This window comes from Rhinoraja longicauda, chromosome 8, assembly GCF_053455715.1.
Source record: "Rhinoraja longicauda isolate Sanriku21f chromosome 8, sRhiLon1.1, whole genome shotgun sequence".
In the NCBI taxonomy this organism is placed as follows: Eukaryota; Metazoa; Chordata; class Chondrichthyes; order Rajiformes; family Arhynchobatidae; genus Rhinoraja; species Rhinoraja longicauda.
In genome coordinates this window covers 73,015,555-73,087,643 of record NC_135960.1, presented here as the reverse complement: position 1 = coordinate 73,087,643, position 72,089 = coordinate 73,015,555, and the positions used below count along the sequence as shown (strand labels likewise).

The window sequence follows — 72,089 nt, the reverse complement described above, 5'->3', positions numbered from 1 at the left end:
GCTGTTTCGTAATCTTGCTCTGCTCTTCACACGAGTAGATGCTGCTGAGTCACACATCGTACTGTGTTTGTCACTGTGTGTACCTTGTCAAAATGGCAAGATGCTTGAGCTGCAGCAGCTTTGGAAGATAATTATTTATCAGCGTGTAAAAAAGTTTCAACTTAAAGGTCATTGTTAGTACTTGAGGAAAACGCAGTACTTTTGCTCAAAATGTACCAGGGTGCCAGCTTTTGTGTTACTTAAAAGACTAACAGTTAGCTTCACTCATGGAAATATATTCCTGATTAGCTGGATGCAGCTGTCGACATTTTCTCCAGTTGGTCTGTGCTTGCTGCCCAACGTCACACCATTAAATTTACTTACAGATAACTTGAGGTATTGGTTCAAATGAGCCTTTGATTGGAAGGGTACTGAATTAAACAGACAGTTGTATTAAGTCTGTTCAGGAAGGAACTGCAGGTGCTGGTTTAAACCGAAGATAGACACAAAAAGCTGGAGTAACTCAACGGGACAGGCAGCACCCCTGCAGAAAAGGAATAGGTGACGTTTCGGGTCAAGACCCTTCTTCAGACGTGTTAAGTCTTATTGATATATACAGTATATTACTTAATTGAAAGAAAGACTGCAAATCTGAAATAACAATAAAATAAACTGTTTACTTGCTATGACAGTTTGAAAGCTAGTACTTCAAACTTCTTTACACAAATTTTAGTTTAGTTTAGTTTAGAGATACAGCTCGGAAACAGGCCCTTCGGCCCACCGGGTCCGCGCCGACCAGCGATCCCCGCACATTAACATTATCCTACACACACTAGGGACAATTTTTACACTTACAACAAGCCAATTAACCTACAAACCTGCACGTCTTTGGAGTGTGGGAGGAAACGAAGGTCTCGGAGAAAACCCATGAAGGTCTCGGAGAAAACCCACGTACAAGCTCCGTGCAGACAGCAGCTGAAGTCGGGATGGAACCCGGGTCTCCGGCGCTGTAAGGCAGCAACTCTACCGCTGCGCAACCATGCCTCCCTTGAAATGAAATGAAATAGGGATGTCTGTTTCCAATATCATTTTGTGCAGCCATTATTGGATGTAAGAATTTATTGGGTCTGAAGAAGGGCCTTGACTCGAAACATCAACCATTCCTTCTCTCCAGAGATGCTGCCTGACCCGCTGAGTTACTCCAGCAGTTTGTGTCTATCTTCGGTTTAAACCAGCATCTGCAGTTCCTTCTTATACATTGTTGGGTGTAAATTGTCTGCTGCATCTGTGAAGTACTCAGCATTGTGTATTGCCTTTATGCATTGTTCAGTGGCTGTTGTCACCTTTACACTTCATGCTGGTGTGAAAGGTCCCTTGCACTTCTCTCCCCCAGATGCTGCTGGCTGCCTCTTGCAGGGGTGCACTTCCACAAATCCAGTTGGCCTTGCCTGGGAAGTTATAGTAAACCAGGAGTTATACCCAAGCAGGGATCAGAGCCAGTGCTGCTCCTGCTCAAACCCAACTACCAATCATGAGGGATCCAAGATGGCACCCAACCCAGGCCACTCCTTGTGTGACAGTCACAGAACCAGGGGCCACAGTCTAAGAATAAAGGGGAGGCCATTTAAAAATGAGTGAGAAAAAACTTTTTCACCCAGAGAGTTGTGAATTTGTGGAATTCTCTGCCACAGAAGGCAGTGGAGGCCAATTCACTGGATACAATACAATATATCTTTATTGTCATTGTACAGGGGTACAACGAGATTGGGAATTTAAAAGAGAGTTTAGATAGAGCTCTAGGGGCTAGTGGAATCAAGGGATATGGGGAGAAGGCAGGCACATGTTACTGATTGTGGATGATCAGCCATGATCACAATGAATGGCTGTGCTGGCTCGAAGGGCCAAATGGCCTCCTCCTACACCTGTTTTCCATGTTTCTAAGTGCATCTGCAATCAGGCATTACAATCACTCATAGATACAAAATGCTGGAGTAACTCAGCGGGACCGGACCGGCAGGCGGATAGAAGGAATGGGTGACATTTCGGGTCTGAGACACTTCTTCTGAATAATGGTCTCGACCTGAAACGTCACCCATTCATTCTCTCCAGGGATGCTGCCTGTCCCGCTGAGTTACCCCAGCATTTTGTGCCTACCTTCAGTGTAAACCAGCATCTGCAGTTCTTTCCTACACATTACAATCTCTCCACTCTTTTAAATCTGCACTCCTACAACAACATTTGTACACTGTGAATGACTCGATTGTAATCATGTGTTGCCTTTCCACTGACTGGTTAGCACGCAACAAAAGCTTTTCACTGTACCTCGGCACACGTGACAATAAACTAAACTGAACTGGTCTGCAGTAATCACCAGATAGTAAAGTTCATATGGGATAGGAGCAGAATTAGGCCATTCAGCCCATCAAGTCTACTCTGCCGTTCAATCATGGCTGATCTATCTTTCTCTCTCAACACCATTCTCCTCCCCGTAATCTTTGACGCCAAGTATCTTCAGTACCTTTTTAGAAATTATTCCAATTTTCCACGATGGCGCAGCGGTAGAGTTGCTGCCTTACAGCGAATGCAGCGCCGGAGACCCCGGTTCCATCCCGACTACGGGTGCTGTCTGTACGGAGTTTGTACGTTCTCCCCGTGACCTGCGTGGGTTTTCTCCGAGATCTCCGGTTTCCTCCCGCACTCCAAAGACGTACAGGTTTGTAGGTTAATTGGCTTGGTAAATGTAAAAATTGTCCTCAGGATAGTGTTAGTGTGCGGGGATCACTGGTCGGCGTGGACCTGGTGGGCCGAAGGGCTGTATCTCCAATCTAAACATTTTCCGTAGTCGGGATGGAACCCGGGTCTCCGGCGCTGCATTCGCTGTAAGGCAGCAACTCTACCGCTGCGCCACCGTGGAAAATTGGAATAATTTCTAAAAAGCCCAGTGCTGGTCATTTGGGCTGCATTTAACCAGATATGTAAACTGGATTTAGTTCATCCCTGTGAAATTGCTAAATCAGATTAATCCTTTGCAAACATCATGTGCTTGAATAAAATAAATGATATGAGAATGAAATCATGAGCTGGTTAATCTTGGACTATTACACTGATTTTGCATCAACTCCTTCAGTTTTACCATCCCACTTTGCAGCTTCTCTTTATTCCATAGCTTTTTGCTATTATGAATGAGCCATTCATATTCAGTGGTTGGCAAACAAACAAAAAAGGATTGTTAAATTTTTACGGTAGGCACTGTAAAATAAATACAAGGCATGTTGGCACACCATTTATAGTAACAGCCACTTAAATGAAATAAAGACACATGTTGATGCGAGGGTTAAGACATTCTGCAAACATAGAAACATAGAAAATAGGTGCAGGAGGAGGCCATTTGGCCCTTTGAGCCAGCACCGCCATTCATTGTGATCATGGCTGATCATCTACAATCAGTAACCCGTGCCTGCCTTCTCCCCATATCCCTTGATTTCGCTAGCCCCTAGAGCTCTATTTAACTCTCTATTAAATTCATCCAGTGAATTGGCCTCCACTGCCCTCTGTAGCAGAGAATTCCACAAGTTCACAACTCTCTGGGTGAAAACGTTTTTTCTCATCTCAGTTTTAAATGGCCTCCCCTTTATTCTTAGACTGTGGCCCCTGGTTCTGGACTCCCCCAACATTGGGACCATTTTTCCTGCATTCATGTAACTTGCGTGTCCTGTCATCTTTTGGGATCTCATGTTGTAAAGTGAAAATCTATATTTAACCAGAGAAAAGGGAATGGATCTAAAAAACCAAAACTTGAATTATTGTCGCGACACGAAGTGTCACCAATTCCTTCTATCCCTAGTGGGTGTAGGATAGTGTTAATGTGTGGGGGGGGGGGGATCGCTGGTCGGCGCGGACCCGGTGGGCCGAAAGAGACTGTTTCTGTGCTGTATCTCTAAACTAAACTAAACCTTTATAAGATCATCCCTCACCACCACCTTCAGGAGTAGCTTCTCCCCTACAATTATCAGCTTCTTGAACTGACCTGCATAATCCTATTGCAGATGCTGGTTTAAAGTGAAGATTCTGTACATACAAAAAGCTGGAGTAACTCAGCGGGACAGACAGCATCTCTGGAGAAAAAATAATAGGTGTCGAGACCCTTCTTCAGACTGAAGAAATTCCTTTTCTCCAGAGATGCTTTCTGACCCGCTGAGTTACCTCAGCTTTTTGTGCCTAGTTTCCGCATAATCCTATTCGTACCTCGGCAATGGATAAACAATCATGTATTATTTTTCTGATTGTGTTTTGCATTAATGTCTTATTTTTTGCCCTTTTACTTTTTGTCTTTTTCTTCTCACTGTCTCACGGCACGGTAGCGCAGCGGTAGAGTTGCTGCTTTACAGCGAATGCAGCGCCGGAGACTCAGGTTCGATCCTGACTACGGGTGCTGCACTGTAAGGAGTTTGTACGTTCTCCCCGTGACCTGCGTGGGTTTTCTCCGAGATCTTCGGTTTCCTCCCACACTCCAAAGACGTACAGGTATGTAGGTTAATTGGCTGGGTAAATGTAAAAATTGTCCCTAGTGGGTGTAGGATAGTGTTAATGTGCGGGGATCGCAGGGCGGCACGGATTTGGAGGGCCGAAAGGGCCTGTTTCCGGCTGTATATATATGATAATATGATTTATGAATAATTTACAATTTATTTTCATGCAGTTTGTGTCTTTCATTGGTAGAAACCAGCATCTGCAGTTCCTTGTTATTAAATATCATTTATGTTTTGTATGTTGTCTGTCTATGTGCCTGTGCTACTGCAGGTGCTGGAAGATTATCTTTGTACCTGTACCTCAGTGTATGTGTGCATCTGACAATAAACTCCAGTGCAAATGGAATTTGCAGCCGGAGCCGGGATCTCTCGTCCTTCTGAACGCCAGCGAACACAAGCCCAGTCTTTCCAATCTTTCCTCATATGACAGTCTCACCATCCCGGGGATTAACCTCGTGAACCTACGCTGCACTGCCTCAATAGCAAGGATGTCCTTCCTCAAATTAGGAGACCAAAACTGCCACAATACTCCAGATGTGGTCTCACCAGGGCCCTGTACAACTGCAGAAGGACTTATTTTCTCCTATACTCAAATCCTCTCATTATGAAGGCCAACATGCCATTAACCTGGGGTGTGGAGTGCCTGAAAATGTCTCGCTCCTTGTAAACTCATCAGGTTCACCATATTGTACTGCAGTGTGACCTGTAAATAAAAGTATGTTTAGCTTTTATTAGGCGTATCATCCATTTGCCCAGAAAACCTCATGTCCTGGTGTGGAGCCAACAACCTTTCTCTTAATTTATTCACAAAATGCTGGAGTAACTCAGCAGGTCAGGCAGCATCTCAGGAGAGAAGGAATGGGTGACGTTTCAGGTCGAGACCTTCAGACTTTCTCTCAATGTCAGCAAGACAAAGGGTATAGTGATGGACTTCAGGAAGTGAAGCGGTACACACGCCCCAGTTTGCATTGATGGTGCCAAAGTATAGATGGCTAAGAGTCAATATCACCAACAACTTCTCCTGGACCACCCATATTCCTAGGAGTCAATATCACTAACAACTTCTCTTGGACCACCCATATTGAATCAACACCAAGAAGGCACACCAATGCCTCCACTTCCTTAGAAGGCTTAGGAAGTTTGGCCTGTCCCCAACAACTCTCACCAACTTCTACAGATGCACCATGGAAAGCGTTTTATCAGGATGCATCATAGCTTAGTTTGGGAACAGCTCCATCCAAGACCGCAAGAAATTGCAGCAAATTGTAGACGTAGCCCAGACCATCACACAAACCAGCCCGCAGAAAACCCACACAGGTCACGGGGAGAACGTACAAACTCCGTACAGACAGCACCCGTAGTCAGGATGGAACCCGGGTCTCTGGCGCGGTAAGGCAGCAACTCTACCACTGCGCCACCGTGCCGCCCGCGGTCTAAGTCAAAATAAGCAGTTATTCCCCTTCCTTAAAAATGAGAATATTCGCATGTGATATAATATGGAGTCCAGATACAGCTCAATGCTAGTGTTGCTTCATATTGGAGATGAAAAGACACAGTTTGGTTCATGAGGAATAAATGTTTGATTGATTCACAGGGTCTCCTCCCGTTATAAGAAAACACGGTAAATTAGGGATGAAGTTTCTCCACTCTTCTCCCCCCTCCCATCAGGCAAATGGGATAGAGGTGTGAAAACACACACCTTCAGATTCAGGGGCAGCTTCTTCCCAGCTGTCATCAGGCAACTGGGATTACCAGAGAGAGATAGGTCAGCCATGATTGAATGGCAGAGTAGACCTGATGGGCCAAATGGCCTAATTTTGCTCCTGTCACTTATGAACATGAACCTATCAACCAAACCATCCTACCACAACCAGAGAGCAGTCCTGTGCCACTATCCACCTCATTTGGAAACCCTCGGACTATCTTTGATCGGACTTTGCTGGCTTTACCTTGCACTAAACGTTATTTCCTTATCCAGTATCTGTACGCTGTAAGTGGCTGACTGGTTAGCACGCAACACAAGCTTTTCACTGTACCACGGTACACATGACAATAAACTAAACCTCAAAATGTGACAACATTAATGAACTATAAATGTGTACCATCAGAGATATAATTGGATTAGTTTCAGATAAGCTTCTGATGTCACTGGCCTGATGTATTGAGATGATAGCTAGACTGTGCCTTTGATCAGCTGAAACACTTTGAAATCTCAGAGCCTCCTCAAGCAAGAACTACATAATTAGACCCATGTGTGACAATTATGACGTTACATCTCGTTCTGTAGGCGAGATTCTCTCTGATACTTGATATTGAAAGCAATGCTTGTTTATTGACTGATTTGATTAATAAATGCTGGTTAGTCTGGCAATAATTGAAGAGGCAATCTCATGGGATTCACTTACAAGATAAAACAGTCCAGAGTTGCTGATTTTATTCAAAAGTAAAAAGGCTATCTTGGAAACATAGAAACATAGACTCGGCGATCGCTTCGCTCAACACCTGCGCTCGGTCCGCCTTAACCAACCTGATCTCCCGGTGGCTGAGCACTTCAACTCCCCCTCCCACTCCCAGTCTGACCTTTCTGTCATGGGCCTCTTCCACTGCCATAGTGAGGCCCACCGGAAATTGGAGGAACAGCACCTCATATTTCGCTTGGGCAGCTTGCAGCCCAGCGGTATGAACATTGACTTCTCTAACTTTAGATAGTTCTCTGTCCCTCTCTTCCCCTCCCCATTCCCAGATCTCCCACTGTCTTCCTGTCTCCCCCTATATCCTTCCTTTGTCCCGCCCCCCTGACATCAGTCTGAAGAAGGGTCTCGACCCGAAACGTCGCCCATTCCTTCTCTCCTGAGATGCTGCCTGACCTGCTGAGTTACTCCAGCATTTTGTGAATAAATACCTTCGATTTGTACCAGCATCTGCAGTTATTTTCTTACACTTCTTAAACATAGACAATAGGTGCAGGAGGAGGCCATTTGGCCCTTCGAGCCAGCACCGCCATTCATTGTGATCATGGCTGATCATCCACAATCAGTAACCCGTGCCTGCCTTCTCCCCATATCCCTTGATTCCACTAGCCCCTGGAGCTAGCCCCTAGAGAAAAAACATTTTTTTTAAAATCCTTCAAGTTTTACCAGTCTGCAAGTTAACTGTCTTGGAATTTGTATAGTGCAATCATTTTTTCTGACATGACCAAGTATGATATGATATTTGACTGAAGATGAACAAAAATCAGAATGTGAAAGTCTTTAATCTGGTCTTTTGTCAAATGTGGACAATGCCATTGTCAATTTAGCTCAGCTTCTCAATGTGCTGAAGAAGGGTCTCGACCCGAAACGTCACCCATTCCTTCTCTCTAGAGATGCTGCCTGTCCCGCTGAGTTACTCCAGCATTTTGTGTCTATCTTTGGTGTAAACCAGCATCTGCAGTTCCTTTTTACACATAAGACAAAGGCATTTTGGTTCACATTACTGTAAACCGTTCAGCATTTTAATAATCTTTACACTAAGGAGACAGCGTTAGCATTCAGATCAATCTTGAAATAGCTTTAGTACCATAAAATCAGTCAGCTTTTATATAATCTACAGCACATTGCTAACATTTTAATGACAGTTCTTAATTTTTTTGTGAATATGGCCAGAGTGAATGAAACAATATCAACAGAGCATTTAATGGCACTGGGCCTGTACTCGCTGGAGTTCAAAAGGATGAGGGGGGACATCATTGAAACTTACCCAATAGTGAAAGGCTCGGATAGAGTGGATGTGGAGTGGATGTGGGAGAGTCTAGGACTAGAGGTCACAGCCTCAGAATGAAAGGATGTTTCTTTAGGAAGGAGATGAGGAGGAATTTCTTTAGTCAGAGGGTGGTGAATCTGTGGAATTCTTTGTCACAGAAGGCTGTGGATATTTTTAAGGCAGAGATAGATAGATTCTTGATTAGTACACGTGTCAGGCATTATGGGGAGAAGGCAGGAGAATGGGGTTAAGAGGGAGAGATAGATCAGCCATGATTGAATGGTGGAGTAGATGATGGGCCGAATGGCCTAGTTCTGCTTGCATGACCTATGACCTATGAATGTCATGTCCAGGTCATTTAAAATTCTATCAAATAGATGGTGACCAGCAGATGGAGTAGAGGCAGTAACACAAACAGAAATGCTGGAAGAACTCAGCCAATTAGGCAGCATCTGTGGAAAGAGAAAGCGATCAATGTATCAGCTCAGCGAGCTTTCATCAGAACTGGGGAGAGAGGGGAGGGTTACCGTTTGTAACAAGTCCATGACCAGTGGTTCAATAGTACTTTATTGTCACATGTATTATTGCCACAAGACCCTACCAGGAGCATAGCTCCAGACGGCATCGCTCTCAGGATCTCAGGACCACACAAGCCTCTCCGTTGATTGTCAGCTTGCCGTGATGGAGAAGCTTATGTGGTCCTGAGGAAGTAGTTGAGGCTGGGACTATCCCAACGTTTAAGAAACAGTTGTACTAGTACATGGATGGGACAGGTTTTGGAGGGATATGGACCAAACGCGGGCAGGTGGGATTAGTGTAGCTGGGACATGTTGGCCGGTGTGGGCAAGTAGGGCCTAAGGGCCTGTTTCCAGGCTGATTCACTCTATGGCTCTGATTAGGTTACCTGTAGGCCAAGTCCCGTGAAGAGCACAGGAAGGGGGACTGGTGTGGAGGGGAGACAGTCTCAGTCTACCCCACGGCAGAAGGAGGAGGGGTTGTACAGTTTGATAGCCACAGGGAAGAAGGATCTCCTATGGCGTTCTGTGCTGCATCTTGGTGGGACCAGTCTGTTGCTGAAGGTGTTCCTCAGGTTGACCAGTGTGTCATGGAGGGGGTGAGCTGTATTGTCCAGGATGCCAGACACAAAATGCTGGAGTAACTCAGCGGGTCAGGCAGCATCTCTGGAGAGAAGGAATGGGTGATGTTTTGGTGTTCCGCAGTTTGAGGGGCATCATTAAGAGCTTCTATGTGATGAAGGGATTCTTGTTCACAGTTCTGCCTGCCTGGGTTCTTGTTGGTTGTGGCCTTGGATTTGCGGGCTGTTCCTTGTCGTTGTGTTCAACTGACTTCTTTACAGAGATGTAAGGGTTTTTTTGAGAAATGTAACCCCATCAATTCTCTGCAAACCTACAAGTTGTAAGTTGCAGATCGACTTCCCTACTTGTCCCCGGTTGAGCAAAGAGCACGGGCACCTCTTCAAGAAAGAAGGGAAAAGAAATAAACTGAGAATAAGAAATGATGGGTCCCTTAAATGTGTATATTTTAATGCTAGGAGCATTGTAAGAAAGGTGGATGAGCTTAGAGCCTGGATTGACATCTGGAAGTATGATGTTGTGGCGATCAGTGAAACATGGTTGCAGGAGGGTTGCGATTGGCAATTAAATATTCCAGGATTTCATTGTTTCAGATGTGATAGAATCGGAGGGGCAAGAGGTGGGGGTGTTGCATTGCTTGTCAGGGAGGATATCACAGCAGTGCTTTGGCAGGACAGACTAGAAGGCTCGATTAAGGAGGCTGTTTGGGTGGAACTCAGAAATGAGAAAGGTTTAGCAACACTTATAGGGGTGTATTATAGACCGCCAAATAGGGAACGAGAATTGGAAGAGCAAATATGTAAGGAGATAGCAGATATTAGTAGTAAGCACAGAGTGGTGATTGTGGGTGATTTCGCAGCAATACGTAGAGGTGCCTACCAGAGAAGGGGCAGTGTTGGACCTCCTGTTAGGAAATGAGATGGGTCAGGTGACGGAGGTATGTGTTGAGGAGCACTTTGGGTCTAGTGATCATAATGCCATTAGTTTCAATATCATTATGGAGAAGGTCAAATCTGGACCAAGGGTTGAGATTTTGTATTGGAGAAAGGCTAATTTTGAGGAGATGAGAAAGGATTTAAAAGGAGTGAAATGGAAATTGTTGTTTTATGAAAAGGATATAATAGAGAAATGGAGGATATTTAAAGGTGAAATTTTGAGAGTACAGAGTCTTTATGTCCCTGTTCGGTGGAAAGGAAAGAATAATAATTTGAAAGAGCCGTGGTTTTCCAGGGAAATTGGACACTTGGTTCGGAAAAAGAGGGAGATATACAATAAATATAAGCGGCAGGGAGTAAATGAGGTTTTTGAGGAATATAAAGAATGTAAAAGGAATCTTAAGAAGGAAATTAGAAAAGCGAAAAAAAGATATGAGGCTGCTTTGGCAAGTAATGTAAAAGTAAACCCCAAGGGGTTCTACAGATATGTCAATAGCAAAAGGATAGTGAGGGATAAAATTGGTCCATTAGAGAGTCAGAGTGGACAGCTATGTGCTGAGCCGGAAGAAATGGGGGAGATATTAAACAATTTCTTTTCTTCGGTATTTACCGAGGAGAAGGATATTGAATTATGTGAGGTAAGCGAAACAAGTAGAGTAGTGATGGAAATTAGGAGGATTAAAGAAGAGGAGGTACGGACACTTTTGAAGAATATAAAAGTGGATAAGTCTCCAGGTCCTGATAGGATATTCCCTAGGACATTGAGGGAAGTTAGTGCAGAAATAGCAGGGGCTATGACGGAAATATTTCAAACGTCATTAGAAACAGGGATGGTGCCGGAAGATTGGCGCATTGCGCATGTTGTGCCTTTGTTTAAAAAAGGTTCTAAAAGTAAACCTAGCAATTATAGACCTATTAGTTTGACGTCTGTGGTGGGAAAATTAATGGAAAAGATACTTAGGGACAATATATATAATTATTTGGATAATCAAGGCCTGATTAGAAACAGTCAACATGGATTTGTGCCTGGAAGGTCATGTTTGACTAATCTTCTTGAATTTTTTGAAGGGGTTACCAGGGAAATTGATAAGGGCAAGGCTGTGGATGTTGTCTATATGGACTTCAGTAAGGCATTTGACAAGGTTCCACATGGAAGGTTGATTAAGAAGGTTAAATCGTTGGGTATTAATAGTGAGGTTGCAAGATGGATTCAACAATGGCTGAATGGGAGATACCAGAGGGTAATGGTTGACAATTGTATGTCAGGTTGGAGGCCAGTGTCTATTGGAGTGCCCCAAGGATCTGTGTTGGGTCCACTGTTGTTTGTCATTTACATTAATGATCTGGATGATGGTGTGGCAAATTGGATTAGTAAATATGCAGATGATACTAAGATAGGTGGAGTAGTTGATAGTGAGGTAGATTTTCAAAGTCTACAGAGAGACTTGGGCCTTTTGGAAGGGTGGGCTGAAAGATGGCAGATGGAGTTTAATGCTGATAAGTGTGAGGTGCTGCATTTTGGTAGGACAAATCAAAATAGGACTTACAGGGTAAATGGTAGGGAATTGAGGAATGCAGTGGAACAGAGGGATCTGGGAATAACTGTGCATTGTTCCCTGAAGGTGGAATCTCATGTGGATAGGGTGGTGAAGAAGGCGTTTGGTATGCTTGCCTTTATAAATCAGAGCATCGAGTATAGAAGTTGGGATGTAATGTTGAAATTGTACAGGGCATTGGTGAGGCCGAATCTGGAGTATGGTGTGCAGTTCTGGTTGCCAAATTATAGGAAGGATGTCGACAAAATGGAGAGGGTACAGAGGAGATTTACTAGAATGTTGCCTGGGTTTCAGCACTTAGGCTACAGAGAGAGGTTGAATAGGTTGGGTCTTTATTCTTTGGAGCGTAGAAGGTTGAGGGGGGACTTGATAGAGGTTTTTAAAATTTTGAGAGGGACGGACAGAGTTGACGTGGGTAGGCTTTTCCCTTTGAGAGTGGGGAAGATTCCAACAAGGGGACATAGCTTCAGAATTGAGGGACAAAGGTTTAGGGGTAACATGAGAGGGAACTTCTTTACTCAGAGGGTTGTGGCTGTATGGAATGGGCTTCCGGTGGAAGTGGTGGAGGCTGGCTCGACTTTATTATTTAAGAGTAAATTGGATAGGTATATGGATAGGAGGGGATTGGAGGGTTATGGTCTGAGTGCAGGTAGATGAGACTAGGTCAGGGAGAATGGTCGGCGTGGACTGGTAGGGCCGGACAGGCCTGTTTCCATGCTGTAGTTGTTATATGTTATATGTTATATGTTACACACACATCATTCCCCAGTGCAACTAGCAGCTTTTTATAATCCAGTCCTATCATTATTCTGAGTTTGGAATTTGAGCTTTGGAAATTGTTTCACTTTAAACATGTTGAACATTCACCTGATCAATAACTTCCAGCATTCCTTTGCTTTGCATTGTTAAAGTCTAAATGTTTCCATAAGGTTTGCGGGACCGTGGACTTACCATCGGAGCCTGCAATCCCTCGCCTGGGATCGACGCTCCGGATTTCACCATCGAGGAGCTCGCAGTCTTGGGCAGAGACCGATGTCGGGAAGCTCCAAGTCGCAGGTGGTTTCGACCAGCCCCGATCCGTGTCCGATCGCCCGGCGCGGGGGAGCTGAGATTCCCCCCGATGCAGGAGCTTGATCGCCCCGACGCTAAGGGCCGAAACACCGCTGGCTACGGGAGTCAAGATCGTCCCGTCAACGGAAGGTCGAGGCCCCCGACCGCTGGAGGACAAAGATGGGAGAGATTTAACTTTTGTTCGCCTTCCATCACAGTGAGGAATGTGGAGGAGTCACTGTGGGGGATGTTCATGTTAAATGTATTTTGTGTGTCCTGTTGCTTTTTATTGGTATGACTGTACGGCAAATGAAATTCCTCATATGTTGCAAAACATACTTGGCTCATAAAGTATGATTGTGATTGTGTTCTAGTCTTGGTAACTGCTAAACCCTGCAAGAGCCAGTCATTAACTGGTTTAAAGAATGGATTAGCTGTGAGTTGTTCAACTGCACTTTACAGTGCAGTACTGTGTGCAGCAGTAGTGTTGCAGCCTCACAGCACCAGAGACCCGGGTTCGATCCTGCCCACAAGTGCTGTCTGTGTGGAGTTTGCACGTTCCCCCTGTGACTGTGGGTTTTCTCCGGGTGCTCTGGTTTCCTCCCACATCCCAAAGACGTGCAGCTTTGTAGGTTAATTGGCTTCTGTAAAATGTCCCTGGTGTGTAGGATAGAACTAGTGTACAGATGATCGCTGGTCGGCGTGGACTCTGGGCCAAAGGGCCTGTTTCCACGCTGTATCTCTGAAGTAAACTACAAGGTGTGGCACTTGAGGTATTTTTGTTTTGCGTGAGAGGAAGAGAAAATGCACGAAAGGCTGGTTCGTTTTAGTTAAATATGTATTGGGAGAATGTTGAATGAATCCTGTGCTTCAAACAGAATGGGATGTTATTGCAAAGATTCTGCTCCTTGGTTTAAAGCATCTGTTTAAAGAGGTTGTGTGGGGGTGGAGTCACACATCCATCTTTAATTTCCCCTTATTCTTTGGATTATATGCTGGAAGTTTTCACTGTGGAAAGTAATTGTTTATTCTAAGCTTCCAAGTTGTTTTTGTGAAGGTTTTAAAGAAAGAGGAGTAAAAGCATGAAGGTTGGTCCCATCTGTGTTTTTTATTGTTTCTTTTCTTTGAAATTGATTTGAGACCAGGATTCTGCACCAGCCATGTGGAATCCAGGTGTTAGACATGTGTTTGTGTCTCCATTACAGATTTGGAAAAAGGGAAGTGCAACGAGACCTGGGTGTCCTTGTACACCAGTCACTGAAAGTAAACATGCAGGTACAGCAGGCAGTGAAGAAAGCTAATGGAATGTTGGCCTTCATAACAAGAGGAGTTGAGTATAGGAGTAGAGTTCCTTCTGCAGTTGTACAGGGCCCTGGTGAGACCACATCAGGAGTATTGTGTGCAGTTTTGGTCTCCTAATTTGACAAAGGACATCCTTGCTATTGAGGCAGCGCAGCGTAGGTTCACCAGGTTAATCCCCGGGATGGCAGGACTGCCATATGAGGAAAGATTGGAAAGACTGGGTTTGTATTTACTGGGATTTAGAAGGATGAGAGGGGATCTTATAGAAACATCTAAAATTATAAAAGGACTGGACAAGCTAGATGCAGGAAAAATGTCCCCATGTTGGGGGAGTCCAGAACCAGGGGCCACAGTCTAAGAATAAAGGGGAGGCCATTTAAAACTGAGATGTTCACCCAGAGAGTTGTGAATTTGTGGAATTCTCACCACAGAGGGCACCGGAGGCCAATTCACTGGATGAATTTAAAAGAGAGTTAGATAGAGCTCTAGGGGCTAGCGGAATCAAGGGACAAAAGTTTAGGGGTAACATGAGGGGTAACTTCTTTACTCAGAGGGTGGTGGCTGTGTGGAATGAGCTTCCGGTGGAAGTGGTGGAGGCAGGCTCGATTTTATTATTTAAGAGTAAATTGGATAGGTATATGGATAGGAGGGGATTGGAGGGTTATGGTCTGAGAGCAGGTAGATGAGACTAGGTCAGAGAAAGTGGTCGGCGTGGACTGGTAGGGCCGAACGGGCGTGTTTCCGTGCTGTAATTGTTATATGGTTATATGATATGGGGAGAAGGCAGGCACGGGTTACTGATTGTGGATGATCAGCCATGATCACAATGAATGGCGGTGCTGGCTCAAAAGGCCAAATGGCCTCCTCCTGCACCTATTTTCTATACGAGATGCCCTCATTTCAGAAGCAAATTGGCATCTGGGGAAATGTATCTATCTCTGCCTTAAAATATCCAATGACTTGGCCTCCACAGCCCTCTGTGGCAAATAATTCCACAGATTAACCACCCTCTGACTAAAGAAGTTCCTCCTCACCTCCTTTCTAAAAGAGCGCCCTTTAATTCTGAGGCTGTGACGTCTGGTCCCGGACTCTCCCACCAGTGGAAACATCCTCTCCACATCCACTCTATCTATGCCTTTCACTATTCTGTACGGTTCAATGAGGTCCCCCCTCAACCTAAACTCCAGCGAGTACAGGCCCAGTGCTGTAAAAACACTGAACATATACTAACCCACTCATTCAAGGAATCATTCTTGTAAACCTCCTCTGGAACCCTCTCCAGAGCCAACACATCCTTCCATCATTCCTTCTCTCCAGAGATGCTGCCTGTCCCGCTGAGTTGCTCCAGCATTTTGTGTCTATCTTCGGTATGAACCAGCAGTTCCTTCCTGCACATTCTGGGTGGATGCATGGCAGATGCAGTTTAATGTGGATAAGTGCGAGGTTATCCACTTTGGTGGTAAGAATAGGAAGGCAGAGTATTATCTGAATGGTGTCAAGTTAGGAATAGGGAACGTACAACGAGATCTGTGTGTCCTAGTGCATCAGTCACTGAAAGGAAGCATGCAGGTACAGCAGGCAGTGAGGAAAGCCAATGGAATGTTGGCCTTCATAACAAGAGGAGTTGAGTATAGGAGCAAAGAGGTCCTTCTGCAGTTGTACAGGGCCCTAGTGAGACCACACCTGGAGTACTCTGTGCAGTTTTGGTCTCCAAATTTGAGGAAGGATATTCTTGCTATTGAGGGCGTGCAGCGTAGGTTTACTAGGTTAATTCCCGGAATGGCAGGACTGTCACATGTTGAAAGACTGGAGCGACTAAGCTTGTATACACTGGAATTTAGAAGGATGAGAGGGGATCTTATCGAAACGTATAAGATTATTAAGGGGTTGGACACGTTAGGGGCAGGAAACATGTTCCCAATGTTGGGGGAGTCCAGAACAAGGGGCCACAGTTTAAGAATAAGGGGTAGGCCATTTAGAACTGAGATGAGGAAAAACTTTTTCAGTCGGAGAGTTGTAAATCTGTGGAATTCTCTGCCTCAAAAGGCAGTGGAGGCCAATTCTCTGAATGCATTCAAGAGAGCACTAGATAGAGCTCTTAAGGATAGCAGAGTCAGGGGGTATGGGGAGAAGGCAGGAACGGGGTACTGATTGAGAATGGTCAGCCATGATCACATTGAATGGCGGTGCTGGCTCGAAGGGCCGAATGGCCTCCTCCTGCACCTATTGTCTATTGTCTATTCTATGCTTTGAACACTGACAAATTATTAACCTGGTATCTTGTACCTGATTCGACAAAATCAAAAAGTAAACAGGTGCGAGGCCAAGAAAACCTTTATTGTACAGAGAGAGAGATCAAACATTTATTTGGTGTACATGACAAGGGATTTCCTTCAATGTACAACTGGGTTTGAAAATAAACGCCGTAAATTAGCTGGATTAATAAATTTAATGGTCGTCAACAGACTTTGCAGCACATAATTTCAAACGGTAAAAGCAAAAAAACAAAACTGCCAAAATAAAATACAACTGAGACCTGGTGTAAAAATAACTTTTGTTTCCAAACAAAAATATAAATCCTGGGGACTTTGTACATAACATGTCAAGAACTGAAACAATGTGGATATGCTTGCAATTATCTAATTGCAATTTGTCATTGCACGATACAATGAGCAGAAACAGTCAAACCATTGTCCAGACCTCCGAAGATTAAACTGAGAAAGATATTCGATGCAAAGCTTGAAGCAGGCATGCATAACCTGCAGCAGAATTAACTGTGTTACACAGTAAGCCCTAACCCACTGATTAAAGCAGTAACCTCATCAAAATATTGGAAACTCTAGTCTTTCAGAGTGCAGTGCCATTAACAAACAGATTCTGCCTTGAGTATAAAGACACAAAAAAAATTACAAATTTAATATTTATTTTGAAAATATTTTGAAAAATACCTGCAGATTTCTTTCCCTTTGTCCTACCTCCACTTCTAATCCACTCTAAAAGAAGGCGATTGAATCTTACATCGCAAGAGGAGCTTGTAGGGTGATATATATACAAATGGTATGGGATCCTTCCACCTTCCCCAGAGTCCAATCAAGCTAGGAAGCATTTGATACTGTTTTTCCTCTTGTACAAAGACTGATGATAGACTGGCAGGCAGGCAGGGCCTAAGGGATTAGGATGAGGACATCGGTGAAGAGGGGAAAGAAACAATATCAAATGCAGTTTTAAGCTCGAACAAAAGTCTCATTTCGTTTCATTTGATATACAGTGGGATTTAAACATTTGGAAATTGCTACATATACATGTGTCGTTTAGAAAAGGTTGAAGACACAACACAATGTGTGCAAGGTGCCAAAGACTTCAGGTTTCAAAGATTTAAAACATTTAAGCATTTAAGAAAAAACCCAAATAAACTGCAAGCTGTACTCTATTTAAAAGTCTCAGGTAGACAGGACTACTGTCTTTAGCTATTTTAATACAGCACCAGTTTGTATCCAGTCTGGGGAACAGATCCACATGCTATAGTGCACACAGTTTCCATTGAGAGTCTGACCCATGATACAACTGTGGGATTGTGCAAGTGGAAGCCCTTTTACACCAAGAAAGGCAGCTGAAAGAACTGTGTCCAACACTAAGCAGATTGTCATTACGAATGCTAGCCGCGCGTACAGTCTATCCGACAGAGCTCCGTGAAGGCCACACTGAACAATCACAAATGCCACACCGGAACGCACTTCCGATAGCAACACACAACCGGGTCGCCGGGCTCTCCCCCCCTCCCCCCCCCCCCCCCCCTCCCCCAAACCCCATGGCGATCAAAGAGGAGGACAGACTGAGGCTCATGAAGCCAGCCTTGTTAGTGCATCGTCAGTAAAGCACGCGGCAACTTCCTCAGCAGTGCCATGCTGCTGCCAGACAACGGGCTTTTAGGCGGTTCCACCATCTGAAGAGCTGGATTCTCAATACAGCCAAGTGCAACAGTACCACACCAGCGATGCGCTTTATATCAGCGGGACAGTGATGTATTCAGTCGCCAGAGCCGCAGCGATTCAGTCAATACGCAAAGCCGTCGGGGTACGGCACATTGGCGCAGTGGTCTATGTCCAGCAAGAAGGCTGCGCTGTCATCGAAATGCGTGAGAGGAACAGTGTCCTCCTTAACGTGGCAGTCGATCTCCGTCTTCAGAAAGGGACGCTGATTGTCAGGAAAGGCCATTGAGAAAAGTGCCTCGGGATCACACACAAACTTGTACACGTACCTTTCCCCTGCAACCTGCCAGAAGGAAAAAAAACACACTCATTAGCTTCAACAGTCCCTTCCTACAGACCACATAGCAAATGTAATTTTTCATTTAATGTAACTAAAGAAGCGACTTAAAACATTGGAATTAGGGGCGGTCACGGTGGCGCAGCGGTAGAGTTGCTGCCTTACAGTGAATGCAGCGCCGGAGACCCGGGTTCCATCCCGACTACGGGCGCTGTCTGTACGGAGTTTGTACGTTCTCCCCGTGACCTGCGTGGTTTTTCTCCGAGATCTTCGGTTTCCTCCCGCACTCCAGACGTACAGGTTTGTAGGTTAATTGGCTTGGTAAATGTAAAAATTGTCCCTAGTGGGTGTAGGATAGTGTTAATGTGCGGGGATCGCTGGGCGGCGCGGACCGGTGGGCATGTTTCCGCGCTGCATCTCTAAAATACGTGCAGGAGTAGGCCAGCACAATATGATCATGGCTGACTGTGGGAGGAAACCGAAGATCTCGGAGAAAACCCACGCAGGTCATGGGGAGAACGTCCAAACTCCGTACAGACAGCACCCGTAGTCGGGATGGAACCCGGGTTTCCGGCGCTGCATTCGCTGTAAGGCAACAACTCTACCGCTGTGCCACCGTGACCGCCCATTTGTTCAGGGTGCTGAGTGGGTGGCAAGCGTACAGGTTTCACACAGATGCTGCCACGTTTAGCAGGGCGCACTTTGGGACAACAGGTGCGGGCACTGTGGCCGAGCCGCTGCTCTTTGTAAACGCTGACCGTACCTTTTGCATGATCCCCTTTTCATAGTAATACCGCAGCGAGCGGCTCAACTTGTCATAGTTCATCGCGGGGCGGTTCTTCTGCATCCCCCAGCGACGGGCAACCTGCAGCAGGACACAGGGGGGAAAGCTCAGTCTGAGGAAGGGTCTCCACCCAAAACGCCAACATAGAAACATAGACAACAGTTGCAGGAGACCACTTGGCCCTTCGAGCCAGCACCGCCATTCCTTGTGATCATGGCTGATCATCCATAATCAGTAACCCGTGCCTGCCTTCTCCCCATATCCCTTGATTCCGCTAGCCCCTAGAGCTCTATCTAACTCTCTTTTAAATTCATCCAGTGAATTGGCCTCCGCTGCCCTCTGTGGCAGAGAATTCCACAAATTCACAACTCTCTGGGTGAAAAGGTTTCTTCTCACCTCAGTTTTAAATGGCCTCCCCTTTATTCTAAGACTGTGGCCCCTGGTTCTGAACTCGCCCAACATTGGGAACATTTATCCTGCATCTAGCTTATCCAGTCCTTTTATAATGTTATACGTTTCTATAAGATCCCCTCTCATCCTTCTAAATTCCAGTGAATACAAGCCCAGTCTTTCCAATCTTTCCTCAAATGACAGTCCCGCCATCCCGGGGATTAATGTGGTGAACCTATGCTGCACTGCCTCAATAGCAAGGATGTCCTTGCTCAAATTCCTTCACTAGAATAGTGAAAGGCTTGGATAGAGTGGATGTTTCCACTAGTGGGAGAGTCTAGAACCAGAGGTCATAGCCTCAGAATTAAAGGACGCTCTTTTAGGAAGGAGATGAGGGAAATTTCTTTAGTCAGAAGGCGGTGAATCGGTGGAATTCTTTGTCACTGAAGGCTGTGGAGACCAATGGATATTTTTAAGGCAGAGCCAGATAGATTCTTGATTACTGCAGGTGTCAGGGGTCATGGGGAGAAGGCTGGAGAATGGGGTTAGGAGGGAGAGATAGATCAGCCATGATTGAATGGCGGACTAGACTTGATGGGCCGAATGGCCTAATTTCGCTCCTATCACTAATGATCCAAAGATGCTGCTCGAGTTACTCCAGCATTTTGTGTCTATCTTCAGTGTAAACCAGCATCTGCAGTTCCTCCCCACACATACAGCCACGTTAATGTGTTAGTTGCTAATAACACAGCACTGATGAACTCCTAAAAGGATGCACAGATAAAATGACCGCAGATTCCGTTGATATGCTATTGATCTCGATTCCATTAGAGCACATTTTAGTAACAGGAGTCAGGATTCAGTAATCAATAGAAGTCCCATAGGTTATTGCTGTAACAGTAACAGAACATCCATCAGATGCTGTCTAATGGGGTTGTTGATGTGAAACGTCATTTTAAGTGAGATTTTGTATCTGGTTTACTCCTTATCTGCACGATTATCCTTAAACTAGGGTGAATATCACAGTGGAGAATGCGCTGCAGTGGATGTTTCTGTTAACTTTTATGTAGTTGTGCGTCTTGTCGCTTTTTGTTAGTATGGCTGTATGGTCATTGGAGTTTCACTGAACCTTAATTGGTACACGTGACAATAAACAGACCTTTGAAATGGAAGCAATGTGCTTACAAGTACACCCTTTATAATATTTTAACCCAATTGATTGAAAATATAAATATGAATGCAAAACATGATTAAAAATAAGAACAATGTTCTTTTGCATGAAAAATGTTCCCGATGTTGGGGGAGTCCAGAACCAGGGGGTCACAGTTTAAGAATAAGGGGGAGGCCATTTAGGACTGAGATGAGGAAAAACTTTTTCACCCAGAGATTTGTGAATCTGTGGAATTCTCTGCCACAGAAGGCAGTGGAGGCCGATTCACAGGTTGTTTTCAAGAGAGAGTTAGATTTAGCTCTTAGGGCTAATGGAATCAAGGGATATAGGGATCACAAAATGCTGGAGTAACTCAGCGGGTCAGGCAGCATCTCAGGAGAGAAGGAATGGGTGACGTTTCGGGTCGAGACCCTTCTTCAGACTGAACATTCAGGGATATGGGGAGAAAGCAGGAACCGGGTACTGATTATAGATGATCAGCCATGATCATATTGAATGGCGGTGCTGGCTTGAAGGGCCGAATGGCCTACCCCTGCACCTACATTAACATAATGTAACACAAATATCAGGGTAATAAAATCCAAGTAGCCTTTGGTGTTCCTAAACTTAGCTCACTGGACATTGAGTGCTGCCACTTAATGCAGGCTGCAAATCCCTCTGGAGATTTCCAAGTGATTGAATGAACAGTGTTACATCCACCAAGCATTTATTGTGAAAGGCTGCAACAACCAAGGTTAGTTCTAATGCTGCCTCCTTCATGTCAGCTAGTGGCTTCTATAATTAGCAGCCAACATGAGCTCATCACCTTCACCACTGACATACAAATCAGATAAGGAAGCTTTCAGTTGAAAAGTGCTTTGATCAGCCACTGGCTCAGTCTTTCACTTCATTCTGTTTAAACGAACAAGGGTGTCTTCTCCAGTTATTTGCAAAGCTGCCGTGGTCTTTGTGTTGTGTTCAAAACACATCACTCAGACATCCATAACATTCACACATACAGTCACTCGATGCAGGTTCCATTGTTCTACCGAAGATAGACACAAAGTGCTGGAGTAACTCAGCGGGCGGGTCAGGCAGCATCTCTGGAGAGAAGGAGGTTTCGGGTCGAGACCCTTCTTGAAGAGATGCTGCCTGTCCCACTGAGTTACTCCAGCTTTTTGTGTCTATCTTCAGTTTAAACCAGCAACTGCAGTTCCTCCCTACACATTCCATTGTTCGACAGCTGAGTTATCCCGTTTCTAACGCATGCTCCTATTATATCATTCACTTATATTGCAAGCACAAACATAAGCCACTCTCATGGATCTTGGTCTCCTAAAATTGCCTCTCCTGGTTTTTGGTGATGTAGCCAAGCTGCAGACTGACTAAAAACACTCAGTCTGAAGAAGGGTCTCGACCTGAAACGTCGTCCATTCCTTCTCTCCAGAGATGCTGCCTGTCCCCCCGCTGAGTTACTCCAGCATTTTGTGTCTATCTTCGGAACTGCAACTGCAGTTCATTCTTACACAAAAAGACTAATGTCCTGTACTTGCGTTGAAAGAGAAACGATGGTAGACTTGTATACAATGGAATTTAGAAGGATGAGAGGAGATCTTATCGAAACGTATAAAATTATTAAGGGGTTGGCAGGAAACATGTTCCCAATGTTGGGGGAGTCCAGAACAAGGGGCCACAGTTTAAGAATAAGGGGTAGGCCATTTAGAACGGAGATGAGGAAAAACCTTTTCAGTCAGAGAGTTGTGAATCTGTGGAATTCTCTGCCTCAGAAGGCAGTGGAGGCCAATTCTCTGAATGCATTCAAGAGAGAGCTGGATAGAGCTCTTAAGGATAGCGGAGTCAGGGGGTATGGGGAGAAGGCAGGAACGGGGTACTGATTGAGAATGATCAGCCATGATCGCATTGAATGGCGGTGCTGGCTCGAAGGGCTGAATGGCCTCCTCCTGCACCTATTGTCTATTGTCTATTGTCTATTGTAGACACAAAATGCTGGAGTAACTCAGCGGGTCAGGCAGCATCTCGGGAGAGAAGGAATGGGTGACGTTTCAGGTCGAGTCCCTTCTTCAGACTGATGTCAGGGGAGGGGGCTGCACAAAGATGGGATGTAGTCGGAGACAGGAAGACTAGTGGGAGAACTGGGAAGGGGGAGGGGATAGAGAGGGAAAGCAGGGACTATCTGAAAGAGAAACGTATCATCTAAGGGTTGAATTAAAAAGTATTTTGGGATTATGCTGAATTACGTAATTTATTTGAAGGCAGGTAAAACGATGTGCCACTCTCTCTTACTAAAGGAGTGGAAAAGACCACTCTGTCTCAAGCACTGTCTCTGAAGAAGGGTCTCGACCCGAAACGTCACCCATTCCTTCTCTCCAGAGATGCTGCCTGACCCGCTGAGTTACTCCAGTATTTTGTGTCTACCTTCGATTTAAACCAGCATCTGCAGGTTTTGTCCTCCACTGTAACAGGAGTGCTTTAAATCTGACCAGCACCCCCCCCCCCCCCCCACAATCTGGCCAGGCGCTGTTTTTCCTTTTTCCTTTCAGATGCTCTGTTCTGTCTGGGTGCTGTGGGACTGAAGGTTTGGAACAGGCTGCTCTTACAGCAACTGCCTTCATGGTGGCTGAGTCCTAAATCAGAAGGAACATCAAGATGGCGCAGCAGTAGAGTTGCTGCCTTACAGCGAATGCAGCGCCGGAGACTCGGGTTCCATCCTGACTACGGGTGCTGTCTGTACGGAGTTTGTACGTTCTCCCCGTGACCTGCGTGGGTTTTCTCCGAGATCTTCGGTTTCCTCCCACACTCCAAAGACGTACAGGTTTATGGGTTAATTGGCTTGGTTAATGTAAAAATTGTCCCTAGTGGGTGTAGGATAGTGTTAATGTGCGGGGATCGCTGGGCGGCACGGACCCGGTGGGCCGAAAGGGCCTGTTTCTGCGCTGTATCTCTAAACTAAACTAAATTACAGACCACTGTTCATTTTAACGGGATCTTTACATTTACATGTCTCTTTTAAATTATTTATGGGGCTCATGAAGGAAAAGGCCAGACATTCTTGCCCAGTTCTGAATACAGCTCCCGTTCATGTAAAGAGCAGGAACTGGCTAAGTATAACAATTGATTTGCATCAGTCTGCGTTTAACAGGCCTGTCCTGCTGTTTACTGAGTGCACCAGCTTGCAGTCAGCCCCACTCTGTTTACAGCTGTTTCCACGTCAGGAAAATGGCATTTGTTTTCCGCAAAGACCTTTCCCAAGTCCAGTGGGAACGTTTGCCCTTTTGTTCCAATAGTTTTGCAAACATTGAACAACATGTGTGCGCGTGCGGTACAATTGGAATGGTGGGACTGTCATATGTTGAAAGACTGGAGCGACTGGGCTTGTACACACTGGAATTTAGAAGGATGAGAGGAGATCTTATTGAAACATATAAGATTATTAAGGGATTGGACACGTTAGAGGCAGGATAAGGGGTAGGCCATTTAGAACGGAGATGAGGAAGAACTTTTTCAGTCAGAGGGTGGTGAAGGTGTGGAATTCTCTGCCTCAGAAGGCAGTGGAGGCCAGTTCGTTGGATGCTTTCAAGAGAGAGCTGGATAGAGCTCTTAAGGATAGCGGAGTGAGGGGGTATGGGGAGAAGGCAGGAACAGGGTACTGATTGAGAGTGATCAGCCATGATCACATTGAATGGCAGTGCTGGCTCGAAGGGCTGAATGGCCTACTCCTGCACCTATTGTCTATTGTCTATTGAAACATGTTCCCAATGTTGGGGGAGTCCAGAACAAGGGGCCACAGTTTAAGAATAAGGGGTAGGCCATTTAGAACGGAGATGAGGAAAATCTTTTTCAGTCAGAGAGTTGTGAATCTGTGGAATTCCCTGCCTCAGAAGGCAGTGGAGGTCAATTCTCTGGATGCTTTCAAGAGAGAGTTAGATAGTGCTCTTAAAGATAGCGGTATTTATTCACAAAATGCTGGAGTAACTCAGCAGGTCAGGCAGCATCTCAGGAGAGAAGGAATGGGCGACGTTTCGGGTCGAGACCCTTCTTCAGATAGCGGAGTCAGGGGGTATGGGGAGAAGGCAGGAACGGGGTACTGATTGTGGATGATCAGCCATGATCACAGTGAACGGCGGTGCTGGCTCGAAGGGCTGAATGGCCTCCTGCACTTGTTGTCTAATTGGGAGGAAACACTGGTGTTTTGTTTCTGAAATCACCTGTGGACTGATTAAACCCTGGCAATTCTGGACTGGGTTGCAGCACAAGCTAACTCAGCAAACTAAGACGGCTAATGGCATCACCCACACCACCCGCCCACGCATATTTAAATATACAAGCAGCAGCTCCGAGCAGACAAAGGTTGGTTAGACGTTAGTGGGGAGATGCGGCAGCTTCCAGATACGGCTTCATTCATAATTTCCACAGCACTCCGGGCTTTGAACGAAGCTGTTTGTCTTCAATGACAGGGTGTGGCCTCAGATCCTCATTCACAAGCTGCAACCACACCCCAGCAGTAGCGATGAATGGGTTCATTAAACCCCCCGAGCAACAGAAATACTGACATGTAAAAACAAGGAAACAGGCCCATCTCCAGGGAGACCGACCGACCGACCGACTGACCGGCCTCCCAGGCACATTTGCCTGACTTCCACGCAAGATGCTCACGAATGCCACCCACCATTTCTGGGCAAACCCACAATCTATGCAGGCAATTCAACAAGGAGAGTCAGATCTGATTCAAGGTCGTGTAAAAGGGAAGAAGAAATGCTAAAAATACCCCCTGTCCCTTGAATAGTTACTTTGTCTTCCACATGCAGCCGTTTAAGATGCAACGGTTAAAAAAAGAACTAACAAAGGATATGCTCCATACAGAGTATTTCATTCAAATAATTCTGCTGAAGAAACATGACATTCAGATGAACTATTCCAAAGGATAAATCAAACTTGGGCAGCGTGGTGGTGCAGCGGTAGAGTTGCTGCCTTACAGCGCCGGAGACCCGGGTTCCACCTTGACTACGGAGTTTGTACGTTCTCCCCGTGACCTGCGTGGGTTTTCTCTGAGATCATCGGTTTCCTCCCACACTCCAAAGATGTGTAGGTTTGTAGTTTAATTGGCTTGGTGTAAATGTAAATTGTCCCTAGTGTGCGTAGGATAGCGTTAGTGTGCGGGGATCGCTGGTCGGCGCGGTCTCGGTGGGCTGAAGGGCCTGTTTCCGCGCTGTATCACTTAACTAAACTAAAATTGATTTCATACAGAGAAACATAGAAAATAGGAGCAGGAGGAGACCATTTGGCCCTTCGAGCCAGCACCGCCATTCATTGTGATCATGGCTGATCATCCATAATCAGTAACCCGTGCCTGCCTTCTCCCCATATCCCTTGATTCCACTAGCCCCTAGAGCTCTATCTAACTCTCTTTTAAATTCATAAAATTTCTTTCCGCATGCATACATCATCCTACTTCATATTTCTGTTTGGCTTGAGGCCACTTGGCCCATCAAGTCTACGCCGGCTCTCTCGGCAATACTATCAATCACATCCATTTCCCTCCAAGCTTATCACACATGCTCCTAACAGTCCCTGCTTCACTGAGCAGACACCTACAATGGGGGAGGGGGGGGAGGAGAGTCACAGGAGCCCATGGGGAAAGCCCATTCAGTCACAGGGAGAACATGTAAACTCCACACAGAAAGCAGCTGGGTCACTGAAGCTGTGAGACATGTGCACTACCCATTGCAATACTGCTACAGCATTCCTCACGAACAAAAACTGATCTTAACAATGAAAAAAAAACACAGAGCACTGAAGTAACTCAGCACATACACACAAAATGGTGGAGTAACTCAGCACATACACACAAAATGGTGGAGTAACTCAGCGCAGACACACAAAATGGTGGAGTAACTCAGCACATACACACAAAATGCTGGAGTAACTAAGTGCATAGACGCAAAATGCTGGAGTAACTCAGCAGATACACACATAGACTCCAGTAACTCAGCGCATAGACACAAAATGCTGGAGTAACTCAGCAGATACACACAAAATGCTGGAGTAACTCAGCAGATAGACGCATAGTTACTCCAGTAACTCAGCGGGTCAGGGAACAGCTCTAGAGGAGATGGATAGATGACATTGTTTTGTCCTCAGACATATACTTCTACAGAATTATTCAGTTTCTGATTTGTGTTTCATTTAAATCATTCACGGTCATTGCCAGCACAAACAAAGGCCACTTTCACAGACCACGGCCTCCTCTCTTAACAATGCAAAGTATTTAGTGGCGTGATCGGCTCACACAAAGTCAAACTTTGAGCAAGCTCCACTAGAAGGCCGAGGAAACATGCATTTACCTAGCGCCCTTTTTCTGTAGTAATACACCCTAAAGTGCTTCACACAACACCCAACAAGAGGTAGAAAAGAAAGGTCACCATACAAAATAGGTCATTCAGCCCTTCGACCCAGCATCGCCATTCAATATGATCATGGCTGATCATCCACAATCAGTACCCCGTTCCTGCCTACTCCCCATATCCCTTGATTCCAACTCTCTCTTGAATACATCCAGTGAATTGGCCTCCACTGCCTTCTGCGGCAGAGAATTCCAGATTCACAACACTCTGGCTGAAAAGGTTTTTCCTCATCTCAGTCCTAAATGGCCGACCCCTTATTCTTAAACTGTGATCCCTGGTTCTGGACTCCCCCAACATCGGGAACATTTTTACTGCATCTAGCATGTCCAATCCGTTAAGAATTTTATGTTTCTACAAGATCCAGTCGATCCATTCTTTCATCATTATATATATATTTTAATATATTTCTATATTTTATATGTTTCTATAAGATCCCCTTTCATCCTTCTAAATTCCAGTGAATACAAGCCCAGTCGATCCATTCTTTCCCCATATGACAGTCCTGCCATCCCGGGGATTAACCTGGTGAACCTACGCTGCACTCCCTCAATAGCAAGGATGTCCTTCCTCAAATTAGGAGACCTTGCTATTGAGGGCGTGCAGCGTAGGTTTACTAGGTTAATTCCCGGAATGGCGGGACTGTCATATGTTGAAAGACTGGAGCGACTAGGCTTGTATACATTGGAATTTAGAAGTATGAGATGAGTGAGATCTTATTGAAACGTATAAGATTATTAAGGGGTTGGACACGCTAGAGGCAGGTAACATGTTCCCAATCATATCATATCATATCTATACAGCCGGAAACAGGCCTTTTCGGCCCTCCAAGTCCGTGCCGCCCAGCGATCCCCGTACATTAACACTATCCTACACCCACTAGGGACAATTTTTACAGTTACCCAGCCAATTAACCTACATACCTGTACGTCTTTGGAGTGTGGGAGGAAACCGAAGATCTCGGAGAAAACCCACGCAGGTCACGGGGAGAACGTACAAACTCCTTACAGTGCAGCACCCGTAGTCAGGATCGAACCTGAGTCTCCGGCGCTGCATTCGCTGTAAAGCAGCAACTCTACCGCTGCGCTACCGTGCCGCCCTTAATGTTGGGGGTGTCCAGAACAAGGGGCCACAGTTTAAGAATAAGGGGTAGGCCATTTAGAATGGAGATGAGGAAAACCCTTTTCAGTCAGAGAGTTGTGAATCTGTGGAATTCTCTGCCTCAGAAGGCAGTGGAGGCCAATTCTCTGAATGCATTCAAGAGAGAGCTGGATAGAGCTCTTAAGGATAGCGGAGTCAGGGGGTATGGGGGGAAGGCAGGAACGGGGTACTGATTGAGAATGATCAGCCATGATCACATTGAATGGCGGTGCTGGCTCGAAGGGCCGAATGCCCTCCTCCTGCACCTATTGTCTATTGTATGGTCTTGATAAAAGGGTCCACTTTTAAAGAATCTCGATAAAGATTGTTGGAGAGGCCAAGGCTGAGGGATTAAATTCCAGTGATGAAAGCTTCAAGTGACTGCGAGAATTGCTGGCAGCCGAGGAGAGGTGAAAATCCAGGACAAGCAAGATGCCAGAAGTGCAGAAGTAACCGTTCAGTAACACACACACACACACAGAGAGATACAATGTGGAGCACATACCTCCTCGGGTTCAATCAGCTTGAACTCCATGCCCCTGCCCGTCCACGCAATGAACTGGGAGTTGGCGGGGTCATCCAGCAGAGTGACCAGGAACTGCCACAGCTGCAGAGAACCACGGCGCTGGTACGGCAGGCTGTCTCTGTACACCGGCGATTCTTGCTTGACTTTACCTGCTAAAACAATTAAAAGCAAAAATGAGAAGCCGGTTGTCATTCCCGTGAATGGCGCAGATGCTGCTTTAAACCCAAGATTGGTAGAAAATGCTGGAGTAACTCAGCGGGACAGGCAGCATCTTTAGTTTTAGTTTTAGAGATACAGCGTGGAAACAGGCCCTTTTGGCCCACCGGGTCCGCGCCGACCAGCGATCCCCGCACGCTAACACTATCCCACACCCACTAGGGACAATTTTTACATTTACCAAGCCAATTAACCTACAAATCTGTACGTCTTTGGAGTGTGGGAGGAAACCGAAGATTTCGGAGAAAACCCACGCAGGTCACGGGGAGAACGTACAAACTCCGTACAGACAGCACCCGTAGTCGGGATGGAACCCGGGTCGAAACCCAGCTCTGCGGCGTGGCATTCGGTGGAAGGCAGCAACTCTACCACTGCATCCATCTCTGGAGAGGAATGGGTGAGGAAGGGTCTCGACCCGAAACGTCACCCGATCCTTCTCTCCAGAGGTGCTGCCTGTCCCTCTGAGTTACTCCAGCATTTTGTATCGATCTTCTTGAATGGTTTCCCGTCTAAACAGAACAGCTGGACACACAGAGTCAAACCATCGTCAAAAAACAAAATCCTGCCGCTTGTAAATCTGCTCAATAGCGAGTTTAGAACTTTGTATATTTTACGCTGGCCAAGAATGTGTGGCGAGATTTTACATTTTGTACATGTTCAGCTCGTTCATGACCAAACAAAAAATCCCATTGAGGAGAACAAATCACTTGAAAAAACATTAGACAGGCCCATATTGAACATGATTGGCTCAAGCTCAATAGCTGGCACACTCCGTGAGCAATTATGAATGACTCAATTTTATCCCTTTCAACAAAAATACAGACCAGTACGCCACTGATCTAGTTGCACAGACTGGTGAGAATACAAGCAGCCCGATTTATCTATTCTACATTTTTGGTTTTACATGAAACTATCACACTATTGTACTACCGGTGGCGCACCGGTAGAGTTGCTGCCTTACAGCGAATGCAATAGACAATAGACAATAGGTGCAGGAGTAGGCCATTCGGCCCCTCGAGCCAGCACCGCCATTCAATGTGATCAAAACTGTGGCCCCTGGTTCTGGACTCCCCCAACATTGGGAATATGTTTCCTGCCTCTAATGTGTCCAACCCCATAATAATCTTATACGTTTCGTATGCAGCGCCGGAGACCCGGGTTCCATCCCAACTACGGGTGCTGTCTGTACGGAGTTTGTACGTTCTCCCCGTGACCTGCGTGGGTTTTCTCCGAGATCTTCGGTTTCCCCCCACACTCCAAAGATGTACAGGTTTGTAGGTTAATTGGCTTGGTAAATGTGAAAATTGTCCCTAGTGGGTGTAGGATGGTGTTAATGTGCGGGGATCGCTGGTAGGCGCGGACCCAGTGGGCCGAAAGGGCCTGTTTCCGCGCTGTATCTCGAAACTAAACTAAATTACAGTGTTTACATAATTGCCGCATCACTATTATTGGTCTGAATGTGAATCATCAACTCAAATGACTGCCTCGATCTACAGCGATTGTGAGCCCATTCACATTAAAGTCATCAGTGATTGTCTTTCTGCTGACTGGATAGCTCGCAACAAAAGCTTTTCACTGTACCTCGGTACACGTGACAATAACCTGAACTGATGAACGGAACTAAAAGTGCAGCATAGATTAGCAGAGGCCCCCTAAACAGATTAGATTGCATCTTGAAAGATACCACTCATATTTCCCTTGCAGTAAAGACGTGGGTCTGACTAGAGATGCCAGCCCCTGTGGGCAGCCCTGCCACTGAGGAATAGCACGTGGTCATTTTACATGCATCAATATGGGTGAAATGACTCGTGGATGGGGGTGTGAGCTGCTGCCCCAACCCTCCTCCACCTGCTACACCTGCTTCTTGCCAATCGCATGAGGATGCTCCACCATGCATAGCTATCTGATACTAAGCAGCAGGACCCTGAAGAGGCCACCACGGTGGCGCAGCGGTAGAGTTGCCGCCTTACAGTGAATGCAGCGCCAGAAACCCGGGTTCCATCCCGACTACGGGCGCTGTCTGTACGGAGTTTGTACGTTCTCCCCGTGACTCTATTCAGTCAGAGTTGTAAATCTGTGGAATTCTCTGCCTCAGAAGGCAGTGGAGGCCAATTCTCTGAATGCATTCAAGAGAGAGCTAGATAGAGCTCTTAAGGATAGCGGAGTCAGGGGGTATGGGGAGAAGGCAGGAACGGGGTACTGATTGAGAATGATCAGCCATGATCACATTGAATGGCGGTGCTGGCTCGAAGGGCCGAATGGCCTCCTCCTGCACCTGTTGTCTATTGTCTATTGTGACCTGCATGGGTTTTCTCCGAGATCTTCAGTTTCCTCCCACACTCCAAAGACGTGCAGGTTTGTAGGTTAATTGGCTTGGTATAAGTGTAAATTGTCTCTAGTGGGTGTGGGATAGTGTTAATGTGCGGGGATCGCTGGTCGTTGCAAACTCGGTGGGCCGATAGGGCCTGTTTCCGCACTGTATCTCTAAACTAAAAAACTAAACTGATATCCCTCCGCACCACCAATTGGGAAGCTCCCACAAACCTCCCAGTCGAGATCAATTACGTTGGGTGACCAAGGTGAGAATGGGTATCTTGTTCCAATTCTACACAGAAGCACCACAAAATGTCTTTGCAATCAACATTAATCAGATTTGAAAAAGATATTAAGTACGTAAACAACTTACTGTCGATCTTATCTGGAACCACACACGTGTCATCATAGTACATTCGAGGATCCTTCTCATAAGGGAAACCTAGGAAAAGAACAACAACACATAGTTTAATTGTCAAATCAGTTAAGAGACTGATTTTCATTGGGAATCTATCCTTTAGGTTGAAGACAGGCACAAAAAGCTGGAGTAACTCAGCGGGCCAGGCAGCATCTCTGGAGAGAAGAAATGGGTGAAGTTTCGGGTCGAGACCCTTCATCTAGGTTGCATGTGAATTGGCTTTTATAAAGGTAATATTGACATAGCAGGAATCTTACAGTTTATTATGGGGCCAGGGTACAATAGGAATACCATTATGTAAAAGATTATGCATCTTCCCCAGAACACTTGACAAATTTGCAGGAGGAAAATGCAGGCACGTGCAAAGAAGTGGATTTTTGAAAGGTTAAATAAGAAGAATTTAAAGTTAATTTTTTTTTAGAGCTTCAGGCATTATAAAAAAAAGGCACATCCGACTGTGGCCACATGGCCAGCCAGTGCGTAGTCTTTATTTTGATGAACATTATCAAAATAAAGACTATAATAAAGCACGGTGGCGCATTGGTAGAGTTGCTGCCTTACAGCGAATGCAGTACCAGAGACCCGGGTTCCATCCCGACTACGGGCGCTGTCTGTACGGAGTTTGTACGCTCTCCCCGTGACCTGCGTGGGTTTTCTCCGAGATCTTCGGTTTCCTCCCACACTCCAAAGACGTACAGGTTTTTCTAGGTTCATTGGCTTGGGTTTGTACACTTGGTATAATTGTAAATTGTCCCTAGTGTGTGTAGGATAGTGTTAATGTGTGGGGATCGCTGGTCGGCGCGGACCCGGTGGGCCGAAGGGCCGGTTTCCGCGCTGTATCTCTGACCTAAACTAAACATTGAATACCAAGGGAAACAACATTGGAACTGTTTTTTTTACTTTGCACAACGGGATAAAAGTCTGTGCTCATTGGCACCCCAGCACTGTGTAATAATTTCTTCTGATTATATTTTGTAACATGACCTTGGATAAACCTTCAGCGTTGCTGAGCATTCTAAATCGGATAGCCTGAAGATAAATGCCGGTGACACGGGTCACATTCTGCAGCGCATTTGCGTTAACCTACACCCAGTAACCAGGGGAATAACTCGAGACCTTGCAGCAATGCTGTTGTTACCATGTGGAAGAACGTATTGATTTGTCATTTCACCTTCCCAGGGCGTGGGTTAAAAAGCCATTGCAGTTTGAATGAACTTTTGATTTTTTTCAGTTTAGTGTAGTTTAGCAATGCTCCTATCACTTATGACTAGGGTTGCCAACTTCCTCACTCACAAATAAGGGACAAAGGGTGACGTCACCACCCTGCGCCCCATGTGACATCACCTAGCCAGTGGCCACGTGCTCCCGCTCCACCAATGGCGGCTGCCCTGGCCGGGAGGTGGGTTGCTATGCAACCTCCGTTAGGTGGCGCAGGGCCTACACTGTCTGGAACTACAGCGGCTCCCAGGCTACAGTGTCCGGGCCTAGTGTCCGGGCCAAATACGGGACAAGGGCGGTCCCGTACGGGACAAACCAATTTAGCCCAAAATATGGGATGTATCCCAGCTAATACAGGACAGTTGGCAAACCTACTTATGACCTTATATTTCACCCATTAAAATTAGACTTCTACTTATTTAAGATGTTTGCTGCATTGGGAATCAGCTGGGACTCGCTGCCCCTCAGCACACACTAGCACAAGACACACAAATGCACAACAAGCAATGACAGATGCTGGAAACAAAATAAAAACAGTGATGCTAGATACAGTCAGCAGGTCAGGCAGCATCTGTGGAGAGGAAATGTTTTCAGTTTGACGGATTTTGGTTGGAACCTAGGTTATCAACTTGAAACGTTACTATTGTTTCTCTCTGCATAAATGCTGCCTGACCTGCTGAGCATTTCCAGCATTGTCTGCCTTTACTACCTTATACAGTATGATATCTGATAAGAGTCTGAAGAAGGGTCTCGACCCGAAATGTTACCCATTCCTTCTCTCCAGAGATGCTGCCTGTCCCGCTGAGTTACTCCGGCATTTTGTGCCTATCTATCTAGGTTAGAGGTCAGAGTCACTAACTTACCCTCCTGGTTGCTTGGGGCAGTGTAGTAGCTTCCTCCCGTCAGGTACGAGGATTGGCAATTAGGCACTTCTGAACAGAGAGATTAATGGAAAAAAAAGAATTTCAGATGCAGACCAGAACGTTACAAGACCATGACAATAACAATGTATTTAAACACATTGATTGTAACCCACTGAAAATGTCAGAAACATTTGCGATAGGAGGAAGCAAGATAAAATAATTCCCAGGTAATAAAAGGAAATGCAGATGAATGAATTAATAAGTTTATTGGCCAAGTATGTACACATACAAGGAATGTGCCTTGGTGCTCCGCTCGCAAGTAACAACACCAACACACAGTAAACAATAAAGAATAAAGCATAAAACATTAAAACATTAAGGATATAATATTATGGTTTAAACATGTGGGTGAAATAAACCAGAGCAAAAGGAGGCTACAGACTTTTGGTTGTTGAGAAGAGCTACCACTCGTGGAAAAAAAGCTGTTTTTATGTCTGGCTGTGGCTGCTTTGACAGTCCAGAGTCGCCTTCCAGAGGGAAGTGCTTCAAAGAGTTTGTGGCCAGGGTGAGAGGGGTCAGAGATGATCTTGCCCGCTCGCTTCCTGGCCCTTGCAGTGTACAGTTCGTCAATGGGGGGGGGGGGGGGGGGGGGGGGGGGGAGGATTGCAGCTGTTTTGTTTATACCAAAGATAAACACAAAATGCTGGAGAACTCAGTGGGTCAGGCAGCATCTCTGGAGAAAATGGACAGGTGATGTTTTGGGCTGGGACCCTACTTCAGACCGATTGAAAGGGGGGAGGGATGGGGAACAGAAGCAAGGTAAGACCAGGACAAATCAGGGCCAGCAACGGATGATCTTAAGTTGGGAGGTTCCCTGATAGGCTGATTGTTGGCTTGGAACCCCCCCCCCCCCCCCCCCCCCACTCCCACACTGGCCTTTCTGTCCTGGGCCTCCTCCATTGTCAGAGTGAGGCCCAGTGCAAACTGGAGGAACAGCACCTCGTATTTCACTTGGGTAGCTTACTATGAATGTTGAATTCTCTAATTTTAGGTAACTTCTATAAACTCTCCCCCACCCCATTGTCCCCCTTTCTCCACCAAAGGTCCATCAGCCAGTTCCAGTTCGTAACGACCTACCCCTCTAGGAATCACACCATCCACATCAGCCTATCTGGGAACTCCCCTGCTTCAGGTCACCTGCTTCAGGCCCAGATTTGTCCTGGTCTTTCCATGATTCCAAATTCTCCACCCCCCCCCCCCCCCTCACAATCAGTCTGAAGAAGGGTCCCAACCTGAAATGTCAACTGTCCATTTTCTCCAGAGATGGTGCCTGACCCACAAACAGTTGACAGTTTGATATCAGTTACTCCAGGATTTTGTGTCTTGTTTAGTTTAGAGATACAGCGCGGAAACAGGCCCTTCGGCCCGTCGACTCCGCACCGACCAGCGATCCCCGCACATTAACACTATCCTACACACACTAGGGACAATTTTTACATTTATAAAGCCAATTCACCTACGTCTTTGGAGTGCGGGAGGAAACTGAAGATCTCGGAGAAAACCCACGCACGTCACGGGGAGAACGAACAAACTCCGTACAGACAGCACCCGTAGTCGGGTTCGAACTATCTAAGATAACTCTTACACTAGGACACGTGAAAGTGTGCATTGCAAATCACTTGCAACAGAAGAAACACAATCCATTTAATCCTGTTTGTGGGTTGATTGGCTTGGTGTAAGTGTAAATTGTCCCTAGTGGGTGTAGGATGGTGTTAATGTGCGGGGATCGCTGGTCGGTGCGGACCCGGTGGGCCGAAGGGCCTGTTTCCACGCCGTATATCTAAACTAAACTAAAGGTGGGCACGGAGATGCTGACCAGCAGTGACCACCTCCTGATGGTTCGTGATGGTTGTTAACCATCAAGAACCAGTGACCATCACTGGCCATGTGACTGTGGGAGACACTGCACATCTCCACATTGAATCTATAACAACAGCCTGGTTTATTTTCTGTGGAGAGTGGAGTCGGTTTGTCTCCAGTGCCGAGTCTATCCCATGTTTAATGTGAAGCTGGAGCAGCTGTATCGCGTCACAGCAAACTACAAGCCCCACATGTGGGCCGACCAAACCTTGCTTTAGTTTAGAGATACAGCGCGGAAACAGGCCCGCCGGCCTACCGAGTCCACACCGACCAGCGATCCCCGCACACTAACACAAGCCCACACACACTTATTTACACGCACACTTATACCAAGTGTACAAAGCCAAGCCAATTAACCTACAAACCTGTACGTCTTTGGAGTGTGGGAGGAAACCGAAGATCCTGGAGAAAACCCACGCAGGTCACAGGAAGGTAGACACAAAATGCCGGAGTAACTCAGCGGGACAGGCAGCATCTCTGGAGAGAAGGAATGGGTGACGTTTCGGGTCGAGACCCTTCTTCAATCTGAAGAATTTTGTGTCTACCTTCGATTTAAACCGCCATCTGCAGTTTTCTTTCCTACAGGTCACGGGGAGAACGTACAAACTCCGTACAGACAGCACCCATAGTCGGGATGGAACCCGGGTCTCCAACGCTGCATGGCAGCAACTCTACCGCTGCACCACCTTGGTTGTCTGCCAATTTAATGGGATATCTTTCTGCCAGTCTGACAGATGGACCGATGATTTTTAACTGGGGAATGGAGATACAAGATATAGAAACCATGACCTACATTAAAAAAAAAATCTGTTCTGTTAAATCCTTAGTCGCTGTTAAATGCTGTTGTTCTTTAGGTTTAAATCTCAACCATCTGCTTGGCTTTAAGGCAGATCCCCACTCTCTGCCTCCTATTAGGCTTTGGTATTAATAGGCCTAAACCGATTAGGAGCTTTCACAGGCACGTCACAGCGTCAAATACCCTTGAAGCAAGAGTCTGGCAAATTGCATTCAGAAAGCAAGATCCGTTAAACAACCAAGCCAATCAGTCTGAAGAAGGGTCTCGACCCGAAACGTCACCCATTCCTTCTCTCCTGAGATGCTGCCTGACCTGCTGAGTTACTCCAGCATTTTGTGAATAAATACCTTCGATTTGTACTAGCATCTGCAGTTACTTTCTTACACAAGCCAATCCTAGATGCATTTTCATTTGAAATAATCCAAGTTGATCCACCAAGTTAGTGCAGGACAAAGTATTTTGTTTAGAAATCAGTACAAGAGAATTAATCTAAATAGTGGACGACACGGTGGTGCAGCCGTAGAGTTGCTGCCTTACAGCGAATGCAGCGCCGGAGACCCGGGTTCCATCCCGACTACGGGCGCTGTCTGTACGGAGTTTGTACGTTCTCCCCGTGACCTGCGTGAGTTTTCTATGAGATCTTCGGTTTCCTCCCACACTCCAAAGACGTGCGGGTTTGTAGGTTAATTGGCTTGGTAAATGTAAAAATTGTCCCTAGTGTGTGTAGGATAGTGTTAATGTGTGGGGATCGCTGGTCTGCACGGACCCGGTGGGCCGAAGGGCCTGTTTCCGCGCTGTATCTCTAAACTAAACTAAACCTGCAGTTCCCACCTACGCAACATATCATATCATATACATACAGCCGGAAACAGGCCTTTTCGGCCCACCAAGTCCGCGCTGCCCAGCGATCCCCGTACATTAACACTATCCTACACCCACTAGGGACAATTTTTACATTTACCCAGCCAATTAACCTACATACCTGTACGTCTTTGGAGTGTGGGAGGAAACCGAAGATCTCGGAGGAAACCCACGCAGGTCACGGGGAGAACGTACAAACTCCTTACAGTGCAGCACCCGTAGTCAGGATCGAACCTGAGTCTCCGGCGCTGCATTCGCTGTAAAGCAGCAACTCTACCGCTGCGCTACCGTGCCATGCGATGGTTGGCCAACTGGCGGTGGGTGGGTTACACAGCACAGAGCCAGAGATCGGTGGAAGCAGAGATCAGCGCGCGCGCCTCACGACCCGCTCCAGCGGAGAACCAACCTGAGTCGTAGCAGTAGTCTCTTGGCTCCTGCTTAATGCCAACAGGGGGTTGGAAATCCTGCCTGCTGGCTCCACTGACGTGGTCGTAACGCGAGTCGTGGTACTCCTGCTTGAGGGGCTGAGGAGAGGGCGATGGCATGGGCTCCGACATTTGCCGTTGGTAGGCCTGCCGGCTGTCACTGGGCACTCCTGACTGGCGCGGGTACAGGTGGCACGGCTCAGACATCTGCCGCTGAAACCTTGGGAAGACCAGAAGCAACGTTCCACACATTTGGTCACCTCACTCAACAAAACACATTATCACCAGAAGGCAGATCACAAACTGCTGGAGTAACTCAGCGGGCAGGCAGCATCTCTGGAGAGAAGGAATGGGTGACGTTTAGGGGTGCCAACTGTCTCACTCCCAAATACGGGGCAAGGTGACGTCACCATCCCGTGCCCCACATGACCTCACCCAGCCAGCGGCCACGTGCTCCCGCCCCACCAATGGCGGCCGCCTGGGCTGGGAGGCGGGTTGCTAGGCAACCTCTGTTAGACGGAACCCGGGCCTACGGACCTAGACTGTCCGGAACTAAAATGTCGGAATACTAGAGTGTCAGGACCTAAACTGTCGGGGCCTACAGTGTCCAGGCCTACAGCGTCCCCCAGGCCTACAGCTCCCCCCGGGCCTAATACGGTACAAGGGCGGTCCCGTACGGGACAAACCAATTTAGCCCAAAATACGGGTTGTCCCGGCTAATACGGGACGGTTGGCAAACCCTAGTGACATTTCGGTCTGAAGAAGGGTCTCGCCCGAAACGTCACCCGTTCTGTCTCTCCAGAGATGCTGCCTGACCCGCTGAGTTACTCCAGCATTTTGTGTCTACCTTCGATTTAAACCAGCATCTGCAGTTCTTTCTTACACATTATCACCATACAATATTGAATAAGAGAATTGGGCGGGTTCAAAATAGAACCACATGCCCTTTACATGCACCCTGTCACACAAGTACTTAAATTGCCTTGAAATGGTTTACTTTGGTACACAATGTGCAGGTTTTGTGAACACTGTGCATATCAGTAAAAAATTGTTTACGTCAAATACACATTCAAACTTTTAAAGACTACTATTTCTACAACAACATTTTTGAAAATAACCCCACAATGTCATCTTTAATCTGCAGGCACACCTGTTAGATATGTGGGACCATGCGATCAACATGGTTTTTATTTGACAAACACCTTATATTTGGCAGGTGGAAAGGTGAACACCTGGGCGATTTGAACAGAATAAATGATCACGGGAGAGGATGTTTTTCGCTAAAGGAATGTTGCTTTGACTGCATCATTGCTTCCCCTTCAAAAAGCCGATCAGCACTTTTCCAAAATAGAACTCTTGAGAATCATTTAGCACCTTGAAAGGCGATCCCATGCAAATCAGCTCTCTGCAATCCGCCTGGGTCCCCAGCACCACTTTCCACGAAAGATGATCCTTCACAGCTGACTGCGGTCGGCCTAGTCCCATTTCCACTTTGTATCAACCTGCCTGCCAAAGTGAAATGTATAGCGTGGCTGGTATGCCTGCATCGGAACAAACACTTCCAGATGGTCTGCAGCCAGCATCCCTCACATACCGCTCCACAGAGGTGGAAACCAAGAGCTGTGGGAAGCAAACGCTGCCAGAGCGGTAAAGCAGGTGCCATCTTGGGAGCCGCCAATGCCCAAAATACAAGCTCTCTGCTCTCTGAGATCTCCACCGCGTTACAAATCTTTCATTTATTCTGCCGCCACTCCCAAAATAACTCCAGTAAGACCCTCGGGGGACATGGCAACAAAGAGATAAAGGTTTTGACCATAAGAATAAAATTCCTTCTTTCCACCAAAGGGGCACATTATACTGTTTTTTTAAAAAAATCGTGTGAAAGCTCAAATTTTGACAATAGACAATAGGTGTAGGAGGAGGCCATTCGGCCCTTCGAGCCAGCACCGCCATTCAATGTGATCATGGCTGATCATTCTCAATCAGTACCCCGTTCCTGCCTTCTCCACATACCCCCTGACTCCGCTATCCTTAAGAGCTCTATATAGCTCTCTCTTGAATGTATTCAGAGAATTGGCCTCCACTGCCCTCTGAGGCAGAGAATTCCACAGATTGGATTTGACAGGTTGCAAAAGTAGTTATAGACAATAGACAATAGGTGCAGGAGGAGGCCATTCGGTCCTTTCAGCCAGCACCGCCATTCAACGTGATCATGGCTGATCATTCTCAATCAGTACCCCATTCCTGCCTTTTCCCCATACCCCCTGACTCCGCTATCTTTAAGAGCTCTATCTAGCTCTCACTTGAAAGTTCCCTTCACAATAAATAGGTCTTTAAAACTGGTCCCAAAATGAGTGCCCACCCACTCAAGCTTGAGATACGTAAACCTATTGTAGGAGCCATTTACGCTTAATTTAGTTACTGTCACTGTATTATGGCCATGTTTAATATTTCTAGTGTCTGTCTTTTTTGCATGCTTGTGGGTGTGATTTGATACGTAATGGGGAGTGTCCACATCTGAGGAGGCTAGTGTAGCCAGAGACTGGGGGTCAGTTTAGTCTCGGAGGGTGGAGAGAATACAGTTTTTTACTTAGATGTAATGGTAGTTTCTCTGCCTCCATTCCATCCCTGAGCAGTAATGGCTATCAAAGTTGGACTTTGAGAAGGTATAGAAACTGCCATTACACCTTTCTTCTCACGAGAATTGTCACCCCATGAAATTCTCTTCTGCGGAGAGCAGGACTATCGCATCATTGACTATATTCAACTTGAGGTTTGGGACTTATGAAGGGGGGAAAAAAGAAGCAGAAAAATAGAGATGAGGCAAAAAGTCCGATCAGCCAAGAAGACACAAAATGGCCGAGCAGAGTTGAGAAGCCACATGGCCTATTCCTTCTCCTTATTTATATATTATATTAGCAACGTCTTGGGACAGGACTGTGTATTTTCTCTCCCTTGCTGATAAAGGGGTGACGAAATGCCACAAAATCAAGACCCAAGAGGCTTTCCCTGCTAAAGTGTCCCCTTTCACTAATCCATAAGCTCCGGTGATTCTCTGCAGATTCTCCAGAGCTCCCTTGCTCAAGCTACTAAGCCTGTGAGCACCGGGAGAGGAGTTGGGCAGGGCCTGTGTTCAGCAAGAGTTTGAAGGCCGTGGACAACGCTGGCTGATTCCCTCCCTCGACAAGGGGAATAAACTCCAATCGTGGCCACTTTACCACTGCCTCGCTGAAGTCAGCACCGACCAGCAGAACAAACACACACACACCCGGGAGGAACAAAATCAGTCGGTGCAAACAATTTCAAATCGTAGAGAGATTTACAGGAGCAAATGTTGGGGGAATCCAGAACCAGGGGCCACACAGTCTAAGAATAAAGCGGAGGCCATTTAAAACTGAGGTGAGATAAAACCTTTTCACCCAGAGAGTTGTGAATTTGTGGAATTCTCTGCCACACAAGGCAGTGGAGGCCAATTCACTGGATGAATTTAAAAGAGAGTTAGATAGAGCTCTAGGGGCTAGCGGAATCAGGGGATATGGGGAGAAGGCAGGCACGGGTTACTGATTGTGGATGATCAGCCATGATCACAATGAATGGCGGTGCGTACAGGCTCGAAGGGCCAAATGGCCTCCTCCTGCACCTATTTTCTATGTTTCTAACACACATACACACACCTGGAAGGAACGAATTCAGAGCAAACAATTTGAAATCATGGCGAGATTTGCAGGAGTAATCTGGAAATGGGTCACAAGGGTGCATATGCTGCAAGTGACACTCTTCATTCACAGTGTAGGAAGATAACTGCAGATGCTGGTACAAATAGAAGGTATCACAGAGTGCTGGAGTAACTCAGCGGGTCAGGCAGCATCTAGGAGAGAGGGAATGGGTGACGTTTCGGGTCGAGACCCTTCCTCAGAGTGATCAGTCTGAAGACCCGAAACGTCACCCATTCCCTCTCTCCTAGATGCTGCCTGACCCGCTGGGTTACTCTGGCATTTTGTGACCTCTTCATTCACAGAGCTTGTCTGCGGGCGGGCACTTTCGGGCAGCCGCGTGATTTAGCACTCACTTACCTCTGCTCTGGAGCATACTGTGTCTCAGGCAAGGTCTGGGACACTTGCAGTGGGGGATGCGGTGGTCGAGGTACTGCAAAGGTCCGCTGCTGCTGCTGCTGCTGCGGTGGTGGCACCTGGTGCTGCTGTGGAGGTGCAGTCTGCACCGGGGATGCGGTGGGGCCATGGGCTGATGGAGGAACTGCAACGGGAGCGAGGCGAGGGAGGGGGGAACTCTGGTGGACTGGAGACACCGGGGTGGCTGGTGGGGTTAATGGCTTGAACCCAGCTGGGGGCTTCCTCTCGTAGGCACTGCAGACACAAACAAACACAATAGATGAAGATACCTAGCTGGAAACTCTCTGCACATCCACAACTTGCACGCTCAGTTCAGTCAGTTTGACGAGAGAGCATAAGGGTCTCGACCCAAAACGTCACCCATTCCTTCAATCCTGAGATGCTGCCTGACCCGCTGAGTTACTCCATCATTTTGTGAATAAATACCTTCGTTCGTTCAGTTTAGCTTCTTGTCACGTGTACCGAGGTACAGTGAAAAGCTTTTGTTGCATGCTAACCAGTCAGCAGAAAGACAATGCACGATTACAATCGGACATTCACAGTGTATAGATACATGATAAGGGAATAACGTTTAGTGCAAGGTGAAGCCAGCAAAGTCCAATCAAGGATAGTCCGAGGGTCACCAATGAGGTAGATAGTAGTTCAGCACTGCTCTCTGGCTGTGGTAGGATGATTCAGTTGCCTGATAACAGCTGGGAAGAAACTGCCCCTGAATCTGATGGTGTGTGTTTTCACCCTTCTACACCTTCTCCTCATCTCAGTCCTAAATGGCCTATCCCTTATTCTTACACTGTGACCCCTGGTTCTGGACTCCCCCAACATGGGGAACATTTTTCCTGCATCTAGCCCGTCCAATCCCTTAAGAATTTTTAATGTTGCTAAGATCCCCTCTCATCCTTCTAATTCCAGAGAATATGAGCGCAGTCGACCCATTCATCGCCACAGCTTGGTGGGATAGGTGAGTAATTCAGGAGGCAATGCATTCCTTCCACCCTGTTCATTGGGCTTCTGCATGCTCTCACAGAGCTGCCCAGTGCTGCCTCCCCTTTGATCAGTCACGAGCCACAGACTGTGCGAGGATGTACAATATTTTTCCAAAGATAGGCACAAAAAGCTGGAGTAACTCAGCGGGACAGGTATCATCTCTGGAGAGAAGGTATGGGTGACGTTTCGGGTTGAGACCCGTCCTACACAATATTTTTCCAGACTGTTTTTTGAAAACAGCCTTGAAGTTCGTTGTCCTCCTCATAATGTATTCCACGCTCCACCATGGCAGGAATGTCTCAGTCATGGTGCTTCTCTCTGACTCTGAGAAAAGGGGCAATGTATTACATCAACACCCTGAAGCTGCAGCTAGAAGCCAGCAACCAATGCAAAACAACAATTACACTGAAGCTCAAATCAATCCTATGAAGTCACCACCTAAAGCATTCGCACATCAAATTGCACTGTTTTTTTAACAATAACTGTGAGCTTAAATTGTTTTTCCAGGGAACATACGTGAGCCTGATTCAAAAGGTCAGATCAAAAAAGCATAGTGAAAGGCCTGGATAGAGTGGATGTTTCCACTAGTGGGAGAGTCTAGGACTAGAGGTCACAGCCTCAGAATTAAAGTTCTTTTAGGAAGGAGACGAGGAGAAATTTATTTAGTCAGAGGATGGTGAATCTGTGGATTTTTTTGCCACAGATGGCTGTGGAGGCCAAGTCATTGGATATATTTAAGGCAGAGATAGATAGATTCTTGATTAGTACGGGTGTCAGGGGTTATGGGGAGAAGGCAGGAGAATGGGGTTAGGAGGGAGAGATAGATCAGCCATGAGTGAATGGCGGAGGTGACCTGATGGGCCGAATGGCCTACATCTACTCCTCTACCTTATGACCTTATGACATCAGTAAAGTGGGGCGGGCTCGATTTTAAAATGTATAACAATGAATCAGCACCTTTTTTAAAAATGTGTGTTGAGTTCATATTCAACTATATCGGGAAACAGGTGTGAGACAATATCCTGTTTATAGTGACTGCTATCGTGTGCAATGTTTGTCGGGATGTGTGATTATCAGACCAATATAAAGGCGACCGAAAATTAATAAAATGTAATTGACTCTGTGATGATGGAAGGCGATGACGAGGCTCCCCCTGTAATGGAACACTTAAACAGAAGACAGACAGGCAACCTCAGCACATCTGAAAGATGATCTTTAAGAGGAGATTTTGCTTGATCAGCTGCTGAAAATATGTGCCAGCGATGGAAAAAAACACAGGAATAGAATATAGATGGTGGGAGGTGTAGGAACGACTTGGTTTACTCCAAAGATGGACACAAAATGCCGGAGTAACTCAGGCAGCATCTCTGGAGAGAAGGAATGGGTGACGTTTCGGGTTGAGACCCTTCTTCAGCCATGATTGAATGGATCATCAAGTCTACTCCGCCATTCAATCATGGCTGATCTATCTCTGCCTCCTAACCCCATTCTCCTGCCTTCTCCCCATAACCCTAGGCACCCGTACTAATCAAGAATCTATCTATCTCTGCCTTAAAAATATCCACCGACTTGGCCTCCACAGCCTTCTGTGGCAAAGAATTCTACAGATTCACCACCCTCTGACTAAACAAATTCCTCCCCATCTCCTTTCTAAAAGAACGATCTTTAATTCTGAGACCGTGCCCTCTAGTCCTAGACTCTCCCACTAGTGGAAACATCCTCTCCACATCCACTCTATCCAAGCCTTTCACTGTGTTTTTTTGATCTGACCTTTTGAATCAGGCTCACGTATGTTCCCTGGAAAAACAATTGAAGCTCACAGTTATTATTGAAAAACAGTGCAATTTGATGTGCGAATGCTTTAGGTGGTGACTTCATAGGATTGATTTGAGCTTCAGTGTAATTGTTGTTTTGCATTGGTTGCTGGCTTCTAGCTGCAGCTTCAGGGTGTCGATGTAATAGATTGCCCCTTTTCTCAGAGTCAGAGAGAAGCACCATGACTGAGACATTCCTGCTATGGTAGACCGTTGAATACATTATAGACAATAGGTGCAGGAGGAGACCATTCGGCCCTTCGAGCCATCACCGCCATTCAATGTGATCATGGCTGATCATTCTCAATCAGTACCCCGTTCCTGCCTTCTCCCCATACCCCCTGACTCCGCTATCCTTAAGAGCTCTATCTAGCTCTCTCTTGAATACATTCAGAGAATTGGCCTCCACTGCCTTCTGAGGCAGAGAATTCCACAGATTCACAACTCTCTGACTGAAAAAGTTTTTCCTCATCTCCGTTCTAAATGGACTACCCCTTATTCTTAAACTGTGGCCCCTTGTTCTGGACTCCCCCAACATTGGGAACATGTTTCCTGCCTCTAACGTGTCCAACCCCTTAAAAATCTTATACGTTTCGATAAGATCCCCTCTCATCCTTCTAAATTCCAGTGTATACAAGCCTAGTCGCTCCAGTCTTTCAACATACGACAGTCCTGCCATTCCGGGGATTAACCTAGTGAACCTACGCTGCACGCCCTCAATAGCAAGAATTACGAGGAGGACAATGAACTTCAAGGCTGTTTTCTTCAAGGCTGGTGGGAGGATTAACACTAGGAGTGGTTGAGGAACAGAGGCAAACAATGGGAGGATGAAGCATGAAGTGAGCAGAGAAGCAAAAGGAGGATTGCTTAATGCCATCCATGTTCTCGGAAGCTTCCATTCGGAACGGAAAACATGAGCTATCTCTCTCTGTACATCTGCTGGTCAGGGCTGAGTGAATCTTGGCGGGCAGCGAGTGGGCTGTGAAGCACGAGCAGGCGGAGAGAGGGCCGTCTACAGCCCAGAATCAGTCGCAGCGTACCTGTAACTGTAAAGGCAGTAGTCTCCATAGCTGGAGCCGAGACCCTGCTTGTGGCAGCACGACACGTCTGTATTAGGGCTTTGGCTCTCCCGCTTGATCTTTGCCGGGGAAGGTCCATGAAATACCACTGAAATAAAAAACGTGGATATGTAACCCTACCCACAGAGAACGACAGATGCAAAACCAAGATAGACAATGACAAGCAAGGACCAACTAGCACTTGATTGGGCTTTGAGGGGTGACCATAATTGTCCAGATGAAAGCACACAGGAGGTGAAAACAGATCTGTTCCCTTTTAAATAAGTGTTAGCTCATTTGTACGTCATTAGCAAGGAGGAAGAACCGAGCGAAGCAAAATAGGTAACGGATTAACGACGTTAAATGGATGTCCACAGATCTTGCACGCACATCATTTGGCCAAAGGATGATAAGTCAAGTGCAATGTTTCATTGTGAATTTCGTATGCATCCTTAAAATCAGTAAAAATACACATCCTTGGTGAACATTCGCTGCTAGATTTCACTTTGATATCATCTCATTATGACCCCCTTCAAGGGACAAAGTGCCTGTGTGCAGCAGGTACGGATTCTCACACCGAGGTGCAACAGGATTATTGGACTGGGCAGATCTAGCGGGTACGTTCCAAAGCTCGAGGTTTACCGTGAGGAAACATTCTTGAAGGGACAGTGAATGGTTTACAGATGGAGGCCAGACATTGACCCACGCATCTTTGTGAGAAAGTTAATGACCTTTCCAAGATTGAATTTCACTCAAGCAGATTCCAGCCCACGAAAGAATGTCGATCTTCTTGACAACAAAGCTGTCAAACTCCAGGATTCTCGTTTAGTTTTAGTTTACTTCTGAGAAATTATTAGATATCAATGCACACTCAGTAAAGCCCAAGATTAAAATGTAACAGTTCAAGCATTTGCAACAGTTCGACCGTGCACTTTATTCCAATCATTCTCATTGTAAAGTGAAAACACCAAATGCTGGGAAATTCTCAGCCAATTAAACATTAACGCGGGCGTTTCGCTCTCCGCCGTTTCTGCTTGACCCGAGTGCTTCCAGCATCGCAGGGTCCATTTCAAACTACGAGGTTGCAGCATTTTGCTTTCTTCCTTCTAATGGAAGATAGATCCACCCTGATTAAAATCAAAGATCAGAGTGAGATCATAGTTAGCATTGTCGAGTGTGTGGTTTCTCAAAACCACGCTGGCAAAACACATTTTAAACACCTGTACACAACAGTGACAAGTTTGAAGAAGGGTCTCGACCCGAAACGTCACCCATTCCTTCTCTCCAGAAATGCTGCCTGACCCGCTGAGTTACTCCAGCATTGTGTGTCTGACAACAGTGACAAGATCTGTCCAGTTCTACGACCTGTGTTTTCACAGCATCTTTAATATTTAGCCCACGTATAAGCTATTATCACAATATATTTGAAGGTAGACACAAAATGCTGGAGTAACTCAGCGGGTCAGGCAGCATCTCAGGAGAGAAGGAATGGGTCTGAAGAAGGGTCTCGACCCGAAACGTCACCCATTCCTTCTCTCCCGAGATGCTGCCTGACCCGCTGAGTTACCCCAGCATTTTGTGTCTACCTTCAATTTGAACCAGCATCTGCAGTTATATTCCTACCATAATATATTTTGTTAGCAATTCCACCATTTAATATCGCAACTATTAAAAATGAGAAAACGGCTATTCCTCCACATTTTGTTTTTGCAGTTTTGCTCTCTCCCAAAAGAACATATTATTTATTACTCCTTCCTGTCGGCAATTGCATCCTTTTGCAAAATCACCACTCAGCTTTGAACACACGTCAATCGTTATCCCCATGGCTTCAGACCGAGGTTAAATGCACAGGGATGCAAACGGCACACAGCTGCTACATGGTGGCAGCTGCATGTCGCTAGTAGAGGTGGGCAAAGGCTGTGTATTTAAAGTACGTTTCAAAACAAGTGAAAAAATGGAGAAAGGAAAACTTGTACTTTTATGCAAGTTTCGTCCAAAGCTCTGGGGCACCACAATGCATTTTCTTGCTGAAACCATACATCTGACGTTTAGGCCGGGTGTTACAAAGAAACATAGTGCAGGAGGAGGCCATTTGGCCCTTCGAGCCAGCACCGCCATTCATTGTGATCATGGCTGATCGTCCCCAATCAGTAACCCGTGCCTGCCTTCTCCCCATATCCCTTGATTCCACTAGCCCCCAGAGCTCTATCTAACTCTCTCTTAAATCCATCCAGTGAATTGGCCTCCACTGCCCTCTGTGGCAGAGAATTCCACAAATTCACAAATCTCTGGGTGAAAAAGTTTTTTCTCACCTCAATTTTAAATGGCCTCCACTTTATTCTTAGACTGTGTCCCCTGGTTCAGAACTCCCCCAACACTGGGAACATTTTTCCTGCATCTAGCTTGTCCAGTCCTTTTATCATTTTATACGTATCTATAAGATCCCCTCTCTTCCTTCTAAACTCCAGTGAACACAAGCCCAGTCTTTCCAATCTTTCCTCATATGACAGTCCCGCCATCCCGGGGATTAACCTCGTGAACCTAAGCTGCACTGCCTCAATAGCAAGGATGTCCTTCCTCAAATTAGGAGACCAAACCTGCACACAATACTCCAGATGTGGTCTCACCAGGGCACTGTACAACTGCAGAAGGACCTCTTTACTCCTAATGTATTCATGTGGAAAAACTAGCAGCCAGTTAGTACACAGGAAGCCCCCTCAGAGATGATGGATGGGGGATAAACGTGACTAAATGTGCCCACTGTAAGGGGACAAGGAACACAAACTGGGACCATCTCAAGTGAATAGATGCAAGGACAACTCCATTAGGATGAGAAGGCATCCTACACCTTACACAGACACAAAAAACTGGAGTAACTCAGCGGGTCAGACAGCATCTCTGGAGCAAAGGAATGGGTGACGCTTCGGGTCGTGACGACTTCTTCAGACCTTACCTTCACCTAAAAACCTGTGTAGGAAAATAACTGCAGATGCTGGTTCAAATCGAAGGTGGACACAAAATGCTGGAGTAACTCAGCGGGTCAGGCAGCATCTCCTGAGTTACTCCAGCATCGCTGAGTTACTCCAGCATTTTGTGTCTATCCTTGTAAACGTTGTAAGAAGAAATGAGACAGCTCCACAGCCAAAACGTTACAGAGAAGCAACGACCCCAAGCCCAGAGCGTGCTAGCAATGGGTGAATTCAGGTGCACAGTCACTGAGATTCAATCAGGCTTAATTCCTAATCACAATCAAAGATCACCTAAGCCTTTCAAACCCGACCCAGTGAACAAACTACATGAAAGGTGACAGCTCAGTTAATTGCTTCCATCCATCTTTTCTAAGCTGACGATACCACAATTCACTCGAGATGACCTGCCCTCAGATGAATAAACCGCTAAACTTCACAAACACAGCTGGTGGCTGATACAAGGAATTCAACTGTGCAAAAAAAAAAAAATGCTTACGGTAACCAGAGGGAAAATGGATAAACAGAGGGAAATTGATAATCTTCCTCGTAGCTATGAACAATGGCAAATGCTAAAAAGCATTTAATTTTTCATTTAAGTTGAGCAAAATTGCAGCATGCCTTTTTAAACAAACTGGAAATTCTTGCAGCATCTGATGGAAATCAAACCATCTGTTCCTTACAATTGTCCAATGTTTAAAGCTTGTGACAGTTTAGTTTATTGTCACGTGTACTGAGGTACAGTAAAACGCTTTTGTCGCATGCTAAGCAGTCAGCAGAAAGACAATACATGATTACAATCGATCCATTTACAGTGTACAGATACACGATAAGGGAATAACGTTTAGTGCAAGGTAAAGCCAATAAAGTCCGATCAAAGATAGTCCGAGGGTCACCAATGAGGTAGACAGTAGTTCAGCACTGCTCTCTGGTTGTGGTAGGATGATTCAGTTGCCTGATAACAACTGGGAAGAAACTGTCCCTGAATCTGGAGGTGTGCTTTTTCACACTTCTATACCTTTTGCCTGATGGGAGAGGGGAGAAGAGGGAGTGGCCAGGGTGCGAATGGTCCTTGATGATGCTGCTGGCCTTGCCGAGGCAGCGCGAGGTATGAACACATTAGCTTCTGGTGGTAAGCTGGTGCCGTTAACCAGGTGAAGGAGCTTAGACAATGAGCTAATTATCTCTGCAGTCGGCAAGGACTAAGATGCAAGCTTTAATGTCCTGCTGACTTATAGTCCTCGTGGAGAGTCCACGTTAACCCCTCGACCGTTATTCTGCACTTGCAGTAGGTGGTGTGACATTTGTGCAACAATCTGGTCGTTCCTTCTGCAGTTGTACAGGGCCCTAGTGAGACCGCACCTGGAGTACTGTGTGCAGTTTTGGTCTCCAAATTTGAGGAAGGATATTCTTGCTATTGAGGGCCTGCAGCATAGGTTTACTAGGTTAATTCCCGGAATGGCGGGACTGTCCTATGTTGAAAGACTGGAGCGGCTAGGCTTGGAATTTAGAAGAATGAGAGGGGATCTTATCGAAACATGTAAGATTATTAAGGGGTTGGACACTTTAGAGGCAGGAAACGTGTTCCTAATGTTGGGGGAGTCCAGAACCAGGGGCCACAGTTTAAGAATAAGGGTTAGGCCATTTAGAACTGAGATGAGGAAAAACTTTTTCAGTCAGAGAGTTGTGAATCTGTGGAATTCTCTGCCTCAGAAGGCAGTGGAGGCCAATTCTCTGAATGCATTCAAGAGAGAGCTAGATAGAGCTCTTAAGGATAGCGGAGTCAGGGGGTATGGGGAGAAGGCAGGAACGGGATACTGATTGAGAATGATCAGCCATGATCACATTGAATGGCGGTGCTGGCTCGAAGGGCCGAATGGCCTCCTCCTGCACCTAATGTCTACTGTCGTCAGGCAACAGAAAGTTCCATCAACAACACCAAAGTCCAAACCACCGCTTACGTTTTGCGCTCTAAAGCGCAAAGACATCACACTGTAGAAAATTAAAGATGATGGGATCGTGTTACACGAACCAGGGCTTCACAAAATGTGGTCTTAATTAACACTGGCAATGATACAGCAAAGTCTTGGCACTCAGCTTGCTGGACAACTAGAATGCTTTCAATTCCCTATTCTCAAACCACAATCTTCAAGTGGTTTGTTGACTATCACTATCAAGTGGTTTGTTGACCCGTTAAAATAACAGCGAGTTAGATCTTTGGAAAATAGCAATAAAATATTTTACTTGGTAACATTAAGGAGCATTATGAGGTTGATCAGCCATCTTTGTGCAACAGGATCGGACATCAGTGGCTTAGAAAGCACTAAATGGGGGTGATCATAAAAAGTGCGTCAGAAGGAACTGCAGATGCTGCAGTTAAACCAAAGACACAAAATGCTGGAGTAACTCAGCAGGACAGGCAGCATCTCTGGAGAAAAGGAATAAGTGAAGTTTCAGATCGAGACCCTTTTTCGGAATAGGGTTGAGTTTGATCGAGGACATACACCGTATCAGCCAAAACATTACGACCTGATGAGCCAAAACATTATGCCCACCTGCCTAATGTGCTGTTGGTCCTCCGTGTGCAGCCTCATACACAGCAGGGTGCCATGCACTGTGTATTGTGACAAATTCCTCCCGTGACCACCATTAAAACTTTCTGTGACTTGTGCCACAGTCGACCTTCTGTCGGTTCGGACCAGATGGGATAGCCTTCGTTGCCCTCGTGCATCAATGAGCCTTGGGCGCCCAACACCCTGTCTGTCGCCGGTTTGTGGTTTGTCCCTCCTCGGACCACTGTCGGCCGGTACTCACCACTGCTGACCGGGAGCACCCCACAAGCCTTGCCGTTTCAGAGATGCTCTGACCCAGTCGTCTGGCCATAACAATTTGGCCCTTGTCAAAGTCGCTCAGGTCTTTACTCCTGCCCATTTCTCCTGCATCCAACTTCAAGAACTGACTGTTCACTTGCTGCCTAATATATCACACCCCTTGACAGGTGCCATTGTAACAAGATAATCAATGTTATTCACTTCCCCTGTCAGTGGTCATAATGTTTTGGCTGATTGGTGTAGATAGCTGAGGACCCAACATACAAAGATACAGTCACCAACAGTGGTGGGTGAGCAGGAAGAGGGCAGAGGGGAAGAGACAACTTGGAGTACTTGGAGGATGGTGGCACCCAGAAGACATCACAGAGATGTAGAGTGGAGAGACCATGGAGGGACTTCAACCTGAGATGAACATGTTAAAGTATAGAAACAGCTGGCTACTGGGATCATCATAACACATCATGAGCAGGGCATCAAGGTGAGCTACAGCCTCACAGCGTCAGCTACCTGGGGTCATTCCTGATCTTGGGCATTATTCATTGGGAGTTTGCATGCTCTCCTTGTGACCCTACAGGTTTCTTCCAGAGATGCTGTCTGACCCGCTGAGTTACTCCAGCTTTATGTGTCCATCTTCGGTTCAAACCAGCATCTGCAGTTCCATCGTACACATCTCGTCTATCTGACTTAATGTTCATTACACAGGTACTTATAGATTCCCCAGATGGTATTCGAGTTCAAGTGTGATCAATTAAAAACTGACCTAAAAATCTATTCCCCAAAATCCCACTTTTACACGTTAATTAAGCAGTGAGATTCGTAAAGACTTGATCTTATGTGAGGTTACTTTCTACAAATCTGTATCATAACCAGCTCTGGAATCGTGGAGCAAACATTTTTATATCCCATTAATTAACAAAACAAGAGCTGGAGTAAATGGCTCTTCAGAAGCAAACTGCAAATTTTACCCACCCACGCTGCCAACTTGCCTGTTGCTCCTGAAAGTGTATTGCCATCCTGCTGACAGTGCACTCTGCCTCGTAGTTTAAGGGCGGCACGGTGGCGCAGCTGTAGAGTTGCTGCCTTACAGCGAATGCAGCGCTGGAGACCCGGGTTCCATCCCTACTACGGGTGCTGTCTGTACGGAGTTTGTACGTTCTCCCCGTGACCTGCGGGGGTTTTCTCCGAGATCTTCGGCTTCCTCCCACACTCCAAAGACGTACAGGTTTGTAAGTTAATTGGCTTGGTAAATGTAAAAATTGTCCCTAGTGGGTGTAGGATAGTGTTAATGTGCGGGGGTCGTTGGTCAGTGCAGACCCGGTGGGCCGAAGGGCCTGTTTCCGTGCTGTATCTCAAAACTAAACAAAACATGTAGAACGTATTTTCATAATGTTTAAAAGAAAATTTATAAGTTCCTATGTGCCTCCAGCCACGTCATGTGATCAATGAGGAATCTTTTGAACCAGACAGAAAGATGGCCACCACACTAGCCTCAACATGCACAGAACATGTGTCTGAATGCGGCTAATGAGGTGGGACTCTTCTCCTTCCTCTCAAATGCTGGCAGAGTTCAAGGTCAGTAACCATTACTCCTCACCTCTGTTACTGATCACCACAGGGAGCAGAGCACAGGGCACAAAAACTCGACTCTTGAGGATTGTGTGAATGAAATTGGTCTCTTTACAACCACTAGTTGTAGCAGGTTAGAACCTCAGATAGACAAAAAATGCTGGAGTAACTCAGCGGGCCAGGCGGAGTCTCTGGAGAGAAGGAATGGGTGACGTTTCGGGTCGAGACCCTTCTTCAGACCTCAATACTACTGCAGGAGTTGGGATGAATTGAACACAATTGTCCCTTCACGCAGGCAAAACCGTGTCAACCACTGCCCACAGCCACACACACACACGCACACACACACTTCCTTGTCACTGATTATGTATAATTCATAACCACCGAGTCAAAAACAGGAACAAAATATGTACACCCGAAATGCACAGACTCTCACGTGCACTTATAATTATAAAAGGACTGGACAAGCTAGATGCAGGAAAAATGTTCCCAATGCTGGCTCGGGGCCAAATTGCCTCCTCCTGCACCTATTTTCTATGTTTCTATCTCACAGTTCCAAAGACAAATCGGAAGACTTCAAGAGAAAGGGCAGCCTGATTTGCCACATCACCACGACAATGGAGAACAATTTTGGAAAGCTGACTTCAAACACCACACGGAGCCGTTAACTCCAGAGCAATCTGGTTAGTTACTGAGACAATTGAGCCTTGACCAATAGTGCAGCCAATAATCGTATTCTATGTCCTTACAACACTTTCAAGAAAACCTCTTTCAAACGCTGAAGTGTTTCTGTTTTCTTTAAAATCTGCAATAGTTTAAAGAATGACAATGAACTAATTTGTTAATGATTTTCACCCTCAGCCACTCAGTAATAAATCTCAGGTTGCCGATCACCGAACCCGATCAGAGAAAGACCTGTTTATAATGCAGATATTTACAGGCTTCACTTCCTGCTACAATCAGCAATCAAGGTTGGCTTTGTTTGTGTCCTTGTGCAAGAAGGAACTTGCTTCATAACCTCTGCTGCCTCAAACGCAAGAAGAACATAATTAAAATGGCAAATCACTGGCTGGACAAGAATCAGACTTCCCATCACTCTGGCTTTGGTTTACATTCATGTTCATTCAAGTTCCAATAAAAACTACTCGGACTGATCTTTGAGAGTGAGGAAGAAGTAAAACAAAAACAAATTACTCTTTAAAGAAGAGACTTACTGTTTAGAAAATTCAACACAAAACTGAGGATTAAATATATCAAGAGACCATTGGCACTTCAATTAAGACTGTTACTCGGATTAATTTTGCTTCAACACCAGAATAACTCTTATTTAAATATTTTCCACTGTCAGATATGCTACTGAGTAAGACACAAAATGCTGGAGTAACTCAGCAGGACAGGCAGCATCTCTGGAGAGAAGGATTGGGTGACATTCCGGGTCAAAACCCTTCTTCTAAGTCTTAAGTCCTAAGTCACAGTCTTAAGTCCTAAGTCACAGACTCACTGTGATGGATGTTTCTTTTTTTTGTGTGTTGGTAGGGCTGTGTAATTTGCTTGTTTTATTGCTTTTATTATTGGACTGTGGGTGACTAAATTTCGTCCAAAAAACTTGTTTTTTGGATGACAAATAAAGAAATCTTGAATCTTAAGAAGAGTCTCCACCAGAAACGTCACCCATTCCCTCTCTCCTAGATGCTGCCTGACCTGCTGAGTTACTCCAGCATTTTGTGATACCTTCGACCAGAAACGTCACCCATTCCTTCTCTCCGGAGATGCTGCCTGAGTTACTCCAGCATTTTGTGTCTATCTTTTGTGTAAACCTGCATCTGCAGTTCCTTCTTGCACAAGATGCTAAGTAACATTGTTTGGAGTGGTATTAGTAAGCTTTTAGAGAGAAAAAACACTGAAGCAAGCTGCTTTAGCAGTGGTGCGAGAGATGATACTATGGCACTTGTCAATGCCATTAGTCGCTCTAACTAGGCTGGACACTGGCACACAGCGCACAATTTCCACATTTCACGCAAGACAAGACAATTTTTGAAACTGCCTTCTGAAAAAGAGCACTGTAGAACCATTCACTGAAGGATACAGACGTATAAAATTATAAAAGGACTGGACAAGCTAGATGCAGGAAAAATGTTCCTGATGTTGGGGGAGTCCAGAACCAGGGGCCACACAATCTAAGAATAATGGGGAGCCCATTTAAAACCGAGGTGAGAAGAAACTTTTTCACCCAGAGAGTTGTGGATTTGTGGAATTCTCTGCCACAGAGGGCAGTGGAGGCCAATTCACTGGATGAATTTAAAAGAGAGTTAGATAGAGCTCTAGGGGTTAGTGGAATCAAGGGATATGGGGAGAAGGCAGGCACGGGTTACTGATTGTGGATGATCAGCCATGATCGCAATGAATGGCGGTGCTGGCTCGAAGGCCCAAACGGCCTCCTCCTGCACCTATTTTCATTGTGCTGCCTGTTTTTGCGCTTTTTGTGTCTATCTTTGGTTTAATTCTAATCTGCAGTTCCTTCCTAAACACTTCCCATCCCGACTTTCAGCTGCTGAACGCAATATTTTGAATGGCGGAATCTGAAAAATGTATCCATCGAGTATCATCTCCTCCTCCCTCAACTCTCACTGCCATCGTCCTTGAGGGCAGCAATTCACAGCCCACCTATTGTTCTGTAGCCCACCTGTAAAGGTGACTTTACATTTGGTTGAAAGGAGCTGCTCGATTCATCGGGGAAGTACATCATGGAATAGAAATCCCTAGAGGGTTCAAGCTACACAACGGTGTGTGGGCCCCAATAACCGTGTGGAAAACACACTCAAGTAAGTCAGCTTGCCCGGTCTCCCAGTGGTAACAATATTTAATGAAGGTTCCCACACATACGGAATATTTATTTTTGGTAATTCCTCCATCAATGGCTTATTCATAAAAACCCATGCTCTGCACTGCAAGCTTGATATTTAATATTTTGGGTTAAAATTTGTTAGATAGAGCTCTAGGGGCTAGCGGAATCAAGGGATATGGGGAGAAGGCAGGCACGGGTTACTGATTGTAAAATGCAGCAAAGAGAAATCCAATGAGTTAAATATTGCATTTAAAATTACTACCAAATAGTAAGTGAAGAAATGCCATTGTATAGATGGAGAATAACTCTTCTTGTTCAGCTTGTGAGCAGTAAAGACAGCAAGAAACAAAGCTCAATACTATTGCCCCATAACAAGTAACAATTTCTGGCTAATCATTACAAAACACTTCTATTTTTGGAGATACTGCGCGGACACAGGCCCTTCGGCCCACCGAGCCTGCACTGACCAGCGATCCCCGCACAATAACACTATCCTGCACACACTAGGGACAATTTACACAAACACCAAGCCAATTAACCTACAAACGTTCTCTGGCTGTGGCAATTGTGAAAGGTGCTGCAGAAGGTGCAATTCTTGCATTTACTGTATGACTGTGCTCTGACATTTCACCACAATAAAGGAAATAAAGAAAAAGAAACATTGGAAGCTCTCCACCAGTAGACAGTCACAGTGACTAATGCCATCGAAAGCTGGTAGCAGATGGCCAAGTTTCAGTTGTGCTGCTCCAGTTCATTATATAACCTACACCCACAACACTTATGTTTTGTCAATGTTACAATGTCCTGTAAGCGGTCTGGTTAAGGTCTTTATGGTGGGAATAATACGGGGGGGGGGGGGGGGGGGGGGAGATACTTTGGCATTTGTGGTTGCTTCATATCAATAGTCCGACCAGGAGTTCAATCCTAACTGGTCACAGGAACCATAAATCAGGATGGATATATCCCAGAGTTGCTGGCTCTGTGCCAAGTTCCCTCCCCCCACCACATCCAAGATCAGTCCAATCACATGCCCTTTCTTGGAGGATCATTTCCCATGCGGCCGGAGTTCCATTCAAATCTACTTATGTAATCTTTGTCAATGGAACCTAAACAGACTACCCCACCTAAATCCAAAACCACCATTGACAGTCTTGACAAACTCCAATCATGGTGAGAAAACAGAATGAAACACTGGATTATTATGTGCCAGTGTGTGGACGTAGGATAAAAAACCGGCTAAATTTAGAAATCGCATCAACTAAAGCAAAATAGTGCCTTCTGATGTTTTGAAAAAAAAATCTATCTTTGATAAATACAGTGAGAATTATTCCAGGAATGTGACTTTGTATTATCAGATTTTCATCAGTCAGAGTATTGAGTACAGAAGTTGGGAGGTCATGTTGCAGTTGTATAAGACGTTGGTGAGGCCGCATTTAGAGTATCGTGTTCAGTTCCGGGCACCATGTTATAGGAAAGATGTTGTCAAGCTGAAAAGGGTACACTGGCATAAGGAGCTGACAGTTGAATCTTGTATTCAGCATTGTTGCCAATAATGTGTCCTCCTGACCTATTCGACACTTAAAGCAGAGTTTTCTGTAAATTCGCTTTGTACTATTGTACAAGGATGTTGCCAGGACTCGAGGGTGTGAGCTAAGGGGGGAGGTTGAGTAGGCTGGGTCTCTATTCCATGGAGCGCAGGAGGATGAGGGGTGATCTTATAGAGGTGTACAAAATCATGAGAGGAATAGATCGGTAGATGCACAGTCTTTTGCCCAGAGTAGGGGAATCGAGGATAAGAGGACATAGGTTTAAAGTGAAGGGGAAAAAAAATTAATAATCTGAGGGGTAACTTTTTCGCACAAAGGGTGGTGGGTGTATGGAACAAGCTGCCAGAAGAGGTAGTTGAGGCTGGGACTATCACAATGTTTAAGAAACAGACAGGTAGATGGATAGGACAGGTTTAGAGGGATATGGGCAGGTGGGACTAGTGTAGCTGGGTCATGTTGGGCGGTGTGGGCAATAGACAATAGGTGCAGGAGGAGGCCATTCGGCCCTTCGAGCCAGCACCACCATTCAATGTGATCATAGTTGATCATTCTCAATCAGCACCCCGTTCCTGCCTTCTCCCCATACCCCCTGACTCCGCTATCCTTAAGAGCTCTATCTTCGGCAAGTTGGGGCCGAAGGGCCTGTTCCATGCTGTGTGACTCAATGACTCTAATTCAAGTCAAGTCAAATTGAGTTTATTGAGGTACAATGAAAATCTTGCATGTAGCACCAACACAGGCCACATAGACTTAAGACAAGCACAGAAAACGTAAATCATACAAGTCACTGAAATGAAAAAGACTGCAAAAAAAACAAAACCAGGACGTAAAATAACACAGCAAAGATTCACTTCTCACAAGTCTACAAATCTGAATCTGCACTTCGTCTACGATGAAAACTCAGGTGCTCGTTGACCTTGAAGCCAACAATTATGCGGTCTGCCCCCCCCCCCCCTCCACCCCCACAAACTGCACTCTGCGACCGCCTGTCCCTTGTGAGATGCACACTTACTAAACGCACCTCTGCAATGTTATCCAAACACAAGTTTTTCTAAGGAGCCAAAGCCCATCAAAATTAACCAGGGTTAAATAAAAGAAAATAGGATTGGAAAAAAATATTTTGAAAGCCCCAGTATAATTTCACCAAAAGATGAGCCAAAATTAGAACCGTCTCTTAGTGTTATTTGCATCTCAACAGAATCCCCATCACAGCACGGACCCCACAAAGATAAGCAGTGGCCTTTGAGATTTTAAATAAGATGTAAATCATCATTTAATAATTGATGTTCCATTTAAATTGAATACAATCGGGTAGTGTAGCAGCTGGGGCCAGCAGGCAGGCTTGCCTCCATATGTACACACAATAATTCAATGTCCCTGTGAAATAGCAGCCCATTCACAACTCCCAAACAGGTGGGCACATCAGGAAGAAATCTGGCCGGCAAACATTACCCCAGGTGACCATCTCCACTAACATTGCCACCCAGCTTAAATATGCAACTGCACTAAATGGAATACTTACAGTTAACCGACTGGAAGTCAGGTACAAACTGTTCATCGTCTTCGGGAACTTGGGCTGTGGGGGGAGAGGGAGGGGGAGAGAGGGAAGGGGAGAGAGGGAAGGGGAGAGAGGGAAGGGGAGAGAGGGAAGGGGAGAGAGGGAAGGGGAGAGGGGGAAGGGGGAGAGGGGGAAGGGGGAGAGGGGGAAGGGGGAGAGAGGGAAGGGGGAGAGAGGGAAGGGGGAGAGGGGGAAGGGGGAGAGGGGGAAGGGGGAGAGGGGGAAGGGGGAGAGGGGGAAGGGGGAGAGGGGGAGAGGGAAGGGGAGAGAGAAGGGGGGAGAGAAGGGGGGAGAGAAGGGGGGGAGAGAAGGGGGGAGAGGGAAGGGGGGAGAGGGAAGGGGGAGAGGGAAGGGGGAGAGAGGGAAGGGGGAGAGAGAAGGGGAGAGAGAAGGGGGGAGAGAAGGGGGGAGAGAAGGGTGGGAGAGAAGGGTGGGAGAGAAGGGTGGGAGAGAAGGGGGGGAGAGGGAAGGGGGAGAGGGAAGGGGGGGGAGAGGAGGGAGGAGGAGAGAGAGAAATATGGTTGAAACGGTTCGCTCTTCACAAAAACTCTCGACTTATTGAGTGCAAATTCGCGACCACTCGCAGATGGTGTGGACATACGTACCTTCTGCGAGCCACGTTTCCTGCAGCTGGCTTAAATCTTGGAAAAGTTCTGAGAAAGCGAAAGGAATGACACAAGTGTAAGCAGGGGAGGGAGGGAGGCAGAGACAGTGACGGTGAGGGGGGTATCTCGGTGTGGCGGTAGTGGTGGTGGTCGGGGCTACGGTCGGGCGCAGTAATCCATAACATCCCACTTACCTTCCGAATCGTGGGCCAGATCCGTCTCCACTAATTTCCTCTTTCTCTCGTTGATTTGTCGTCCGCGAACTTCTTCCCCGCGAGTTTTCTGCGACAAACAAACAAATAAATAAATCCACTTAGAAAAATCGAGCACAAACATGAACTTATTGTGGAAGGAGGGAAATAACATCAAGACCTGCCCTCAATTTAATGCACAAACCGACGCAACTTTGTTCACGTTTAAGAATCAATTCTGAAAACAGTTTTCCAAATTTTTTTTTGTAATTAAAAAGTGGGAGTAATTGTTTTCACTGACCGGGGTATTGTGCACAATAAAAGGGACTTGCTGGTCGTGAAATCCGTCCATTTTGTAGCAGGTCCTCTGTTTAAAGTCGATCTACGCTCCTGGCTTCAACATGGACTCGCAGAGCACAGATGAGATTTGTTGTCTCCACCAGCTCCTCCTAGGAGAGTCGACAGGGCAGAAAAATTATGAATGGGGGCTGGCTTGGCTGGCGTCAGCGTAACGGGATCCGAGCGCCCCATTCACAAAAAACACACACACACTCAGCCCCACCGCCCACACACAGCAGAGAGGGGAAAAAACAACGACTCGCATTGAGTTTAAAGGCCAGTGGAAAAGCTAATCGCCCCCCAAGCCTGCATGCAGAGCAAAAATAAACCCTGGTCTGCAAAGAAGCAGCCTCACACAGGCATTTTGTTTTTCTCAAAGCAGGCACTAAGAAGTCGTATTCACAAGGAAAATGGCGAGCATGTCTATCTTTAGCATTAACGATGCAACACTTTCCATTCATTATTCCACCTTTGGTGCCACTGCAGATGTTTGTTTTTAAACACACAATGTAAATCAATGAGTATAAGAAAATAACTGCAGATGCTGGTACAAATCGATTTATTCACAAAATGCTGGAGTAAATCAATGATATTTATTCACAGAGTGATGGCGAGCATGTCTATCTTTAGCATTAAGGATGCAACACTTTCCATTATTCCACCTTTGCAGATTAAATTTTTTTTTTTTTTAAATGATATTTATTCACACAAAATGCTGGAGTAACTCAGCGGGTCAGGCAGCATCTCAGGAGAGAGAGAGAGTGGGTGACGTTTCGGGTCGAGACCCTTCTTCAGACTTCTCACCCACTCCTTCTCTCCAGAGATGCTGCCTGACCTGCTGAGTTACTCCAGCATTTTGTGTTGGTGAATAAATACCAACTGGTGATTTGTTCGAAACATAGAAAATAGGTGCAGGAGTAGGCCATTCGGCCCTTCGAGCCTGCACCGCCATTCAATATGATCATGGCTGATCATCCAACTCAGTATCCTGTACCTGCCTTCTCTCCATACCCCCTGATCCCTTTAGCCACAAGGGCCACATCTAACTCCCTCTTAAATATAGCCAATGAACTGGCCTCAACTACCTTCTGTGGCAGAGAATTCCACATTCACCACTCTCTGTGTGAAGAAATGTTTTCTCATCTCGGTCCTAAAAGACTTCCCCCTTATCCTTAAACTGTGACCCCTTGTTCTGGACTCCCCAACATCGGGAACAATCTTCCTGCATCTAGCCTGTCCAACCCGTTAAGAATTTTGTAAGTTTCTATAAGTCCCCCCCTCAATCTTCTAGCGAGTATAAGCCTAGTCTATCCAGTGTTTCTTCATATGAAAGTCCTGCCATCCCAGGAATCAATCTGGTGAACCTTCTCTGTACTCCCTCTATGGCAAGAATGTATTTCCTCAGATTAGGAGACCAAAACTGTACACAATACTCCAGGTGCCCTGTACAACTGCAGCAGAACCTCCCTGCTCCCTGTTATTTTCTTACATATAGAGCAATGGAGTTGATTGCAGATTGCAGGCTGGCTTGCAGCTGGTGCTTACCTGTGCAGTGGCTGTGTAGTGCTCTTTAATGCAGGTTTGTGTGTGTGGTTTGCAATGCTGTTGCTGCACCACCACCAGTAGTAGTATCTGGGCTCAGGCTCTGGCGACTGAAAGCTTGAATGGGTTCCTTCGCCCACTTGCAGTCAGGGCGGCCGCTGGCCCCCGGACCCGCTGATTGGCCGCCCCCGCCCCGCCGACACCGCCCACCCCTCCCCGCCCGACCAATCGCCGCGTCGCACGCACGCCCATTGGTCGAGCGCCCGCCGTGACGCGCAGACATGCAAATGTTCGCCCCCCCGGCGGCCAATCAGTGCGCTCGCTCCCCACCCCATTCACAAGCGGCCCCGGGTTTCATTCACGAAAATCTACTCAGGGCGCCATTGAAGGAGTGAGTGGGGGTGGGGGAACCACAATAGACCTGCTCAGTCTCAGCTCCACACATTGGCGACCTGTGTTCCCTGCAACACCTAACCAAGCTTCACAGGCGGTCAATGTTGATGGAAACTGTGTGATAAAAATAAACAGCAACTTGAAAACAAAATCTCAATGCAGCCAATGCAAGGCAATGCAACTCCAAGGCCAATTCAAAGTCACAAACAGCATTAAAACCTCCAGACTCAGGAACAGCTTCATAGAAACATAGAAAATAGGTGCAGGAATAGGCCATTCGGCCCTTCGAGCCTGCACCGCCATTCAATATGATCATGGCTGATCATCCAACTCAGTATCCTGTACCTGCCTTCTCTCCATAACCCCCTGATCTCTTTAGCCACAAGGGCCACATCTAACTCCCTCTAAAATAAAGCCAATGAACTGGCCTCAACTACCTTCTGTGGCAGAGAATTCCACAGATTCACCACTCATCCCCAGGGCCATAGCTGCTATGATCCGGATCCTGCTGAGCCGGATGGTCACATCGCACAGTGATCCGGCACAGATCTACTTGCACTTTATTCTGTCTTAAAACTGTTACAATCTGTTTCGTTGGGTTGTTGTTGTTTCAATTAATACTGACTAGCTAATTAAATTATTGCATCGTATGGGAGGCGCATTCCCAATCTCGTTGTACCCCTGTACAATGACAATAAAGATATATTGTATGGTATTGTATTGTATGCACACTGCATCACCAACAAGTGCTTGCACTGGGAAATGACTCCGGACTGTCAAAGCCACCACAGCCAGACATAAAAACAGGTTTTTTTTCTCCCACGAGCAGTAGCTCTGATCAACAACCAAAAAAGTCTGCTTTTGCTCTGGTATTTAATTTCATTCTTCACATGTTTAAATTATAACTAGACCAAGTGGACCCGTTGCGCCCAAACCTCTCCTGCATCGGTGCAGCACATTCTCCTCCCCTTCACCCCTCCTCCCTCCCCTCCCCCCTCTCCCCTTCCCCCCTCCCCTTCCCCTTTCCCCTTTCCCTCCCCTTCCCCTCCCCCACTCCATCCCATTCAACCCCCCTTATCCTCCCTCCTCCCCCCTCCACCCCCTCCCTCCCACTCCACCCCCCTCTCTCCCTCCATCCCCCCCCCCTCCCGGGGAGATAGATTAAAAATTTTAAATGTGAATGACTTTAAAAATATAACACCGATTTCAATGAAACTTTTTCCATTAGCACCAAAGGGACGACAGTGAGTAAGGTGGGCCAAAAATTGTCACGTTATCATGTACCGTTTTGGCTGTAGTTCAGGAACAAACAAACAAACAAACGAGAGTTTTAGTATATAGATATTTTATTCTTAACTGTTTACTGTATGTCGTGTTGTTACTTGCGAGCAAAGCACCAAGGCAAATTCCTTATATGTATAGGGTAGACACAAAATACTGGAGTAACTCAGCGGGTCAGGCAGCATCTCTGGAGGAAAGCAATGTATGGAAAGGAAAGAATGGGGAGAAGGCAGGAACGGGGTACTGATTGAGAATGATCAGCCATGATCACATTGAATGGTGGTGCTGGCTCGAAGGGCCGGATGGCCTACTCCTGCACCTATTGTCTATTGTCTATATATACATACTTGGCCAATAAAATTTATTCAATTCAATCTTTCTTGACTCGAAACTAGTTTTAAAACGCGCATCACCTGGCTGAATGCACTTTGCATTGTTCATAAGGTAAACTTCAGTACATCATCAGTAAACTTCAATACATTCAAAACTCCGCTGCCCGTCTACTCACCCACACCCCGATCCGTGACCATATCACCCCCGTCCTTTACAAACTCCACTGGTTCCCCATCCCCCAGAGAATCCAGTACAAAATCCTCCTCATGACCTACAAAGCCCTCCATAACCTGGCCCCATCCTACCTGACTGACCTCCTCCACAGGCACACTCCCACCTGCACCCTCCGCTCTGCTGCTGCCAATCTCCTATCCCCCCCCTCCGGACCAAACTCCGATCCTGGGGGGACAGGGCTTTCTCCATCGCTGCTCCCACCCTATGGAACTCACTACCCCAAACCGTCAGAGACTCCTCCACACTCACCACATTCAAAACATCACTGAAGTCTCACCTGTTCAGTACTGCCTTCAACCACTGAAGGTCACCTCACCTTCTGTCTCCTTTCTCTGTTCGTTTACTTATTTATCTATTTATTCACTTCCCTATGTTCTAGAAATCCCTGTAAAGCGTCTTTGAGTGTATGAAAAGCGCTATATAAAAATGTAATGCATTATTATTATTATTATAAGTGATAGGAGCAGAATTAGGCCATTCGGCCCATCAGGTTTTTACTCCACCACTCAATCCTGGCTGATCTATCTCTCCCTCCTAACCCCCATCTCCCCATAACCCCTGAAACCGGTACTAATCAAGAATCTATCTCTCTGCCTTAAAAAAATGTCCATTGACTTAAATGTGCAAAAAGGAACCTTCCTCTTTTTGCGTTTGAGGCAGCAGAAGTTATGAAGCTGCTTCTGCTTCTGCTGTCTCTGTTTGTTGTCGTTCGCCTGACTGTGGTCAGTTGACAGGGGTTACCACGGGGAGGTCGACAACATGAGTCCCAAAAAGGAACCTCAAATACTGATTTACACCGAAGGTACACAAAATGCTGGAGTAAATGAAATTGATTATTTAAAATTAAGCAGTAAATGAGCACAGGATTATTCTGCATTTGGTATGATATGTTTTTAAAATCAGCAGTATTTTATTTTAAAGTATCAAATGGCCAGTGGATAACATTTTATGAATTAAACCTACAGTATTTTTAATTGTGGTCTGCTCATTTAACAGTCTGCACACACCACAAATAAGGCATTTGAAAATAAGACTATTCTTGGCAGAAACTTTGCAAGCACATTGTCACGAACCGGCCATGTAAGGCTTGGATTGGGTAGCCCCAGGCTACCGGGCAACACTTAAAAAGCTGATGTGTTGTGAGTGGGAGGGCCGCAAATAACACATTAGGAACGGCAAAATCTCAGGCACACTCGTCCAACGAGTGACGTGCCTCGAATCTCACGTGTTTCATTAATTCCACAGGGCAGAACTTCTTCACAGTCTCCCCTCTCGTCCAGTACGTGCTGCAACTTGCAGCAGCGACAGACAGGCACAGCCAGCTGCAGTTAACATCTGGCGGGTCTTTGTGCATCGCCGATCTTTCACTAACATTAGACAGACACAAAATGCTGGAGTAACTCAGCGGGACAGGCAACATCTCTGGCGAGAAGGAATGGGGGACATTTTTCGGGTTGAGACCCTTCTTCAGACCCTTCAAACCCCAACTTGACTTCATTCTGCACCCAGACCTTGCACTAACATTAAATCGATAGGAATTCAGCACCACAAATGTTACACAATTCCACACTAATGGGGTCGTCAATAGTTAGATCCTCAAACTATTTATTGGGACTTTTTAACTTCCCTGTTAACAACTGAACAGCAGCCCAATATTAAGGTGCCACCAAAACCGGAATGAAAAGCATAACTGGAAAGTGGGTATTTATTTCACAAAATGCCGGAGTAACTCAGCAGGTCAGGCAGCATCTTAGGAGACAAGGAATGGGTAATGCCTCACATCCTGCTCGTCTTTAAATCTGGGTGTGGGTTATTACGCTGACCTGTAAAAATAGAGAGGCCCATTTTAACATTTCATCTAAAACAAAATTCAGCATGTCTGACGGTGTGGTGATTTCCCAGTTCAGCACTGGAAGAGCTGCCTGTTTGTCAGGGAGCACTTGATCCTTCAACCATCTAACTCAGAAACAAGACTGGAGCAACGAACCAAAGATGGACACGAAGTAACTCAGCGGGACAGGCAGCATCTCTGGAGAGAAGGAATGGCCGACGTTTCAGGTTGAGACCCTTCTTCAGGCAAGGCACCAAGGCAGAATTATCCTAAAAGGCAATGGAGCAGATTCATTTTGTCACAAACTGGATGGTTGAAATGGAATAACTTGAAGTTGTTGGAATCAGGTTGTAAACTATACCCACTGCAGGATGTTGTAGATTAGACACTAGTAATAATGTAAGGGCAATGGGAAGGAGAACACTTTGATCTCTTTGTGTCCCACCAGGCTACAAGGAATGCAATTGTGATGGCTTATAGTTAACATAAGTATAAGAAAATAACTGCAGATGCTGGTACAAATCAAAGGTATTTATTCACAAAATGCTGGAGTAACTCAGCAGGTCAGGCAGCATCACAGGAGAGAAGGAATGGGTGACGTTTCGGATCGAATATAGTTAACATAATATTGTCAAGGCTGACAGCTCAAGTAGGGTTGCCAACTGTCCCGTATTAGTATATAGCCGGGGCATCCACGTATTTTGGGCTAAATTGGTTTGTCCCATACAGGACCACCCTTGTCCCGTAGTAGGCCCGGGGGCCCTGTAGGCCTGGATGCTGTAGGCCTGGACACTGTAGGCCCTGACACTGTAGGCCCGGACAGTAAAGGTCCAAACAGTATAGGTCCGGAAAGCATAGGTTCAGACACAGTAGGGCCTGACAGTGTAGGTCCTGACAGTGTAGGCCCGGAGGCCTGGGCGCCGCCTGATGGAGTTTGCATAGCAACCCGCCTCCCCGCCCATGCGGGCACCATTGGGGGCCGCTGGCTGAGTGAGGTCATGTGGGGCACGGGGCGGTGACGTCACTTTGTCCCTTATTTGGGAGTGTGAAAGTTGGCAACCCTAAGCTCAAGTGAAAGCCCTCCTGCAAAGTCAATTCCCCTCTTTCGGCTCCAACCAACTACCAGAGAGAACAAAAAAGAAGGCACAAAGTACTGGAGTAACTCAACTGTGGAGAGCAGAGATGCGGCCTGATAGAGATGTTGTCCAGAGATACAGGAAGAAGTGCCTCGGCCAGAAACGCCACCCATTCCTTCTCTCCAGAGATGCTGCCTGTCCCGCTGAGTTACTCCAGCATTTTGTGTCTATCTTCGATTTAAACCAGCATCTGCAGTTCTTTCCTACACATGCTGTCTGACCCACTGAGTTAATCCAGCATTTTGTGTCCTTTTTGTAAACAAGCTTCTGCAGTTACTTGTGTCAACATCCATGTGAACAACCTCTGTGGGACTCGTGGATTTTGGATTAGACTGCTGACCAGGGACATAGGGAGAATGTCACAGTCAAGTCGAAAGCTAAAATTAACACAGAAATGCCAAAAATGCTCCAGTTGAACTGCCATTTTAAAATTATATGCAAAATGCTGTTTAATCAATTGATTATTTCGATTTTTATTTATTTTTAGATTTAGAGATACAGCGCGGAAACAGGCCCCTCAGCCCACCGAGTCCGCGCCGCCCAGCGATCCACTCACATTAACACTATCCTACACACACTGGGGACAATTTTTACATTTACCCAGTCAATTATCCTACAAACCTGTACGTCTTTGGAGTGTGGGAGGAAACTGAAGATCTCGGAGAAAACCCACGCAGGTCACGGGGAGAACGTACAAACTCCGTACAGACAGCACCTGTAGTCGGGATCGAACCTGAGTCTCCGGCGCTGCAAGCACAGTAAGGCAGCAACTCTACCGCTGCGCCACCGTGACGCACATTTTTGCAGCATTTACTGTAATTTTTCAGATTTTAACCATCAATATTATTTTGGATCGCTATGCTGTCCTTACTAACCAACAGTAAAGGCACATATTTTGCAGGGTATTCGTGTCGTTGGGAGCTGAATATAGAATATAGTACAATACAGCACAGGAACTGGCCCTTCGGCCCACAATGTTTGTGCCGAACATGATTCCAAATTAAACTGATCTCATCTGCCTGCACATGATACATATCCCTCTATTCTTTGCATGTCATGAGGTCATAAGGAATAGGAGTAGAATTAGGCCATTCGGCCCATCAAGTCTACTCCGCCACTCAATCATGGCTGATCTATCTCTCCCTCCTAACCCCATTCTCCTGCCTTCTCCCCTTCAAGAATCTATCTATCTCTGCCTTAAAAATATCCACTGACTTGGCCTCCACAACCTCCTGTGGCAATGAATCCCAAGATGTTTCCTCATCTCCTTCCTAAAAGAACATCCTTTAATTCTAAGGCTATGACCTCTAGTCCTAGACTCTCCCACTAGTGGAAACATCCTCTCCACATCCACTCTATCCAAACCTTTCATTATTCTGTACGTTTCAATGAGGTCCCCCCTCATTCTTCTAAACTCCAGTGAGTACAGGCCCAGTGCTGACAAACGCTCATCATATGTTAACCCACTCACTCCTGGGATCATTCTTGTAAACCTCCTCTGGACCCTCTCCAGAGCCAGCACATCCATCCTCAGATATAGTGCCCAAAATTGCTCACAATATTCCAAATGGCCTTACCAGTGCCTTCCTGTTTTTGTATACAAGCTCTCTTGAAATAAATGCTAGCATTGAGTTTGCTTTCTATTACATCTTTTAATAGTTATTCTTTCCCAAACCCAGGGCAGTTTAAACAAACCAATGCACCTCAAGTACTTGTCCTCCCGATGTTGAGATTCGTCTGTTCAAGAGTCAAGAATGAAGGATGTTTAATTGTTATATTCCCCAGTCCAGAGGAATGGAATTTTTTACTTGCTGCAGCATTACAGGCATATTAACATATTATCTATATACTAAAACTCTTGTTTGTTTGTTTGTTTGTTCCTGAACTACAGTCAAAACGGTACATGATAGCCCGACAAATGTAGGCCCACCTTACTCACCGTCGTCCCTTTGGTGCTAATGGAAGAAGTTTCATTGAAATCGGTGTTATATTTTTAAATTTATTCACATTTTAAAGTTTAAATCTATCTCCTAGGGAGGGAGGGGGGGAGGGGGGAGGATAAAGGGGGGCTGAGGGGGATTGAGTGGGGGGGAGGGGGAGGGGGGTGGAGGAAGGGGAGGGAAGAGGGAGGGAGGGAGGGGTGGAGAGCGGAGTGGGGGGGATGCAAGAGAGGTTTGGGCCCAATGGGTCCACTTGGTCTAGTAACAAATAAATATACAAAATACAACAAAGCAATTAATTAGACACAAGGAACTACAGATTTATTGTCTAAAAGGCGCCATGTTCTGGATTAAGTGGAGCAGTAAGATGGAGACACAAGGGACTGCAGATGGTTGAGCAAAGACAAATACTGGAGATAATCCAGTGGGTCAGGCAACATCTGTGGAAGGAATGGCGAGGCAAAGTATTGGGACCCTTCTTCAGACTAATTGGAGTAGGAGGGAGAAAGCAGGAAAAGAGGTCGGGGTGGGATAAAACCTGCTTCAATTTCCTGGGAACGTAAACCTCTGAAATCACAAAGCTCTTCAACGCCTCTAGTTACTTATAGATTGAAGACATTCCGTTTGGAGACAAATACGCTATTGAATTTCACCAGGTGGACAATACAAAGCAGAGTGACTGGTTGCATTGAGGCCTGGTTCAGCCACTTGGGCACTCAGGAGTGAAGGGGATTGCATAGAGTGGTGGACACTGCTTGGACCTTCACAGGCACGGTGGCGCAGCGGTAGAGTTGCTGCCTTACAGCGAATGCAGCGCCGGAGACCCGGGTTCCATCCCGACTACGGGCGCCGTCTGTACGGAGTTTGTACGTTCTCCCCGTGACCTGCGTGGGTTTTCTCCGAGATCTTCGGTTTCCTCCCACACTCCAAAGACGTGCAGGTTGTAGATTAATTGGCTTGGTAAATGTAAAAATTGTCCCTCATGGGTGTAGGATAGTGTTAATGTGCGGGGATCGCTGGTCGGCGCGGACCCGGTAGGCCGAAAGGGCCTGTTTCCACGCTGTATCTCTAAACTAAACTAAAGTAAGCAAAGCTTAAATAGGGGGTCGTGGAGAGGAGAGGGAGGGAGGCTCGTTAGGTTGTCTGTCTGACAGTAATGAAGTATCTCCCAAGCATTTACAAAATCACATTTCTGCTATTACTGGTATATTTGCTTTTATTTTCTCCCTCAGCCCATTCCCATTCCCTCCCCTGATTATTGTTAACTAAGTTGCAAGTAGAATTTTAATGAGTAGGTAGAAACTGTCGATGCTGGCTTTCACCGAAGATAGACACAAAATGCTGGAGTAACTCTCTGGGACAGGCAGCATCTCTGGAGAGAAGGAACGGGTGACGTTTCCGGTCGAGACCATTCTCGATGAGTGTCAGGGGAGAGGGAGTCTAGAAATATGGAAGGTAAGGTGTGAAAATGACTGATCAAAGCAGACGATGAGGAAAGAAATGTAGAATGGCTCATTGTTGGCTGAGGGGAGTGACAACAAGGCGTACGATCAATAAAACGTAATCAGGCGGACAGTGAAACTAGTCAGAGAACTAGGGTGGGAGAGAGATGGAGAGAAGAGGGAAAGCAAGGGTTACTTGAAGATAGAGAAATCAATATTCGTAACGTTATGTGGTTAGCTGCCCAAGCATCATCTGAGGTGCTGTTTAATGATGTTGGATGACTTGGAAAAGACTGAAATGCAAAGTGAACTGATTGTTTGGAGGTTAGCTCCTGTTTCCCAACTGAAATGATGGTAATTTGAAATTTGAACAAATCAAAATGGCTGACTAAATAGTACCCACATTTAGGGTTGCCAACATTCCCGTATAAGCCGGGTCATCCCGTATTTTGGGCTAAATTTGTTTGTCTCGTACGGGACCGCTCTTGTCCCGTATTAGTAGGGTTGCCAACTATCTCATTCACAAATAAGGGACAAAGGGTGACGTCACCGCCCGCACCCCACGTGACCTCACCCAGCCAGTGGCCACGTGCTCCCTCTCCACCAATGGCGGCCGCCTGGGCTGGGAGGCGGGTTGCTATGCAACCTCCATTAGGCGGTGCCAGGGCCTCCAGGCCTAGACTGTCCAGAGCTAAAATGTCGGAAACCTAGAGTGTCGGGATCTATACTGTTGGAACCTACAGCGTCGGGGCCTACAGCATCCAGGCCTACAGCGGCTCCCCGGGCCTAATACGGTGACGTCACCTTGTCCCGTATTTGTGAGTGAGGAAGTTGGCAACCCTACCCACATTACATAAGATCAACATTGAAATACGAAGTCATATTTTTTCTTTAACATAACAGAAACTAAATAATGTGAAATACAATTTTATAATGGAAAGACAGTCTGAAGAAGGGTCTCGACCCAAAACGTCACCCATCCCTTCTCTCCAGAGATGCTGCCTGTCCCGCTGAGTTACTCCAGCATTTTGTGTCCACTCAAGACAACTTACTTGTTCTTCTGTCATGTGTACAGAAGAGGCCCATGCCTCCTTCACTGCATCTTTTAATTTCCTCAGTAATTGCAGGACTTTCCATGAGTTACATAACAAAGAAAAGCCTGCAGTTAGCAAACCTGCTTTTATTTTGTAACCATTAAGAACTTGCACCACTTTAGTTTAAACCATTAAACTTTTTCACGTCCTACATCTATCTATCTATTACTAAAACTCTCATTTTGTATATTTATGGTTTGTTGGTTTGTGTGTTTGTTGGTTTGTGGGTTTGTGGGTTTGTGGATAGATTTGTTCCCGAAATACAGCCAAAACAGAACATGATAGCGCAACAATTTTAGGCCCACCTTACTTACCATTGGCCTACGGTTTAAATGGTTGTTATATTTTAAAAGTTATTCACTTTTTAAACTTTGAAAATCACTTTTTAAACTTTGAAAATCACTTTTTAAACTTTGAAAATCACTTTTTAAACTTTGAAAATCACTTTTTAAACTTTGAAAATCACTTTTTAAACTTAAAAAAATCCCTTTTCCACTTGCCGTGCCTAAGATGGCCACCGGGGGTGGACCCATCCGAG

General features: G+C 46.1%; 1 protein-coding gene across 1 annotated transcript; it reads right to left on the bottom strand.

The window, feature by feature from the left end:
- Nucleotides 1–18,001: 18,001 nt before the first annotated feature.
- Nucleotides 18,002–61,975, bottom strand: LOC144596351 (ETS translocation variant 5-like). Its single transcript, XM_078404602.1, has 13 exons — nucleotides 61,871–61,975; nucleotides 60,288–60,435; nucleotides 59,990–60,077; nucleotides 59,796–59,843; nucleotides 59,155–59,208; nucleotides 45,860–45,986; nucleotides 41,965–42,255; nucleotides 37,873–38,111; nucleotides 33,890–33,958; nucleotides 31,764–31,832; nucleotides 28,841–29,013; nucleotides 19,216–19,317; nucleotides 18,002–18,458 (listed from the first exon to the last, which is right to left on the bottom strand). Exons 2-13 carry the CDS (start codon nucleotides 60,336–60,338, stop codon nucleotides 18,240–18,242), a joined length of 1,530 nt encoding a protein of 509 aa, XP_078260728.1. The 5' UTR covers nucleotides 60,339–60,435; nucleotides 61,871–61,975; the 3' UTR covers nucleotides 18,002–18,239.
- Nucleotides 61,976–72,089: the final 10,114 nt, after the last annotated feature.

Coding starts and splice junctions, on each gene's coding strand:
- LOC144596351 (XM_078404602.1), bottom strand. CDS start 60,338: ATGGACGGATTTCACGACCAGCAAGTCCCTTTTATTGTGCACAATACC. Junction 42,256..45,859: donor TACTGCCTTTACAGTTACAG/GTACGCTGCGAC, acceptor TTGTGTCTGCAG/TGCCTACGAGAGGAAGCCCC. Junction 19,318..28,840: donor AGCTGATTGAACCCGAGGAG/GTATGTGCTCCA, acceptor GTCCTGCTGCAG/GTTGCCCGTCGCTGGGGGAT.